At 43.0% G+C, this 72,089-nt stretch overlaps 1 long non-coding RNA gene across 7 annotated transcripts; it reads left to right on the top strand.

Moving 5' to 3' along the window:
• Positions 1-17,686: 17,686 nt before the first annotated feature.
• On the top strand, positions 17,687-68,918 carry LOC144616255 (uncharacterized). 7 transcript variants are annotated; one of them, XR_013555387.2, is made up of 7 exons: positions 17,687-17,851; positions 23,185-23,244; positions 25,154-25,216; positions 25,698-26,961; positions 44,572-44,783; positions 49,034-49,122; positions 49,207-50,153. It is a non-coding gene; the product is annotated as an uncharacterized LOC144616255 (long non-coding RNA). The 7 variants fall into 7 exon arrangements; XR_013555395.2 differs by lacking the exons at positions 44,572-44,783; positions 49,034-49,122; positions 49,207-50,153 and adding exons at positions 58,356-58,507; positions 59,512-59,942; XR_013555385.2 differs by lacking the exons at positions 44,572-44,783; positions 49,034-49,122; positions 49,207-50,153 and adding exons at positions 58,356-58,507; positions 64,876-68,918 and having other exon boundaries at positions 17,688-17,851.
• Positions 68,919-72,089: the final 3,171 nt, after the last annotated feature.

Here is a 72,089-nt window from a genome sequence, read left to right as displayed (position 1 = left end):
AACCACTCTTTCTATATAATAAGGGATTTTCCGGGTGTAATATTGACACAGTGGAGATCCAAGGAAAAAATGTGATCTATATTCCAGATCTGCTCTTTGCCATTTATTACCTCCAGGAACTGGAGGGGGTTGTTTTTGTGGCATGAGCTTTAGTTTCCTCATGTGTAAAATAGGACTTTTATACCTTCTTTTCGGAGTTGTAGGTAAGAGAAAATACCTGTAATGTCTCTGTCTAAAATTTCTGGCCATACTTAGCCCTTGATAAAGCCCTAGCAATTGTTATTAGTATTGCTATGTAAATCTGTCTGTAGAGTATAGGGTTTTCCTCATTCCCCTAACATATAGTAATAACTTTACTTTCTGGCTAAAGTAGTATTTAATTTATTGTTTGCATTAGAAGAAGGGAGAAGCTGAGGACTGGGCTAGAGAATTGGTTAAATATGCTATTTTTAAGTCATCAGAACTAGGTTCACATTCTGCCTCTACTAGTTACTGATTACTGACTTAGTCAAGGTATTTTAATTCCTCTTATCTATACAATGGGAACAGCAACACTTGCCTCTTACTACTGTGATGATGAAATCAAACAGTGAATATAAACTGATCAACATACTACCTGCATAGTAATTGCTCAAAAAATGGCTACTATCATCACCATCCTCATCATCCTCATCCTCCTCCTCATCATCAAGGTTCTATTAGATGACAAATAGTCTTTCCTTTCCTTACTCTTCTTTACCTTAAATATCCCAGTCGACTTAGTTACCAAAAATGACATCTAAAATAAAACGCTACCTACAAATACACAGATACTTGCCTTCTTTCTTCTCTTTTTGAGTCAACTCTCCTTAACATTACTTTTCAAATTTGTCCCAGGAAGCATTTGCAGTTACAGTTTGCTGGAAAGATGATGTCTAACTATAGATTTCTTATAATTCAATTCATTATCACCATGGAATTGAAAAGTTTTGATATCATAGTGAATGATCATTGAATGAGCCAATTTCATGCCTAACTTGAAGCCTGGGTTTCTTGGGTCTTGATTCTGCAAAAGAAGCAGATGACTCCAGGTATAGATTTACCTTCTGTATGTCCTTGAGAAGTCTGTTGGAAGTAGTCATAGCAAGTAAGGGCTAGAGGGCACCTTGGAGGGAATCTTTGACAGATATTTATTGATCACCTGCTCTGTGCTCAATGCTGTGCTAAATGCAAAAACTCAAAAGGAAAATGGATAAGATACAGTCCTTGACCTCAGGGAACTCACAAACCAAATAGGATATTAGAGGCTTGTAAAAGACCAACTTTTTGCAAAGAGTAGTATCTTTGGCAGGGGACATTAATTGACTTGGCCTGGGGAATAGTGGTGCTTTACATGAATTCTCTCTGTGGTTCTTGTGACATCCTGAAACAAATGCACCTTATTATCTCCATTTAACAGATGAAGAAACCAAGACCCAGAGAGGTTATATAATCTCTCTACTAAAACAAAAAACAAAAAACAAAAAACAGAAAAAAAAACCAGTGAACTGTCTGTGATTTGCTGAAAGTCTGACCCAGACAAAAATAACCTTTCTAGTTGAGAGACAGAGAGAGAGAGAGAGAGAACAAAAACACAGGACAAGCCTTTCCACTTTGCCCATCTGTAAAATGGGTTAATAGCTACTAACAAGCAAGGAACAAAAGAGACAGAGTGAAATCCCTGTAGGAAATATATTTGTTTATGGTTGGAATACTATAAAAATGTTACAGCTCATACTCAATTCTCATCTCTCCACTCTTTCCTCGTTCTGTGACAGCGTCCCTAAATCAAGCTGGCTTCTGAAAGAGTGCTCCGAATATGCTAAAACATTAGGCCATTTCACATAATAAGACAACATCCAGTCTGCATGTAGATCTTTTCCCCATAAGGTTACAGTGACAAAAATCAACAAGTTTCTTGTCAGAACATCTTGGTCATTAAAAATACATTAATAGCTCATTATTCAAAATACTGTAATAATTCTGCTCATTTCCTACTGAAACTTATTAAATACTAAGAGCTTAATCAACCTGAAGTAGTGTTCGGTGGCCACAAAGAGTATGCTCCATTAAAGGGGAAAAAAAAGAATTATGACCAAAATGGTAATTCTAACACATTGTATTTATCTGTCACTGAGCTCCTCTAATGGTTGAATGGTTTTATAATTCATAGAGTAAAGGGTTGAAGACGCAATGTATTCAAAAGTAAAATTTAAGGTGTGTGTGTGAGTGTGAGTGTGTGTGTGTGTGTGTGTGTGTGTGTGTGTGTGTGTGTGTGGTGGTGAGCAATAAGGTCTTAAGGACTTTTAGAATACTTCAAAAAGGAGAGATTGTGAAAAGTGCTTCTGCAGTGAACTTGCCTTTTCTGTTTCCCCCACTATGTAAATGTCTATATATCTAAATGAGCAGAGTAATGGAGCCACCTTGCAACCAGAATTCCCCACTCCCACATATTAGCAGTGTGACTTTGGACATTTTTAACACTTTATTTAGCCTCCAACCTTGACTATCATGTTTCAGATGTCATTCTCTTGGTCTATGTACAATCACACTAAAATACGTTGCATGGGTTGTGCTAAGATTCAAGATTAAGGTGGGTGGAATACAGGCACATTATAGACACTCAGTGATTGATGATATTACCATTCTTGCTCCCATTGGATGACTGGCAAGGATTATATTTTATTCAACTTCGTATCCTCAGCACTAGCACCATGCTTGGCACATGGTACATATTCAGGATACATTTGCTGCACTAAACTGAAGTCTGAAATCTGAGGCAATGTCTAACCTTTAAGACCCACCCCCGCAAGCATTATAACATCTTGTTCTCTGTGGGTGCCCAATAAATTTTTGTTTTTAGCTGCTCAATAAGAATGTATTGCGTGGTGATTAGATACTGAACTCTGATTTCACCCTCAAAGAACTTAAAATTGATTTGGAAAAGCAAGGTTTATACACATGAAACGATGGGAGAACATTGCCTGTGATGCATTTCCATTTCTCTTCTCTCCCCAACATCCATTTCCTCTTTTCCTGGCAACACATCCTGGATTTTCTTGCCGGAGTTGCCACTCCACACTCCAACGTGCTTTTAAGAGCTGTTTGGCATATTCTCCAATAAAAACGTGGTATTAAAGAATCCAGTACTATAGTCATTTCTGCCATGTAGCCATGTAGAGCTGTTCAGGGAGTCATGTGACCCAGGCCTGACCAAACGGAGTGTCACATTCCTGTGGCTACAGGACTGGTTCAGAGATGAGCAGAATGTCCTCAGAAGCTTGTCAAAAATGCGCTCTTTGAACCGAACTCTTACAGAAGTTACAAATTACTTTGATAAGCTCAAAGAATATATTATGAGCAGAGTATACCAGAAGACAGCAGGCTGTGGGATGTTCAGAGACTTCAGCTTCTTGAGAGGCCCCAGTTCCCCATGGAAGATTCTCTTGGGTTGGTGGTGATGGAATTGGGTTACCTTCTTGGAGCCATGGAATAGAGGATAATTATTTGAAAATTAGAGGATATTTGGGTCAGTAAGAAAGGGAGGATTCTACAGGCTGGAACAGATTTATAAAAACATGGAAGAGGGTAAGTGAAGAAAGGGAATATGGAAACAGTCTGGTGTGACAGGAAGGGCACTGGCCAAAAAGGTCAGGGTTCTAGTCCTGACTCTTTGCAAGTAACCATGTGGCCTTAGAAAGAGCACTTTTGCCTTTTAGGACTCAGTTTCCCCTATGTCAATGCACAGAATTGGATTCCTAGATCTCTAAGATCCTCTGCAACTCTACCTTCCATGGGTCTATGAAATCTTAAAAGGCTGTTCACAGTTGGTATATTTAAACATCTTGGCAGAGTTACATACATGCTCTTGGAATACAGATTCTCTCTGGTCTTGAGTCTCCCCCCCTCCCGCCCCCCACTTCCTATCCACTTGCCAAAGAGCAATCTCTTTCCCTCGTGTTCTGAATGAAATGGAAATGGACAAGCTACATTCACTGAAAAGCCATGACTTAAGTGTTGAAAGCACTTGATTGTGCCCATAGAAGCCTTGTCTCTGAGTGAGGGTGATGAAAGCAGCACTGAGGGGCCGCCTGGTTAATTGTGCTTCTGTGGGGATTAAAGCATGAGCAAGGAACTTGGAGGAACTTTGCTCTTTCCAAGCCATCTCCCTCGACCCCCTTCCTTTTCTGTGGAAGAGACTTTGGCACCCAGGTCTAAATTAAATTCCAAGCTGTATTGTCCGCAAATCAGATACTGAATGAGCAGTATAACTGTGTCGTCTATAGCATTTGCTGAAGTAGTGCCATGTATCCCCCCCAAAAACATTCTCATGTCCATAATGCAATGAAGACCCACACTAATTCTCACCTGGGCACGCATTCTTGGTTGGAACAGGTTAAAACTGTTGCAGAAAGACGTGTGGGAATAATTAGAAATCTTCAGGCTGGGTTTGAACAGAGGACTTCCTCAGGCTTGTATCCCCAAATTCTAAGTCCCCAAGTCACTCTCTAACACTATTATGTAAGTTGGTTTACTGTCTGTCATCATCTTGAAGGCAGGCACATCACCTTATTTACCACTTAATACCTGAGGCTGGCAGAGAAAAAGGGATCAATAAATATTCAGTGAATGAGTGAATGAACAAACATTAGGTGATAAAAGATCTATGCAGGATCTATGAGAGTTGTTTTAATTAATTAGAAACATAGATAGTTGTCTATCGGAGGTTTTGATCAGATGAGAAAACCACAGATCCCACATAGAGCTGGTATAATTCTAGCTCAAGACAAGGATACCTGGCATTGTATGTACCTTCATTGTAGATAAATGCACAGTATTTAGCTTTTGGAAATTTTGAGAATCGTTCACGGTCTGATGGGTTCAGAGAATCCAGCTCGAGCACCTTTAACTTCTCTTAACTCCTTTCATTTTGCATGTTATGTATAGAAAAAGATTTGTGTTCTTAGCACATTCCCGAGACTCCCATTTAGAGAAACTCTGGCATTACTGAGATGGTGATGCTTGGTTGGATATGTCTGCCTTGACATGAATGTTGGCCAACATCAAGGTCTTTGAGAAAGGGCCAGAACTGCTGTAATATAGATATTTTTGAGGGCGTCTGGGAAAGAGAGAGAAAAGTCGAGAGAGTTGACCTGATGGGGTGGAGTGAGGGTGAGGCTGAACTGTGGGCTACGACTCCTTCTGTGACCTCTCAAATTGTTTTTAAAGTCGCTATACCCCTGGGACACTTGGGTGGCTCAGTTAGTTAAGTGTTTGACATCGGCTCAGGTTATAATCTCATGGTCTGTGAGTTTGAGCCCCACATCATCAACATGGAGCCCACTTTGGATCCTCTGTGCCCCTCTCTCTCTGACCCTCCTCTGCTCATGCCCTCTCTCTCTTTCTCAAAAATAAATAAATATTTAAAGTCATTAAACTCATGGGCTCCTAGTAGAATTTTCCTTTTTTTTTCTTGCTTAGATGCATAGGATCTGAGTTTCTCACCTGGGAATGTTGGTGTGGGATGGATAGGGGCAGTACTTATCGACCTAAGTCAGAGATACCCATGATAAGGCATGCCTTTGAGGACTTGGAGACACTATGGTCTGCAGCAGGCAGTAGTAGATAAGGAGATGTTTGAGTCAAGGTTCTTTAGATGTCTGCGGGATGGTTGTGGCTTCAGCTGACACTAGGGTTGCGTGCACATGAGAAAGCTAAGGCAACAAGACATTGATAAAAGCAAACAAAAACAAACATAGCATAACACAGCAAAAAAGATTCTGACTCTAGAACCAAACGCCCTGTACCTGAGTTTGAGTCCCCGCTGTCATACCAGTTCTATGGCCCTAAGCAAGTCAAAAGCCCTGTGAGCCGCCATATCCTCAGTCCCTACCTCAGGAGATTGTGAAGGTGACAAGAGAGGAAGCTTGTCAGCTCTTAGCTCAGAACTCTACAAGTAGTTTGCATTATTTGGAGCATAAGGGATTTGCCCAAAGCATCCAGACCAGAGAGTACCAAAGCAAGGAATAGAAGCTGGCCCTCTTGCCACTTCATCAGCAGCCCTTTTCCCAGGCTCTGAAACTCCATTTCTATTTTCAAGGTAACAACACAGATGGAAGCACCAGCTTTGTGCTTTTCAAAGGCCCAGCTGCTACTTGATAGAAAACATCCTGCCCCACGTGGCTTTATAAAAGCCAGGACATCATGACTATTTTAAATAATAGGAGTGAATTATTATTTCCTTTGTATTTATTAGGAAAACACTGTAAATGGGAAATTGTTGTGGTGTTCTTGGGGGAGATAAAGAATTTAATTCCATGGGAATCCCATTGTATTTCCCCATCAGGGCTCTCTTCGCTGAGGAGATAAGGCATTTATCATCTGATGTCTAACATGACATTTATAGTCTTGTGGAAGCTGTTAGTAGTGTTGATGGGCTGCTGACTAGAGTCGTCTGAAATCAGAGCTTCAGTGAGGTGGGAGGGAGTCCAGTTGGATGGGCAACCCAGGTGTCTGTGTTCAAAAAGGATCCCATTTATTGTGTTTGGTTGTAGGAGGATCATTTTCCATCTTGGGGCTTCAGGACCTTTCTCATTAAAGCAAAAAATTTAGGGGTGCCTGGGTGGCTCAGTCGGTTAAGCGTCCAAATCTTGGTTTCAACTCAGGTCATGATCTCACAGTTTGCTCTGTGTTAGGAGTGAGGAGACTGCTTGGAGTTCTCGCTCCTTTTCTCTACCTCTCCTCACTCATGCTCTCTCTCTCTCTCAAAATAAATAAATTAAAAAAAATTTTTTAAATAATAAAGCAAAATTAAAGGCTGGGCTTAGACAAATTTTAAGGGCCCTTCCAGCTGTAGTATTACATTATTCTAATAACTTTCAGCCAGTTTCATCACTGGTCTAGAGGGAAGTCATTCCTTTGCTGACATTTGCTTTGCATGCTCTTTGGATAGGTTCTGCATATGTCTGTGTGCTGCTTGCCCAGCAGGCAGCTTTCTGTCTTCAGAGTGAGATTCCAGGCCACTGAGCTCTGTTGACAACCTCAAATTGCCAGCTTTCTCTTGTCACCTGCCATCCTTCTCCTCACCCTGTGCTCTGCCCCTGGGATCTGCCTGGGCCTGTCCAACGAATTCACATTGTCTTCTTTGAAGATGACAGCCTTCCCAGGCCTGCAATAAGGAAGTGCTGGACTTAGTGTGTGAGAAATTCTGGAGGTTCTCAATGATGTCATCTTTCTCCGGGGAAAACTTTGTTTTCTTTTAACCAGCAGTTATAGGAGGAACAGATCCTGCCTATCCAACCAGGGATGGAGAAGAGAGTTAATGAGAGTTAGCCTATTTCCAGGTTTTTCTTATTCTTGATCTTAACGGAGAGCCTGGCGCTTTCACCAGGGCTCCCTCTGAACCCCACCCCTGTCTCTCCAACTCTGTGAGAGCTAGGTTTTTAGCTTCTGACCAGCTGCCTTCTGCCGGGTTTCCTGGCTTGTCACTCCCATCCAGCTTAGGATGCAGCAAACTGCTTAATGTGGAAAGTAGAGCAAAATGTCCGGCTCATTTCTCTAGAAGTCTCTTTCCTCTGATATCTTGTGCCAGTTCTGGCTGCCTTGGCTGTTCTCTGGTACCATCCAATAGACTCTTCTTTGGTCTTTGAATTTAATCCAGTTTTTATAGTTATTTTTAATTAAAAATAATAGAAGGGTATGGTAAATCAAGCTACTGTACAAATCAGAAGCACAAATAATATACTAGGTTAATTTTAACCATGTTTTAAGAGGCAATTTCCTGGGTCCTATGGTGGAAGAGCCTCAGAATCCTATAGGACCTGGCTTGAATGCCAGTGCTAACTTTCATTAATTCATTCAAGAAATATTTATTGAGTGCCAACAATATTCCAGGTACTGTGTAATAAGCACTGGGGATATAATGGGTTTCTATTCTTATAAAGCCCCCTTGGGAAGCATTAAATAATACATTAAATAATACACAGATACAAATTATAGTAAGGTCTTTGAAGAAAAAGAACATGGTGCCCAGTCAGAGAATGACAAGGTAGAAACAATCTAGACGGGAATGATGGTCAGGGAAGACCTCCTTGAGGAGTCTCTTAGGTTGTGAGCCGAAGGCTATGTCAGAGTTAGCAGGATGGAAAATGTGGGTGGTGGGCAGGTGGCGAAGCATGCCAAGCATAAGGACCAGCATGTGCAAAGACCATGAGATAATGAAGGACTTGATGAATTCGAATAACTAAAAGTAAGGTGAATCTCTATGGAACACAGAGATCAAAGATACCATGAGTAGGATTGTGACAGACTAAGATTACTGGCCTAGGAAAAAGTTTAGGTTTTATCCCAAGAGGACTGGGAAGTCGTTGCAAGCCTCCTTAAGCAGGGGAATGGTGAGATCTGATTTATTTGGTGAAGATTACACTGGCTACAGTGAAGAAAATGGATTTGGGTTGGGATAGGGCAAGATTTAGGGAAACCTGGTGTAAGGTGATTGTGGTGATCCAGCTGAGGGATGAAGGTGGCAGTGGTAATGGAGATGGGAAGAAGTAATGAATTAGAAATATTAAGGAGGAAAAGCATCAGTACAGCTTGATGCTGGTTCAGATGGGTGGGTGAGGGAGAGCGAGGAATCAGTAATGACCCCCAGGTTTCTGGCTTGAACAATGCCTGGCAAGGTGGGTCCACAGTCAGTCACTATATTAATTTGCTAGGGCTTTTGTAACAAAGTATCCCAAACTAGTAGTTTAAACAACAGACCTTTATTATGTCACAGTTCTAGAGGCTAGAAGTCTAAGATCAAGATGTTTGCAGGGTTGGCTCCTTCTGGGACTGTAAGGGAGAATCTGTTCCATGCCTCTCCCCTGGCTTCTGGTGGTTTGCTGGCAATCTTTAGCGTTCTTGGCTTGTAGATACTTCACCCAGTCTCGGCCTTCATCTTTACATGGCGTTCTCCTTCTGGGCATGCCTCTATGTCCAAATGTCCCCTTTTTATAAGGATACCAGTCATATTGGATTAGGGCCCACTTTAATGACCTCATCTTACTTACCTAATTACATTCCCAATGACTCTGTTTCCAAATAAGGTCACATTCTGGGGTCCTGGGAGTTAGGTCTTCAACAGTTTTTGGGCAGTGGGGGCAGTTAACCCAAACACTTAACATTTCTGTGCCTCAGTTTTTTCACCTGCAGACTGGGGACAAAAATACTTACCTCATAGAGGTGTTACAAGGAATAAACAAGAAGATATATTTAACGTGCCAAGAATGGTATTTGGCACATAATGGGATTCAGGAATTGTTAGTCTTTTTTTACCCTATTGCCTAATCCACAGAAAATGGGGAACTTCAGATCAGGAGGGAGGATAGGAGAATCCATTAGGGAGGCATCCCGGGGCACCTGGGTTTCATGGTTTCTCAAAGATCATGCCCTGTTAGTGACTGCTTCTAAAATAGTGCAGTCTTGATTCCCCATGATGAGACCAGTCCTGGGTTTGGATGGGTGATAGAGACTATGCCGCCCAGGTCAGGGAAACAGCACTGTCCCAGAGGTTGGGGCCTCTGAGTTCTAAGGACGGAATGAGTAAGCTTGGGCAAGCACTGCCTCCTCTGGGCCCAAGATTTCCATTCAAAATATCAAGTCACTATTTATTTGTTGGCTGAACACATGTTGGATGAATAAATTATAGAGCACTTACTCTGTGCCAGGCCTGTGCTAATGGCTTATATCCACACTCTAATTTAATTCTCTCAATAGCCCCATGAGATTTCATGGGTGGGGAGCCTGGGCCTTAGAGAAGTCCAATCATTTTCTACACAATAAGTGGTGGAATTGATATCAGGTCCCTCTTCCCTCACCATCTGGTTCTAAACCACTATTTAGTCTGACTTCCCTGTTCTCTGGGTTTAATACTCCCAAGTCTCCAAACATCCCCATAAACATGTTCATACTACTTCTTCAGCCTCTGGGGCTCCAAGCATGAATCTGGACTTCTGAACCTGGCTGCCACATTGGGAGCTTCTGAATTTCCCAGCTTTGCCGGAGAGACCCACTAACCATGGAAGGAGCAATTAGGAGTTGTAACCAGAGGTGTATGAATCAGAGATCCATCCCTTTAAATATTTTGATTCACTTGCCATGTATTTGAGCTCTAATCTATATTTATATCTCTATCTTTCTGAAAGGGATTTCAAAAGGGATGGGAGAAGTAGGTATGAAGACGAAGCTTCTCCTTTCTGGACAATTAGCTAGGGTTGTTTATTGCAGGATTATTTTACCCTTAGGTAATTTCGGGGCCGCTTTTTCTCATTGCCCCTAATACCATTCATTGTTTCAGCTGCCAACATTTGGGCTGTCCCTGTAAGAAAGGGGAATTGTGGGGTGGCTCTGAGGCAGCAACCATGGCGATGCCATTCGAATATTAGAACCTGAGTGTTGTTTGGATGGGTCCCTAGTACGGGACATGGTTTTAATGGGTTTATGAGGTTTATTGTGCCCCCTCTCATGGTGGAAGGAGAAAAAGGTACAAAGAACAGTGAGAAAGGGGGAAACTTCTCTCCTTCTCCTCCTTCTTGTTTGGTATTTAAAATATAGTTTAATGAAAACACTTTCTCATCTTTAAGTATACTTTAAGTACAGTAACTATGATTTGGATCTTTTATTTTTTTTTTAAGTTTTATTTATTTATTTGAGAAAGAGAGGGATGGGAGAGAGAGAGAGAGAGAGAGAGAGAGAGAGCATCCCAAGCAGGCTCCACTGTGTCAGTGCAGAGCCTGAAGTGGGGCTCAGTCTCACGAGTCCTAAGATCGTGACCTGAGCCGGAATCAAGAGTTGTTCGCTTAACCGACTGAGCCACCCACGTGCCTCTGAGTTGGATCTTTTCATCGGAAACTGCCTTGGCATCAGGACCAAACTGCTTCCTGGAGCACAGGGTTTCCATGCCACCACACTGCTGAGTACCCAGTGCTCTTGAGGCACATATGACACGAGGCCTCTTCCGCTGGGAGTTCTGGGGGTGGCTTCAGGGGCTTGACTGTTATCAAATGTTGATCTGCTTTCAGTTTTACATTCACTGGAGGGATATTCTTGTGAACTTGAGGAGTATGTGCTTTTTCTAATGAAGGCACCTTCATCGTATCTGTCCCCCACTCTGGACGTCTCCTTGTACTTTTTATTCTGGTGGCAGTGTGCAGTTTATGAAGGCGCTGTGGATCCGCGCCATATTTTTATTGGTCTGCAGATGAAGGCTGAAACATTTTATCTGGAATTCTTGACCTGGAAAATGAGTAATGAATCCAGGATGTACAAATGAGAGACTCCACACCTTTGCTCACGGTTTGTAGTCTGCCTGCAGGCTTCGAAACTACTGAGTGCGAAATCCCTGCCGTGAGGGTGGTGGTTATTCCCTTTAGAGGCCACCAAGGGGAAGCTGAGCAGAGGAAGGACCCTGCCTTATGAATATTAACAATAATAAATCTTTTCTGAGAGTTGGCTATGTCATAATTTCCATTTTACAGATGAAAAAATGAGGCTCAGTGAAGTGACATTGTAGGTCCCAACTGATTCCTTTGGCAAACAGCAGACCTGGGAATTCACTCCCACATTGTCTTGAACTAGAGCTCATATACACATGCCCGCTCTATCTGCAAACTCAGATTTGCAAAGTAAAGTCGTCTCAGGTCACAGAACAGCTGATGGGCATCTTAGGAAAATAGCCTTGATCCTGACTTAATAATAAGAATCATAATCTGAACCTCAACTATTTATCTAGGGCATGTGATGAGCCATCACTGGTCTTAGTAAATGCTCAAGTGCATGACCTCGTTTCTTTCTCACAATGTTCCTAAAGAAGTGGGTATTATTATCATTCCCATTTCATAGGTGAAGAAACTGAGGTTCAGAAGTAAGAAGTGGCATGCTTGTGCCATGTTGCTAATAAATGGTACAGCTAGGGTTCAAAGCTGTGTATTTTATTTCATTTTCATTATTCCGCTCTCAATATCAATGACTTGGAAATTTCTTTATCAACTGGAGATTGAAGCTGGGGGCATTTTCATGAACCTAAAGGCAACATTCTTATTAGTAAGCTTTTGTAGTTTTCTCCTTGATAGAAACATATTCTGAGGAATGACTTGCTCTTTATATCCCATATCCATATGGCCCTAATAATCAGACCTTTTTGCTCACTCTAATACTCCTTCTTTCAAGGCTCAGACAACAGCATTGTGTCCTCAGATCGTGTGAGGGCTGGCTGATTCAGCATGACTCAAATGGGGCAGGACCCTTTGCAGTGTCCTCCCGTGTTTACTGTTCCCTTCCCAGGTGAACAACCCCTTCTCCACACCAAAGCTGTCGTATGATGATCCCCTTCCATTTCCCTTCTGTGACTTTCGTTTATGCTTTCCATCCCCAAAACCTTTGTCTCCATTTCCCTCCCTTGTAAATAGTCTTTAGTGATACACTAGAGACAAGCGTATGATCCCTTAAAACCACAGATTGTTTCATCCTGCCCCCAGGGGGTCTCCATTTCCATTCCAAAGGAGGTGAGTAATGCAGAAAAGAAAAAATAGCTAAACACTCTGACTATGTAGAAAAGGAATAGTCAGCATAGTCATTTCCTGACATACATGAAGAAACCTGCATTAAATGAAAGCAGCAGAGTGTGGGGTTCTGGGTAAAAGGATTTTCTGGATACTTTAGGAATAATCTTGCTAGAGTGTACAAGTCTACTTTCCTGCTTCTGGAAAAGTGGCATACCAGGCATCGTGACTCTTTGCTGATTGAGCATTTTTCCTAGTCCTGAGGTCATTGTTCTGGGTAGACATGGGCTTCCATAGCTCCTCAGGCAGACCCAAGCCTAGGGCTTCGTTCTCCTTGTGACAGGAGAGATACCTAAAGAATTGTGTCTTCCAGATGGTTAACAGACACATGAAAAGATGCTCAACATCACATCATCAAAACCACAATGAGATACCACCTCACACCTGTCACAATGGCTGAAATTAACAGCACAGGAAACAACAGATGTTGGGCAGGATGCATAAATGAGGGAACCCTCTTGCACTGTTGGTGGGAATGAAAGCTGATGCAGCCATTCTGGAAAACAGTATGGAGGTTCCTCAAAAAGTTAAAAATAGAGCTACACTATGATCCAGCAATTGCAATACTAGGTATTTACCCAAAGGATAAAAAAAAATACAGATTCAAAGGGGTACATGCACCTTGATGTTTATAGCAGCATTATCAATAGTAACCAAACTATGGAGAGAGCCCCAACATCCATCTACTGATGAATGAATAAAGAAGATATGGTATATATATATATATATATATATATATATATATATATATATATATAAAATGGATCATTACTCAGCCATCAGAAAGAATGAAATATTGCCATTCGCAATGATGTGGATGGAGCTGGAATGTATTATGCTCAGTGAAGTAAGTCAGTCAGAGAAAGACAAGTATCATATGATTTCACTCATATGTGGCATTTAAGAAACAAAACAGATGAACATATGGGAGGAGGGGAAAAAAAGAGAGAGGAAAACAAACCATGAGACCCTCTTAAAGATAGAGAACAGGGGTGCCTGGGTGGCTCAGTCAGTTGAGTGTCTGACTCTTGATTTTGGCTCAGGTCATGATCCCATGGTTTGTGAGATCGAGCCCCATGTCAGGCTCCATGTGCTGAGAGCACAGAGTCTGCTTGTGCCTTTTCTCCCTCTCTCTCTGCCCCTCACCCGCTTGTACTCTCTCTCTCTCAAAAAAGAAAATAAATAAATAAACATTAAAAAAAGAGAGAGAACAAACAGGGTTGACAGAGGGAGGTGGGTGGGGGATGGGCTAGTTGCGGGAGGACACCTGTGATGAGCACTGGGTATTTATGTATGTAAGTGATGAATCCTTAAATTCTACTCCTGAAACCAGTATTTCACTGTATATTAACTAACTAGAATTTAAATAAAAATTTGAAAAAAAAAACAATGTTCCCTCCATGAGGGTAGGATTTTCATTGTCTTTGCACCCTGCTATATCCCTAGCACCATTTTGCACACAATACCTACCTCTAAGACATATTTTTGAATGAGTGAATAAATAATTTCTTTTCATTTGAAAAAAATTTTGTCTTCTCTCTTTCTTCCTGACACCTAGAAATTTTCTTTCTTGATTTTCAACCAATGTATTTTATTAAAAACTAAAAATAATATTTAGGCTGACATTTCTAATGCTGAAGGGGTAGGGCTTCTTGCCTCACTGCCATCCTGACAGGAAGTTGACCCTGTGTCTCCAGTATTTAGTACTCAGCCATTAAGGCATTAATAAAGGTGGAGGGCTCTCTTGTTTTACAGGATTTGTCCAATGGCCCATTTCACTTAGGTGTGCAGGAAGGAGAAGTAAGGCACTTAGTAAGTGCAGCACCTACAAGTTACTTCTTTTAATTCCTACAAAACCCGTCAAATGTAGGCGTTCATTATCCATACCTGAGAGCCTGGGGAAACTGAGGTTCAAAGAGGGTCAGTAAGTTGCCCAAAGTCAGAGAAGAAGTGACTAAGAGAGGATTTGGGCGTAGGATTCTCAGTCTTTAATGCAGAAACTCTTCCCACCGGCACCCACTGGCTGGGTTGGAGTCCAAATCTGGAAAACTCATCCCTCCCAACTTGGAGACCTCTTGGCCTTAAGCAAGGGAGGGCCATTGGATGCTTGGCAAAGATACGTTCTGGAGGCCTCATCCTCCTGGGAAGGTCTAATAGTACCAACATTGTCGTTGACCAGCCCAACCCAGTGTATCCTTCCCTTGAGCTCCTCCACCTGCCCCCCTCTCCCTTTAATATAAGCAGCCGGGGAGAAGATTTCTTATAATCTCCAAAGTGAGTTCATTCCCCGAACCACTGGTGCCTGGTTATGCATCTTGGCCAAATGTGGCAACACTTCTGAACTTAATTTACCTGTTTGTATATAGGTACTCATGATCCCTCACATTAATATACAAGGTTTCAAGCACATTCTCATTCCCATGGTTTTATTTTGTCTCTAGGAATTTAAATGAATTTTTGAAAGCTCACTTATTGAGCATTTATATGCCAGGTTCAAATCTGTTTAGATTCATGTTCTAGTTTATCTTCACAATGCCCCTATGGAATCATTATTTCCATTTTAGGACTAGGAAACTGAGATTAAGTAACTCATCCAAAGCCCCATATATCCATGAAGTGAAGGAAATTGTCTGAATCAAGAGTTGAAATGCACAACTTCTATCTTTTACTCTTTATTAGATTATTAGATTATAAAGTGTTCTTTCCACTTTTCAGGTGCTAAGAGATATGCCTAAATTCACACATCAGCAGAATAAGGATTAGAACAGGCCTAAGGCATAACTTTATGGATGGAGTGTTTGTGACACAATCATGCAATCTTTCTTCAAATTCATAAGGATGCCTTCAAATTCATAGAGTCTGTCCCACATTACACCAAAGGCTGATGTCAACAGTTCCTTTTGAGTATTTTACTGTCCCAGATTAGAGTCTGTCCCACATTACACCACAGAAATGTGGTGCTGGTGACTCCATGAAATAAATCATATTTGCATGAAGTTAGGTAAAGCCCCCTCCCACCAAGTTCTGGAGGCTGCCTAAGGCCTTTCCTAGAGCGGTTCTGCCTCCCTGTCCACCACTAAGTGAGTTTGCTGGCTCTGTGCCCATACCCAGGCCTGGGATTTATAGTCCAGGCTGCCCTAACACCCCTGGGGGCCCTCCCACAGCCTCCAGAGCCCAGACTGTGGCCTGAGGCCCCAGAGACCCTGCTCTCCCAGGAGGCATTGCTCCCTGCTGGCAAGGTGCCAGCTTTGGGTGGGGTGGGCTAAGGTAGGCTGGGGCAGGAGAGGAGCCAATAAAGAAACAGTTTATTTCTGTGCCCTGACTTTGGCACGGAGAGACATTTGGGGGAGTTTGAGTCCTAGTGACCAGCCCCAGAAGTTTTCAGGGATTTGAGATTCCTGATTTGGCCCTGAACAAGCCCATGTAGGATCTGCTGATAGTCTCCATTGCCAGAAAGCCCAAAGATGACCTGAGGTCTCCATGGGAGACCCCTTGGGTGTCCACACTGGGGCCCTCCACACAGGCACGTGGCCTCCAGGCAGCCAGCATCCCTCGAGGAAGTCAACTGGGGCTGGAAGGGCAGCTTGGGGTAAAACAACACCAAACTTCCCAGAGTTGATGGTTCTGTTTTATGCTTCAAGTTTTCTCCTCTCTCCTTCCTTTAATTCCTTATCTCTTTTCTCTTCTCTCCCATCAAAGAGCCGGCACATTCTGGGCTCAGATACCAGTTCCACTTGTAATCAACCATGTGGCTGTCAGGAAACTACTTAACCTCTCCATGTCTCAGCTTTTTTTTTTTTTCTTTTTTTACCTGTAAAATAGGAATGATAACATCTTTGCAATTTCTAAGAATCGGAAGTAGAGTGTGTTAAATGCCAAATAAATGGCAATAATGATAATAATTTAGTATTGCTACTATGTGGCATGGTTGGGAAACTAGCTAAAGAATTTTACTTTATCTCTAAGTATACGTACTAGGTGTATCATTAGAGATCAAGACTTTAAGGAATAAGCCTTTAATCAGGGCTCAGGGGCTTTTAAGAAGAAAAATATAGGTATTAAAGCTACGGGAAAACATTGTAGAGACCTATAAGGATCAATCACACATGTCGCCTTCTGAGTGCGAAGAGCCCTCTGTTACTCTGGGTCTCTCTAGGTCTCTGGATACATGTACCTTTATCTGTCACTGGAAAAAATACACTCACAGACCACTCCCACCTTGAACCCTTCAATCCTGAAGAGAGACAAGAAATGAATTATAAGTTCATTGCCCAAGCTCAAGAGAGAGCAAGAAATCCAGTGTGATGCTGGACAGGCTCAGCATTCCTGTCAGCAGAAGACTCTGTTGGCTGATGAAGCGGACCATGGGGACACGTTGGAGGTATACTAACTCCATGGGTGCAGTCTTGGGGACGGCTGATGTCAACAGTTCCTTTTGAGTATTTTACTGTCCCAGATTAGAGTCTGTCCCACATTACACCAAGCCCTTTGTTCTCTAACCAACTGCCTTTCTATGTGTCACACACTGGGCACAGATAACCAGACCGAAACTAGACGATCAGAAGGCTAGTTCTCCAAACCGGGCAATTTTACAAGGTCAGGGCAGTGGGCACTAAAGCGTCAAATGCAGGAGGCAACAAATAGACTGCAGTGATAAATGTTCAAGGCTAATTACTCGAGATTGAAAATGGGGGAATAGAGGTGAATGAAAGAGAGAAAGAGAAAGAAACCTCCTATCTGAAATTGAAATCCTTCCCCTGAAGAAGCACACATCTGGAATTCATTCTTGCAGCAGGCAGCCACAGACTAGCTCTCTACCAGGACCCTGCCCAGCCACCGTGTGACGGTGACTGAATACAGGCTGTGCTTTGCGTGGGGCTGATAGAATGTTTCTCTGATAAATATTCCTGCCAAAGTTAGTTTTCGAGCCATGGTTCATAAATATACAGTATTCCAGCAAAAAAGTACAGAATGTCCTCCTGGGGCTGACAAGCAAATAGTTTCATAAATAACCCTCTTGACACATGTAAGATGTTAGCATTCTTGAGGTTTGGGGCAAGGGCAGATGTGGATTTAATTGCTCGATTCAGTCTGGAGCCACACTGGACTTGGACGTTACCTCTTGGGGGCCGATGGAAATGTTTTTCTTGGCTCGAGATATCGCGTTGCTTGTCAACACTGAGGACAAAGGCTTCTCCTCAGGACATTCTGGTCCAGCGTGGAGTGCTGCACAGGTGAGTCTGACCAGATCGGCATACAAGGGGATTCGCACTGGGGCATCAAATAAACAGCATTTCTTTACCTCAAGGAAGGGCTCAGCTGAGCCACAGTATTAACTGCTTTGGGGGCACTGAGTGCCCAACCCCGGGCAATGTTGACAGGGAAGGGGGAGAACGTTCCAAAGAAGCCTCCTATTTTGATAATTTTTTTGTTTGTTTTGTTTTGTTTTGTTTTGTTGTTGTTTTTGGTAAAAACAACAACAACAACAACAACAACAACAACAACAAAGTTTGGGCAGATTCTAGAGTAGGCCAGATCAAGCACTGAGTCTAGGGGGATTTTCATATAAGCAGCATGATTGGATCCTTAATTAGTGGGACAGAGTATAGTTTGTCAAAAATGGGTATTATACTGACCCCATCACATTTCTAGGATTCCCATCTCTGAGGTCCACTGAAGTCTAACCTATTCATACAGTGTTATCTAGGTTGAAAGAATGAGGACATTACACTCCTGAGCATCTTAATAATCATTTCTATGGTGCCTTAAAGCTTTCCAGGCCCTTCGACATCCACAACTACAATTGAGTAGCCCTGTGAGGGAAATTGGGCAGGTGGTACCATTCCTATGTTACAGATGGGAATGCAGAAGCCAGGTGAGAGGAAGGGAACTGCACGGGGAACCCAGAGACTAAATGACAGAACAAGGATTCGCATCCGGGCCCTTGGCCTCTTGAAGTTATGTCAGTGAATGGCTTGGTTTCTCAGGCATTCTAGATAAGCAGGGAGCAGGAGCAGGGAGAAATGAGCTCTAGAGTGGGAAGATTTTGACGGTGGGCAATGATAGGAAGATTTCTCAACATGCTGGGGACTCTGTTCCGAGGGGACACCTTAAGCAGACGTCTGGAAGATAATAAGCCACACCAGCAACCTTACGCTCCCTCCCTGTGACTGGAGCCAGTGGCAGACACAACATCACCTTAATGTTCTGAGGTGTGAGAAGGGCCCTTGCAGGTCTCAATTACAGTGTATCGACAGACCGCATGGCAGCCTGTTTCCGAAGACGGTTCTGAATTCACCTGTGAAGACAGCAGCTTTAATAGTTTTTAAAAACAGGGTAAGAAATCTTTCCATCCTCTCATTTACTAAGTATATTGTATTTCTGTGCATTGACTAGAAGGGCTAAATCAGTTAGCAGTGGATAGTAAGATAAAGGTACTAGTAAGAATTGTTGTCCTCCGACAGCTGAGTCGAGTACCTGGGTTAAGCACTTGATATTTGTACCCAGTTTATCAAGTGGGCTGAACTCGGGGTGGGGGGGCACTAACAGGAAGTGGATTTCTTTTGCCCTCCAGATGCTGTGCTCCTGACCACGCTACAGACCCCTTGCCATCCCCCTGGTGGCATCTTGGACAGATCTATCCCGTTTTCTAATCAGTTTAGGTTATAAAAACAGGTACTGCTCTGGTTATTCACACTCAACTCAGGTATTAATGGTCTCCTCAAGGCTATACTAAAAACTTCAATATCCCCTCTCATTCAGAGTGCCTGCACCCTGAACTCAGGCTAGAGGGACATGCAGTGGGGGTGGGGGGTGGTCTCTTCTTTCACTTGTTCTTAATGTTCTTTCCTGTCCCTGTGGCTGGCTGGCTTCTTCAGAGATGGGGCTGGGGGATTAAGGAAAAAGGGACCCTCTTATGGGACTGAATTGGCCATCAGTGCTCTGTTTGGCAGGTGTGCACTTGGTGGCTCTTATGCATATACTTGCAAATTCTCAGAGGTCCAGACTGAACACTGAAGCAGACCTCTTGTAACATTCTTAGCTCTTGCCCTGTTGTCTGCTCAAAAGCATCTTTCTACTGGGGGCCCACCATGAGGGCTTAGGCCCCTCTGGCTTCTGCAGCATCCCCATAGCCCCTGGAAAAACTCCTGTGTTCTTGCCTTGCCCGACGGGTGGGCTGGCTTTTCCCTACCAGGTCCTATATCCTGGCTCTACTGTGGCATGTGACTCCACCCCCCTCTAGTCTTTTGTAATGACCAACCTCTGTAGTCATGGATGCCACCAAAGGCATGCCATCCTATCCCAGCAGCCCTCTCACTGCTCTTGGCCTTAGTCCCAGGATAGCATTGGTCCTGCCATTCTGCACCTTTGTGAAGACCTGGCCAGGTGTGAGATGCTTGCCTTCACTTCTTCCAGGCATTCCCAGTCTCTGTGACTGTTTCTTTTGACTACACTCACCCCTCCTTCAACACATTTGTCTTGTGAAGGGACACTTCTCTGTGCTTATCCCTGAGCTCGGGAGGGGACATGCAACAAGAAACCTTTCTAGACAATTCCCACACCTTTGAACCTCCAGTCTTCTCTTTCATTGCTTGTCAATCAGTTATTCTTGCTGTACGGGTCCTGCTACCCTATAGGTTATTAAGTCTTCCCCAGAGAACTAGCACCTCTGTTTAGCATATAGGGGCACTTACCTTTTATGGTACTGAGTGTGAAAGCGTTAACTGAATCTTAGAGACAATAGGAATTTAAATTTAACATTCTATTTATATACCTAAACTTGACAACAACCCATGCCCTGTAGCTCTAATTATCCCCATTTTAAAGATGAACACACTGAGACCCAAGGAGTTCAGTGACATGTCAAACGACAGCGAAGCAGCAGGGGAGTCTGGATTGGTTCTCACTCTGATCTGAACCCAAAGCCAGTGCTCTCAACCTGGGACATGAAGACAGCAAGAAAGCCCAAAAGTCTGCAGACCTAGCGAAAGAAAGAAGTGGGAAGGAGAAATTCTCAAATCTGTGTCCTGTTTGTATCTGTTATCCGAAAGCCTTGATTTCAGTAGTCTGTATGTGATGGTGGGGCTGAAGCAGCTCAGTTAATTTGCATCTCGTGAAAGCTGAATCACGCTGGCCTTAATTGACAAGCACAAATGGCTCTGGCAAAGGTGAGGGAGCCAAGTGCAAGGGACAACGCCATCAGAGTTGACAACAGAAGTTTGATTAAAGAACGAGCTAACCAGGGTTCCCTGTGAGATGTCAGTCCTCTTACCGATCTCCTGCGTGTAGTCAAATGAATAATTATAGTCTACCTGAAACACAGATTTTCCCTTTCAAAGTGCATTCACATTTGTGATGTTTTTAATGTGTCCCCTACAATCAGGCAATCAGAGCAAGGACTGCAAGACCACCCAATTTTTACATAAGAAAGCCAAGCCCTGGGAATCCTGGAGTTCCCCCAAGGGTAAGGACTGGAGATCCCATTTCCTCCCTTCCTCTGAGTGCTTCGCTCAAGTGAGACTCTTCAACAGTATATTCAAAGAGGCCTCAAGGAAAGCAGATGTCCCTGGCTGCTCTCTGAGTTCCTGCTGGGCTGCTTTTGTAGGCACAGGGGAGAACCCTTTCCACTGGCCTGAGTCTTGCTTTTGTTCACTCTCCCTGTCTACACTCTCACTGTATATATTCAATTCCAGGCATTTTTTTTTTCTTTTTTAGGAGAAAGCAGAAGACAGATCAAGGGGCTGACAACATAAGGACAAACTTAGTATTGTGCTGTCTATCTCTAGGGGGTGCACAGGCACTGCCTCCCACATTCCCTTCCCCTCTGTTCACAGAAAGAACTGGGAGCAATAATTTCAGTAGTAACTCCTCTTTGTTGAGCACTGACAATGACTGTGTGTTAGGTATGGTGTTAGGTGTTTCACATGCATTGTTTTCCTTATTCCCTTCAACTACTGGAGAAAGAGGGACTTCAGGTCCATAGCTTCTCCCCTAAAACCCTAGAAGCCAGGTGTGTTTCAGAATTCAGAATATTTTAGTTGTTAGAAAGGTAACATGGTTCACCTGCTCTATGTTATCTAACATCCTCAGCAGGGTCTGTGGCAGCATCTTGTTACCAAACACATTCATATTTCTGTGATGAAATGGAGAAACAACCATAAAAGAGGGATAACAAAGGCTATAAATAGCCTCATGTCAATATAGATCAGTTTTTGCTGCCATATCAATGTATGCCAAACTTGGTGAAGAAACTTGTGTTTTTCAGAGCTCTTTGGATTGTAGAATTGCAGGTGAGGGATGGTGGGTCTGTATTATTATGCTCATTTACAGATGTAGGTATAGAAGTTCAGATAGTTTCCATGAGTTGTCCAAACTACAGAGCTGCTGAGTGGCAGAGCTTGGATACAAACCCAGGCCTCCTGATTCTAGCTCTTGCTCTATCAGCCACAAGACTTCCATAATACATTTGTCCCTCGAAGCATCAGACACAATATTTGCATTAACCAGCAGCTGTAGTTTTTATTCATTGAGGGCAAGGGCAGGAGAACCTTCGGAATCTCTCAATTCAGTTTTAAGAATACGTATAGTCTGCCACAGATGGGCACTGTGTGCTCTACTTAATATTGGCCCATGAACCAGCAACGTCAGCATCACCTGGGAGCTTATAAGAAATACAGGATTTCAGGGGTTCCTTGGTGGCTCAGTCGGTTGAGCATCCCACTCTTGATTTTGGCTTAGGTCATGATCTCAGGGTCGTGAGGTTGGGCTCTGTGCTGCTCACAGAGACTACCTAAGATTATCTCTCTTCCTCTCTCTCTGCCCCTCCCCCCCCACCTTTTTTTTTTTTTTTTTCAAGAAATTGCCCACTTATGCTGCTTCAGATCTTCCCGTGTGATGAGAAGCTTCGTGTGGAGGCTGGGCACAGTTAGAGTGGCACATTCCTGTTTTTAAAACTTTATTTATTTATTTATTTATTTATTTACTTATTTATTTATTTATTTTTGAGAGACAGAGAGAGACATGGCACAAGTAGCGGAGGGGCAGAGAGAGGGAGACACAGAATGCAAATCAGGCTCCAGGCTCTGAGCTGTCAGCACAGAGCCTGACACGGGGCTCGAACTCACAAACCGTAAGATCATGACCTGAGCCGAAGCCGGACGCTCAGCCGACTGAGCCACCCAGGCGCCTCTCTTTTTTCCTCTTTAGGAAGAAAGAAAAGAAAGAAAAGAAGGGTAGGATCTCAGGTCTCACCCCAGACCTCTGAATCAGAAATGCATATTAACAAGCTCCTTGAGTGGTTTACTGTCACAGCCCAGTTTGAGCAGCTGTGGCCTGGAGCTCTTTTCTTGACTAATCTCATTTAAGCCCCACAACAACTCTGTGAGGTAGGCACTGTTGTCATCCATCTTAGACAGCTAAGAAAAGTGAGGGCCCGAGAGATTAAATAACTTGCCTAAGGTCACACGACTGGTAGGTTCCAGACGGGGGGGGGGGGGGGGGGCGGGGGGGGGGGGGTTGGCATGACTCCAGGGTTCAGTTCATCACCAAGCTGTCTCTTTCCTTGCAGGCAGGAAACAAAACCTGAGATACCCTCAGGGGCATTGGATGGGCCTGCTCCTGTTGAATGGTAAGGAGAGAGATGAATCCCAACCGCAGACTGGTGGTTGCAAAGGAGCCTTTTTCCTCCACCATCTCTCACCCTCAGCTCCTCTATCGGATAGAGCAGCCAGCAGAGCTGTTACACCTGTTCTCATTCTCCACCTCCTAGACACAGAGTATAATTTCACTGCCTTTTTTCACTGGAACACAGGCAGGTCATATGCCTTGCTTCGGCCAGTGGGGAGTGAGTGAAAGTGCTTGCATCATCTCCAGCCGATCCATTTACTTCTCAGTGCCAGACAGAGCAGCACCCCTGATCCCTAGCATAGTGGTCCTGGAACCATAACTGGTGATGAAGTGTCTGTCAGCCTGGAGCCCTCAGCGATTTCAAGGAGCAGAGCCCCCACTAAACACACACTGGACAGATAATGCAAGTGAGAAACAACCTTTGTGTGGTTAAGCCTCTGAGATTTGGGGGGTTGTTTGTTACCCTGGCATAACCTAGCCTATCCTGGCTGACTCTCTGACTCATCTTCCTTTGCTCCGGAGGGACTGATTTACACTGCAGGAATGCCAGCCAGCAGCTCTGTGGGTGGGAAAAATGTACCTGCTTTTATGTACCCAAGCTAATAGCCGCTTTCTCCCTACTGTCTGTGAGAGTTTGTCTCTTTCTCCTCCTTTCTTTCTTGGTGCCAAATTTATTTCTGATTTGTTTTCCTTGTTGAACCTCTACAACTCCTTATTTTCCAAGGCTATTTTTAGTGGCTCTATTCTACCCTGAAGGAAATAGTTCACATCTTGGTGCCCAGGGCTTTTTTAGCTCCTTTTAATGGGAGAGGATAGCACATATCAACAATTCTTTTAGTCACCAAGTCATTTCCCCAAGAGGCTTAGAGAAGAACAAAATGTCTCCATCAAATGAGTTTTGGATGTTAGACTCCAACCTCCTCATTGTGCATGATCTCCCCGGTACAAACAAGACTTTAACTTTCCATTGCTTCCTTCCTTTTGGAGGTTAAAGCCTGGGTTCCTTAAACCTGGTGATTTTCCTGGCCTACTGGACTGGTCTTTGGGAGTGGGGTTCAAAAATCTATGTCTTTTAAAAGCTCTTTAAGTGATTTTCTAGAGAGAATTTGATGACAGCTGTTTGGGAAGTCTTGGGTTGGCTATGTATTCTACATACTGAGCCACATATATTTGTTGTAACGTGATATCTCCCTGTTCATCAAGAAGTCATCCTTGATAAAAATATATATATATATATATATATTTAAAAACAACATTCCCCATGGATATTTATAGCAACTTTATTTATAATTGCCAAACTTGGCAACAACCGAGATGTCTTTCAGTAGGTGAATGAATCTATAAACTGTGTTATATCCAGATGACAGAACAATATTCAGTGCTAGAAAGAAGTGAGCTACCAATCATGGAAAGACACAGAGAGCCTTAAACGTATATTACTAAGTGAGAGAAGCCAATCTGAAAAGGCTACATACTGTATGATTCCAGTTATATGAGATTTTGAAAAAGGCAAAACTATGGAGACCACGAAAAGGTCGGTGTGTTCTAGGGGTTGGGGGGCGGGAGGGATAAACAGGCAGAGCACAAAGAAATTTTTGGGCACTGAAACTATTCTGCACAGTAGTGCAATGGTGGATGCATATCAGTGTATGTGTCAAACCCCATAGAATGTACAGTACCGAGAAGGTAAACTATAGACTTTGGTGATAATGATGTGTCCATGTAGGTTCATGGGCGATAACAAACGTACTGCTCTGGTGGGAGATGTTGATGGTAAGGATGATTGTGCATGTGTGGGGTCTATGGGAACCTTTTGCACTTTGCTCAATTTTGCTGTGAACTTAAAACTGCTCTAAAAAGTCAAGTCTACTGAAACAAAAGCAGTAACATTCTCTTTCATGCTTCTGGAGGAGACGATGCCTTCTTGGGAGCGAGTCTGAGGGGTGAAGCTGAGCACTCCAGTTCTCTTACGGGTTTGCTATTTGCCATTCAATGTCTTCCATCTTACCAGCAAGGCCAGTCAGAACAAAAACAAGTGTCAGAGAGTAGGAAGTGCTTAGGCATGAACTGGAATAACTAGGATGAGCAAGGCCTTATTAGAGGGCAGGTTGTGACCCATTTCTTATCCAGCAATCTACAGCCAGACTTCTCCGCTCTGTCTTCTCAAGGGATGTCAGGGAAGTGATGGCTTTGTATTTTTGCTATTTGTTCTGTGGGGGCCATGATCATCATGGCTTGTGGAGACCAGGAAGGAAGCAAGGGGTAATCGGGCAAAAGGGCAGCATGTACCACAGAAGCACCTGGAGAGATGCCAACAGACCACAGGCAAGGAGGCAAGAAGTACACAAAATTCAGAAGGTAGGAGATCAGAAGCCAGGCGAGTAGACTGAGTAATGGATGGGAGGCAGGAGCATCTGACCAGTGAGAAAGCCTCTTATCAATTTTATTTTACAGGGGGAGCCTGTAGTGTGAAATGAGACACTAGGGTCCAGTGGTGGCCATGATGGTGAAGAACAAGTGGGGTAACCTCCCAGTAGGGGGAGGGAGGTGCTCAGAGTCAAGGATGCTACCGGCTCATCACTGCAACACGTGACCAAGAGTCAATCAGCTTTCACAATGTCCCCTGGAAGTCAGTTGCCTAACCGAGGCTCTCCCATGCCTGGGAAGGAGAAGAAAATGGTTAAAAGACAGGAAGCAAAAGTGTCTCCATTGGGCAGCCACCAAATTTACCAGCCATCAAAACCTTTGCCTTTGGGGAGCCTGGCTAGCTCAGTCAGTTAAGTATCTGCCTTTGGCTCAGGTCATGATCTCACGGTTCATGGGTTTGAGCTCCGCATGGGGCTCTGTGCTGTCCGCACAGAGTCCTCTTTGGATCCTCTGTCCACCTCTCTCTGCTCCTCTCCTGCTCACTCTCTCTCTCTCTCTCTCTCTCTCTCTCTCAAAAATAAATAAATAAGCAAGCAAATAAATAAATAAATAAAATTAAAAAACCCTCTACCTTTGATACAGCCTGGGAATATTTTAAGAGAATATCTGTTGATACTTAAAATAAATTAAAATAAAAGGATCAGCCTAGTTCATGAATAGCTGTGAAATAATAATCAAGAGCCTAGCTTACGTTTCAAGAAGGAAGCTGAAATCTGCTGGCCTAGTGTTTAGATGCTAGAAACATGCTAATGGTAACATTAGCAGTCTTTGTAATCATAGTAAGTAACAATAACAATAATAATATGTCAGTAACTGCTGAACCTCTCAGCTATGGTTAGAGATGTGTTGCTGTGCAGGTCTGGCCCGGGGGCAAAGTTTCTGGGCTTTCCTGTGGTTTTCCAGTTTTCCTCTGGACTGTAAACCCACCTTCAGCCCAGGATGTGGTATAATTGACACTATAGTGTAAACAAATGTGAACATCAATGTGATCCCTGTTTTAGGGAGGTGCTGTCCAAATCCTATTTTGATGGTGGAATGCAAGGTAAAGCTGCTGATGCTGGGCTTTAAGGTGGGAGGAGGAGTGGGGTGAGGGGTGGTATTTGGGGGGGTGCAGACTGTGTGATGTTGAGGCTTATTAGTGGCTCTTCCACAGCCCTTGAAACCATACTTTAACAAGCTGTAAAGGACTATTAGACGCCAAAACAAATTACTTTTCTTATTATAGGTGACCAGGAGCAGATACTGATGCCACAGGAAGAGCAGAGGGAGCTGGAGGAGTGAAGGCTGAGAGGTGAGTTATTAACAATTTCCGAGCACATGAAGCACTACAGAGCAAAAGTTGAGACACAGCTGTTCTCAACAGCCACCAGAGTCAGAAAAATAAGCTTGACTGACAGCAGGAGGAGGGAATTAAAAAAGATCTAGAACAGTATTAAGTACAGGAGAGTGTGGCAAATAGTATCCATTCACGCAGTCATTCAGCAAACCTTTACTGAGCACCTACCAGGCAGCAGGCACTCTGCTAGGTGTCGGAAGTATGAAGATAAAGCCAAAGCCTCTGCCCTCAAGTGGTTCACAGAATCACATCAGCCCAGTCGTCACCTCCGCAGATATGTGCCTTCCTCCCTTTAAATGCCTCGTAGATATTCATCGCATGAATGGCTGAAATAGGATTGAACCAGTGGGAAAGACAAAGAAGTCATCAGGTATCACAGATCCTTTTCTCTAGCCTGGGGTTGATGTACGCCTTTCCCGAGGCAGGAAGGTGGCTGATGGAGATCTATGTCCAATTGAAGATGCCACTTATAATTAGGTTTGATTCCCTGAAGTGCTGTTTTTGGAGAAAGTTGTCCAGTATTTGAGGAAGGCCAAGTTTAACAAGTTAGACCTGAAACTTCACCAACCCTCCAAGTCAAGTTCCCCGGCCAAGCGTTTCTATTTAATTGGATGTTGTCACCAGTCATCTGCTCCAAGAATGCAGAACACTACTTTCAAAGCAGATACCTTTTTTGGAGCTGCACAGTGCAAATCTTGATGAGTGAAGTCAAAACAGCGCCTGGCAGTGTGACTGACAACCTCACATCAGTCAACTCAGAAAGAACTGGAAGGCTTCCACCTCCCTGCCCGCCTCTGCCACAAAGTGCCTCACACACCATGTGCATCTGGCTGGCCATCCACTAGGCAGACGTCGCAGCGTGTGGTCTGAGTGAATCCCAGCCTTCTCCTTTCTGTGCCTGCAAAGCTGTCCCCAATTCCCTTGAAGCTCCCTGGACGACGCCCACACAAAGGCCTTTCCACCCGCCGGAGCTTCTTCCTGTTGCTGTGCCTTGCTTTTTTCTTCACAGCTCGATAAACCCTTCTCATCTCATATTTATCAAATGCAATCACAAAGGGACCACTTAATTAACAGGCTGCCATTGTGTGGAAGATGATTTGGAAGCGTATAGCCATTTAAGAAACCTCACACTGTTCCAGACGACAAAAACAGTAGGATGCACCATCTGGGAGGAAGCTTCCGCTGAAACAGACGCCAGTGTTTCCATGATTAAGAACCTAATATTATAACATCATAGTATGCTGTGCCATTTGGTTAGCAGAGGCAGCCTTGCGAGTGAGTGTTCTCAGGTCTCGCCTGCTTAGATGCAGCCAAATCATTCAGTATCAAAATATTTGCTCTGGCAAGGGGCCCTGGTTTATACTGCTCTTGTATCTATTCCCCCATCAAGCCTATGCGGGGTGGACACACTGAAAGAGCTTAATTAAAACTTGCCAAGGAATTTGTTGGCTCTGACTACAGGTAGGGTGAGGGTGTGGGTACTATGGCTTGTGAAGGCAACTGCAGGTGAATTCACAATTCCAAGGGGGATGAAAAAATTAATATGATGTAAATATTGCCTGCAAGAACTGAAAAAAGCTTACCTGATCCCCCTAAAATATAACTGCTACTCTCTCTATTTATACACACACACACACACACACACACACACACACACATACACAAACACAGCTACTCCTTATGGAAAATTTAGAAAACATAGTCAAGCAAAAATTTAAAAATAAAAATTACCCATAATCCTCAGAGAGAGCAATCTTTTTGTATATTTCCTTCCGATCTCTCCCCGCCCCCTTGCGTTTTCTGCATTATATTCTGTGTAGAGCAGTTCCTACGTTACTTCTTAGGCCATTTTTAGTCTCATGTGTACATGGCTCGTGACTTCTTGCCCCCTGGTAAAAGTCTCTTTACCTCCTTTCTGGCTATCCAAATCCTACTCTGCACTAACTTCCGGCCCTACCTTCTAATCTCATCCACATTAGAAAGAATATGGGATTATAGAGACTTTCATTTGGTCCACTGAACAAGCTGTGGACATGGGCAAACCACTTACCTTCTCTGAGCCTCAGGTGTCTCCTTACGATAATGGAGATGAGAACCTTGCAGAGTTATGGTCACAGTTAAATGAGGTGAGGTGAGTAAAGAGCAATGTCAGTAGATGAAGAATCTGTTTCTTCCCTGGTTCTCTGTGTACCCAGAGCACCTGGAGTGTTCTGCTCCCAATTTTGCCCATTCTAGATACTTCAACACCTTCCGTTGTTTCTAGGATACAATCCCCAGTTGGTATGGTGGTCTAAAAAACTGCTGATCAGCTTTATTTTGAACCAAGCTTCCCCTCATTCTCCATGTCAGTCACCTGACTTTCCCCCAGAGCAGGGTTTGCATGCACTGGTCCCTCTACCTGGATCAATCTTCCCTCCCATCTCTACCTTGTTATCTACTTCTCATCTTTCACAGCCAGGCTCACTTGTCACATTGTTAATGATTCCTGCCCAGGTTGTCCAGAGTAGAGCAATCCTCTGCTGCCTTCTCATAGTGCCACATACCTATGCCTGGGTCTTTTTTATTTATTTCTTTGGGTTTTTAAAAAAAAAATTAGCATTTTCCCTCCCAGAATTAGTCTTCATGAGAGTGAGCAACATGTCTGCTTTTGTTCTCCAGTGGATTTCTAGTGCCCATCACAGAACCTGACATACAGTTGCTTCATGCATATAGTTGAAGAATTAAACAATTCTGTTTTCCGGTTGCTGACACCAATGAATGGCAGCCTGTTAAGGACCAGGGATGTGTCTTCTGTTCCCATGGGGCTCAAAGAGGGCCACTTCATCCCACCCCAGGCCCTAGAAATGATGCTGCATTAGCCTTAGTCTCATGGGCATCTCCCTAACCTTTCAAGAGGGTCTATAACAGAGCCTGGATGAGGTTCTGTGCCATGCATGGCACTTCCCAGACTGTTCCTCTTTCTCTCTCTCTCCTTTTCCTTTGAACAGAAAATCTATCAACCAGGCCCACGTTAACCACCTCCTCCACCATGAAGCCTTCCTTGGTGTTCCTTTCTTACCCGCATGGCGTCCATCCTGTCCTCTGGTACAAACAGAACTGATTTCACTCTGTTTCTTGTGGTGTGCTGAGTTGTTAGCTGGTCTGCCCTCTGGCTAAGCCCCGAGTCCTTAACTTGTTCCCCTTCCAGACCTGGCTCTCATGTCCTGTTCCTCACCTGTTCCCCACCGTTCTTCATTCCTCCTTTGCCCTCACTGTTGCAGGTGTACATAATGTTCTTCAGTCCTTCAAACCTACCATAATCTCACACTTCTGGGCTTAGGCATGAGCTGTTCTTATATTGCAATGCTCTTCCCTCCCCCTCTCCATATGCCCAATTTCTAATTATCCTCCCACCTTGGTACCAAGGCTGCTTCCATCAGGAAGCCTTCCTTGATTGCCTGGGTTAGGTGGCTGCTCCCTCTCCATACTGTGTCCCTTGAGCACTTCTCACTCCTCCTTTCCCCATTTTCCCTACAGAGCACATGCTCCATGAAGGCACACAGACCAGTCAGGTTTACTTTGCTTACCCAGTACTTAGTAGGTGCTTAATAACTACCTGGTGGATGAATGCATTAAATCTGCCTCAAGTCACCTTTGTAACCTTCATTCTGCCCCCTTGCCACTATTCTCTGCCCAGAGTAGGACTGAGAGATGTTTGGGGGCGGGGGGAGGGGGATGGAACTGAGGTCTCCCCAGTAAACACTTCTGGAGCCCTTTCCATTGCCAGCAGGGACCATTCTCATCCCTCTCTGTGTCACCAGCACAGGCCTGGGCACGGAGCAGAGGTTCTACATTGTCAAATTACAATTGTATTTCATATATTGAGACACTTGGTCATACCAGCTGTATCACCTCTAGCAAGTCCCTTTCCCTCTCCAGCCTTAGATCTGCAAAGCGGGATTTTGAGAGTTAAGTGAGTTAAGATCCACAGCGAGTTAGGACATAGAGCAGAGCACCCAGTGTGAGCCACCCGCCACTTTGCTACCTGCCACGCAGAGCTCTTCATCCTGACTAGGGCTGGCTCTGACTCTGAGCGGTGGCACCCGGGCCTGGCGGTCGGGCGGAGCCTTGGGAGCTGGCGCGGCCCTCGGGAACTCCTGGGTTCCCCTCCCCTCCAACCCCGTGCTCACGGTCTGGCCGTTTTGCTTTCGAGATACACCTGGCCGCTGCCTGGCGCCCCGGGCGCCGCCGCCACTGGCCGCCACCACCGCCCTGCGCAGCCCCCGCTCTTGGAAGTTTCCGCGGCCGGCAGTGAGTCACCGCCCTTTTTTTAGCAGCCGCGTTGGATGTGCAGCGTCACACCGCGGCTCCCGAGAGCCTGGGGCCCTGCCGCCGGCGACGTCAATGCAGAAGAGCCCAGCGCTCACCCAGAGCTAGGCCGGTGCAGGGGTGGCGACCCTGGCCCCGCGCCCCTTGGTCCCAGCGCCGCCGCCAGACTCCCCAGGCCTTCAGAGCTGCCTGGCTGCCCGGGAGCTTTCCGGGGTCGCTTACCCCTGGGGGGGGGAGGGGGGGGTGGCGCCCTGGCGCGATCGGTCTGTGTGACTCTGGGGCCTTGGAACTGGGGAAAGGTGGGCTGCGGTGAAGAGGGAAAACAAAACAAAACAAAACAAAACAAAACAGGAGGCAGCCATCCGTGCCTCTGTCCATTATCAGTCCATCCACTCACCTGCCCAACTAGCAGCCCATCCATCCAGGCATTCGTTCACACCCTAAGTCATTTAAGACCCTTCTTCCCATCCATCCATCCATCCATCCACCCACCCATCCATCCATCCATCCATCCAACCATCCAACCATCCACCCATCCATCCATCCACCCATCCATCCACCCATCCATCCAAACATCCAACCATCCATCCATCCACCCATCCATCCATCCAACCATCCATCCACCCATCCATCCATCCAACCATCCATCCATCCATCCATCCATCCATCCATCCACCCATCGCACCACATCGTGCATCCAGCGGTGTGCTCCTCCTTGTAACCACCAGCCTTCCCATCCATCCAAGCATTTACTCACAGCTAAGTCACTTACGACCCTCTCTTCCTCCCATCCATCCATCCAACCATCCACTCACCCATACCATCATTTATCTACCTTTCTGCTCCTCCAATCAACAACCTGCTTTCCCATCCAGCCAGTTGACATACTGAGTCACTTCAGGTCCTCTCTCCCCACATCCACCCATCAGTAATACACTCATTTATTTACCTCCCACCTGACTATTTGTCTCTGCCCGTCCACCTATTCATCTACATACTCATTTGTCCAAATTAGCATCCGGTCTGCTAGGTGCTGACAATACCAAGATCATTAGGGCGGTATCTCCACTCCTGTGGAACTCAGAACCAGCATGGTTTAATATATCCTAGGAAAAAGTCTTTGCCCTTATTCCTCTCCAAATTAAAGAACTATATGTAATACAGTGCTATTACAGTGGGATAATAATAGTAATAGTAATAATAGTGATAATACTAGCAGCTGCTAACATTAACTGAGCACGATTTGCCAAGCAGTGTTCTAAGCTTTGCACATGCAATATCTCACTGGATCCTCACTCACATTAACCTGGGAGGCAGGTACTATTAAGACACCCAATTTTCAGATAAGAGAAACCAAGACTCACAGAAATTAAGAAACTCCTGCCCCACAGCTATTAAATGGCCACACGGACGAGACACCAGACTCTGACTTTGAAACCAGGGCTTCTAGTTGCTTTACTGGTGTTTGTTACCCAAGAGAGGCAACACATTAAAAGGATTTAAGTCGGATCAACTATACCACCTCTCTAAGCCTGTTTTCTGTAAAAGGAGGGACAGAGATAATGCATACTCAGAGATAATGTATATACTCAGCCTAGCATCCATTTGCAAGGACTAATGTGACTGACTGATGGACTTATTGCTGACCAATATTAGGGTGCAGAGGAAATGAGACATAGCTATTGCTATCATCCATGTTCATTACAGAGCAATTAAGAGTAAGAAAAACATCCTCTTGTGATTCTATTATCTAGAAATAACAGCTGCTAACATTTGGTTTATGTTCTTTAAAATGTTTACTACCCATGTTTATGGATTATACACATTTGAAAGAATATAGTATGCTATGGACATCTTTCCACAAGCTCTTCACTGCTATTCTTGCCTCCAGTTGCTGTCCACAGAGTGTTCTCTTGAAAACACAAATATTAATTTTCTTGAAAATCATAAAGTTCCCCTCAACCCCCACCACCACTATTACCAGGATAAGATCCATGTTCCTTAATGCAACTATTAGGCCCCTCGCGATCTATCTTTCTTCGCTTACCTTCCAGCCTCATCTCTGCCATCCTCCTCTTGTTCTCTTTGCCTTTAACACATGGAACAACTACCAATTCCCAGTGAACCTCTAAAGTGGTAATAATCCAGATTAGAAGTGATGGTGGCTCAAACCAAGGTACCAGTAGTAGGGGTGGAGAGAAGTGAATTTAGGTGGGAGATAGGATTGACTTATTAATCGGATGTAAGGATGAGAGAAAAGAAAAAGTCAAGGACAATGCCACATTTCTGGCTGGCCCTGTGGGGCAGATGATGGTTTATCAGCAAGACAGAGGCATCTTGGTATGCAAGAGGTTTGGACATGGTGAGTTTGAGGGGTGTGATGGCCAGAATAATGGCTACCCAAAGATATCCACATCCTAACTTCCAGAACCTATGATTATGTTACATTATGTGGCAAAGAGACTTTGCAGATGTGAGTAATTTAAGAATTTGGAGATGGGGAGATTACTCTGGATTATCTGGGTAGACCAATGCAGCAATCACAAGGGTCCTCAAAAAAGGGAGGTAGGAGGGTCAGAATCAGAGTAGGAGATGTAACCACAGAAGCAGAAGTTGGAGTGGTGACCGGCCATGAGCCAAGGAATGCAGGCAGCTTTCAAAGCTGAAATGGACAAGAAAATGGATTCTCTCATGAAGCCTCCAAAAGGGACATCTGATGCCATCCTGCTGCCATCTTGATTTTAGCCCACTGAGATTGATTTTGGATAATAAGCTTGTGGTGTTTTAAACTATTATGTTTGTGGAAATAGCAAACTAATGCAAGAGGCTGGGGGATATCCAGGTGGGGATGTGCAGGAGAGAACATCCAGGACGCAGACATGGACTGGATAGAGAGTCACTGGTGCGGGGGCTGGATGATCCCATTGGATGTCCTAGCCAGGGAGTGTGGAGTGGGAGAGAACAGCCTGGAGAGGGCCCAATACAGAAGAAAACTTTGAAGGAAAATGAGAAGGTGGACCTGGAGAAATAGGAGGAAATCTAGTGATGGAAAATCCAAGGGTAGAGTTTCAAGAAGGAAGCTATCTCTGTCAACCCCCACAGAGTGATCCATAAGGTGACAGAAAGTGCCTGTTGGATTTGATGGTCAACAGTGTATATAGTCTTGATGAGAGCAGTTTCAGAGGCTGAGCAGGACTGAACCAGCCTGTTTGCAGGGAGAAATAAGTGAGGAGCTGGAAACACATGGAAGACTACTTTCTCAGATCATTGGCTTTGATGGGGAAAGAGATAAGACAGTAGTCAGAAAAGGATGGGGGATTAAGGGAGGACTTTTTTTTTAACGAGAGAGAGAGACATGAATAAGGTTAGTTGTTTCTGGGAAGGACTCAGCTGGGAGGCTGGAGGATGATCAAAGTCTGGATGGAGGGGGAGTTTAGGATGAGATCAGGTCTCTTAGGAGGCATGTGTTGGTGGTGGGATTCAGAGGGCCAGTGGGGATCAGCCTTGGATTGGAGGAGGAGGATCTTTCTACCTCGCGTAATGGGAAGAAGGCAGAGACAGGTGTGTAAGTAGGAATGAATCTACAAAGTAGGAACTTTGAATCTACTGGTTAAAGTGTTCAGACATTTTAGGACAATTCCTTTCTGACTTGCTGTAGTAAATTGACACTGAAATTTCACTACTTGGATCAAGAAAATAGAATTTAGAGAGAACAAAGAGATCAGGCTAGTGGTCAGTGGATCAGCATAGAAACCAGAGCCAGAGTTGCACAAAATTTTTTTATCTTAAGAATCATAACAACATAAAATATAGGAATTGCCATACTGGGACAGACCCATGGTCCACGTAGGCTGATACTCTGCTGCCAACAGAGGTCCCATGGGATGGGCACCCAGAGGGCACAGTCATGTTGTACCCACCCTTGATCTTGGGTAAGAGACAGAGAAACCATTTCCTCCTGACGTCAACCATAAAGGTTAGGTATATCCCAGCACCCATTTATGGCTCTGTCGTACATAAATATATCCAAATCCTCTCCAACTGCCTGCCCCATCCCCCTTGGGGTTTTGTGTTTCATTAGTTTATTTCCCACTGTGTGACACAGAATTTTAAAATCTCTATTTCCATGTTACTTTGTCTGAGGTTCAAAGAGGGACCATTTATCCCACTGGGCATCAAATGCAATAATGCAAATAGAATACATTTAGTGCTGTGTAAACCCTGACACATCATAAGCGATTCATAAAGTCTAGTGATGATAATGACGAGGAGGATGATAAAGATGATGGTTCAATCCTCAATAACCCTTTCTGTTATGCATTATCTTTCCCATTTTACAGAAAGACAAAGTAAGGAAGGCTCAGGTTGCATCCCTCTGATAAAGGAGAGCAGAGGAGAAAAAAGTTAGAGGTCAAAGAGCAGTTCACTGAAAAGTTGAAACTTGGGGTGTGGGCTAGAAGCTTAAGAAGCAACAGCTTGGAAACACCCTCTGCCCACCTCTCGTAACACACCCACCCGCCCCAGCCCCTGGGCCGCACCTGCTGGCAGCTTGCTGGGCCATCTATGCAGAGTCTGAACCCAACTCAGCCGAGCCCTGGGGCCAACCAGCCCAACGAGGATTCTTCAGGTTCAGAGCACGAAAGGATCCATTTTATTTATTCTACCCTCGTGATGGAAATGGCCCAAAAAATGTCCTTGTGCTTACTAAGCTATTTCCTAGCCAAAGCCAGCCAGAGAATGTTAATTATCTCATCCTTTTTTCTCCTCCGTGATGAATTATTGACTTCCAGTGCACGCTATCTTTAATTGCGAGGTATTCCAGAACGAGCAGGTTATCAAAAATGTGCAAGGGGGAGAGCTTTGGTTGGGCACGGGGAAGCTGAGGTGGGAAAATTTATCCTTATTTATTTACATGGTAATGGGATGAGATTTTGCCAGCTTGCTAATGGGTTCTTAAAGAGAAACAGGCTTCCCGTGGCCTAGTTAGAACGATTGGTTGCCCTGCTGCCACATAAAACACCAAATCAAGAAGGCAGTGGCTCCCTTTTTCTAGATTATTTTTCTGTTTGGGGAAAGATCTGCATTATTTGCATGGGTCGAGGGATTCGCAATTTATAGGGAGAGGGATGGCCGCAGCTGCTGTCTGGTTTAAAGAGACCAGCCCCTAACTCTGCCACCGACCATTTATTTGGCCTCAGATGGTGCATTTAATTGCCCCTCAGTGTCAGTTTTTCTATCAGTCACATGGGGATGGTTATGCTCTGCCCTAAATCAACTCAGCAAGTTTATTGTAAAGACAAGATAAAAAAGTCAGTTTTAAGAGCGCTTAACGATTGTGAGTATTTTGTATCTCTGAGGAGCGCACGTGATTTTCCGGAAAGCAAGAGACAGGTCCTAATCACATTTAAAAATAAACCTTAGCATTTTCTAAGTGCTTGTCCAATTACTCCAAATAACGTTCATTCCAGAGGCTGCTGGTGGGGTGAGTCACGTGGTGAATGTATTAGATAGTGGAGCAGCCAGACACGGGCTGCAGCATCTCATTCCAACATTGAGGAGGAAGCAGCCAGGTCCACAGATAACCCTGAATCTCTCTCTGCGGCCTTTGGAGTTTCTTTGCCAGAAATGCCGGGAAACCTCTCTGGGTGCTTCCTCCTTCATCTTCTTTACCCTTTTGCTGTTCTCATTTATGCAATAGATGTTTGTTGAGTGTCTCCCACGTGCCAGGCGCCGGGCTGGGCACTGGGTACAGACATCATCTGGGAGGAGGGATGAAAGTTAAACTAACACAGAAATAAATACGCAGTTATGAAGGAAGGGAAGACTGGGGCTTTGAGAGAGAGGGTACCGGGGGAAGGAGTCATTTTACATTAGAGGATCAGGGAAGGCCTGTCTGGGGTTGCTAAATTGGAACTGAGGCCCAGAAGAGGTACTGCTCAGATAGAGTACAGTAGATGTACAGGTAGGGAGCATTCTAGTCAGCGGGAACAGCACGTATGAAGGCACTGAGCAAGGAAGAGCTTGGTGTGTTTCAGAACTGAAAGGGGTGGGGTGTGTGTGAGTGTGCACACACGTGTGCATGGAAGGATCATGAAGACAGAGTGGAGGTTGAGAGCAGGTGAAGTGGAAGAGGCCAGGTAGGCCTGGGTTTGAACCTTGTCTTTGCTCCCTGTTAGCTTGACAATCCTGGGCAAGTCACAGCACCTCTCTGATCTTCAGTTCTGTCCTTTGTAAAAAAGTATAGATGGAAGGTAGCTCATGAGTCAAACTGAGGTTCAAAGTTCACCACAGTAAAACAAAACAAAATAAAGTTCACCGTAATCACCCCTGAGTCCCTCTTAATCTGGCCCATGTTACCTCTTGGAACTTCTCTGTGATTAATCTTTCCCTCCCTCCCTTAGCTCCAGCCAACTGGCCTCTTTGCTGTTTCTCATACACACAAGACATATTCTACCTCAGGGCCTTTGCACTTGTTTTCTCTGTTGGCAATGCTTTTCACCTGTAAGTCTTACTCCTCACTTCCTTCAGTCTTTATTCAAATATTGTGTTCTCAGCATGGCCTTTCTGACTACTTTATTGAAGATTATTACCTCCATTCTATTCCAAGCATTCCAAGGCATCCATCCCTGCTCCTGGCTTGCCTGCTTGCTTTCTTTTTCTTTCTTTCTTCTTTCTTTCTTTCTTTCTTTCTTTCTTTCATGTTTATTTGTTTTTGAGAGAGAGAAAGACAGAGTGCGAGTGGTGGGGTCGGGGGGCAGAGAGAGAGGGAGACACAGAATGTGAAGCAGGCTCCAGGCTCTGAGCTGTCAGCACAGAGCCTGATATGGGGCTTGAACTCACAAACTGAAATCATGACCCGAGCCAAAGTCGGACGCTTAATTGACTGAGCCACCCAGGCACCCCATTTTTTTTTCTCCATAGTACTTAGCACCATCCAGCCCACTAAATCTGTATTTTGCACATTATCTGCCTTCCCCACTAGAATGGGGTCTCCATGAAGGCATGCGGTTTGTCTATTTTGTTCATTGCAGTATCCCTAGCATCTAAGGAGAGTGCCTGGCATATATTAGGTGCTCAATTAATAATGTTGAATGTTTGCAAAGATATTTAATAAGGTAAGTAGAACAATGCTTCCCACTTGTAGAACAGTTACATCCATTTTAGCTTTTTTTTCTTCTCAGTTAGAAAGCTCTGTGCCCTTGGGACCCCTAGAGCCTGGGCTCTTTGATTCCATTTGAGTAAATTCCAGCTTTCCCTACTCTGTGCCTGTACTGAACACCCCTTTCCTCAAGGTCTTGTGAAAAGTCCCATCTCTTCCACATATTCTTCCCTAACTTACTTCCCCAGGCTGCAGAGATCTCGCCCTCCCCAGACCACTTCTAAAACTTACTTTTTTTATTTTTATATTTTTTAATGTTTATTTATTTTTGAGAGAGAGAAACACAGAGTGAGTGCGAATGGGGGAGGGACAGAAACAGAGAGCAAGACACAGAATCCAAAGCCGGCTCCAGGCTCTGAGCTGCCAGCACAGAGCCTGACACAGGACTCAAACCCATGAACTGCGAGATCATGACCTGAACTGCAGTTGGATGCTCAACTGACTGTGCCACCCAGGTGTCCCTAGCACTTTCAGTGATGTTTCTCATATGGGCCTTATTATTGAATACTCTGGGGTATCTCCTGCTCTTTCATTTAACGTTGTGATGTCTATGTTTTCTAACCAAAGCTTAGAACTGTGGATTCATAGAATTTTAGAGTGGAGAGGGGTGTTAGTGATACTCTTCTTCAGTGTTATATGGCAGGGCACTTTCTGCAAGCTTCTGGAGCTTATGTTCAATTTATTTAAATTCTCTTATCTGTTTATTTGGCAAATGTTTATTGAATGCTGTTGTGTGCCAATTCATGGGTTGAGTACTGTGTTATGACAGTGATCCTGTCATAGTTGGAACTCTCAATTGCTGAAATGATGGTGCTTTGCACACAGTAGATGCTGAATAAATTTTTGTTGAAGAAATGAATGAATTGAGCGTTCGTAGCCAATTTGAAGATGACTACGGCAAATCGTCTTAAAAATAATAAGATTGCCTTTATAAACTATGTGATGTCAGTGTTTTGGGCATAGTAAATACTAATCCATGAAGATTTGGGATGGATAGAAGGAGGTGTGGGAGGTGCTTGAGGGAAATGCAGAGGTCTTGAGTTAGGATTCCCAAGAGGCCCAGAAGAAGGGGTTGAATTAACCTCCCTATGGGACACCTATCAAAGTTTGGAGGAAGGGGGAAATGGGGTGGGTGGTGGTTTCTGTTGGTTTAGAGGTGAATTAGCTCTCAGTGTCAAGAAGCTGAAGGATGAGACACTCTGGTATCTAAGATCTACTTAGGAAAACCCTGAGATCCACTAGGGGGTTCTACTCTTCCTACTGGAGACCCCTTCTCTAGAGGACAGAATTCTCTTACTGTCTTGCAAGTGATTGCTTATGGGAAACATTTTCATGCTTGGCAACAGCACATACTGTCAAATTCATTTATTTTGTTTCCAGTTTGCTCCCCAAGGGGGACATTGTACTGCCAAATGGCTCTGCCTATGTGCCAGGCTCCAGTGGCTTCCAGCACCTGGGGGTCTGATTTCCAGCGATGCTACACTCCATCACTCAGCCTGAGAACATCTTAATTTAGCACAAAGGGTGACTTCCAGGCTGAAAGCTGCTAAGGACAAAGAGTTGTCAGAGGTGGTCAATGCCAGTTGCAAATGTGGTCAGTCTCTGGATCTTGGTTCCTCAGACACTGTTACCCATTTGGAGATGTTCCTCGTTCCAATGCCATGTCATCATCATTTTCACCACCACCACCACCATCATCATCAATTACCATTACAGATTAAGCTGCATCAGATAGGTTTGTAATTACCCCTTAACAGGGGCAATTTTCTGGGTGGAGAAGTCCTGATCAACAAAATATTGGTCCTGCAACAACCTCTGTAAGATTTTTCAACAGAGAAAATGTTTCTCTTCTACCAAAATCAAACCAAGAATCACAATTCCGAGAAGAATACTACAAAACTCTCAGGTGCAAAAGGAAATAAAAAGGGGGAGAAAACTCGGGAAAGGTGAAGATTTAGCAAAAGATCCTGGGTTATGAATCAGAAGACCTGGACTCTAGTCCAGGGAATTTTGTTTTAATTTGGGGATTCCACTGGAAGTGTCAGTAACTCAGCCTCTTTGGGCTAAAGTCAATGTTTCTATCAACTGAGATCAATAATGATTGTCCTATTCTACCTCAGAAAAATGTGATGGGAATTGAGTAAGTTAGTGGATGAGCAAACTTTAGGAAGAATATATAAAAGGGAGTAGTGTGAGAAGTGTGTTGCTGTTATATTCAAGATGTTATATTGAAGTGAGGCTAAGGATGTTAACATTAAGGGTTCTTGGTTATATTTTTTTAAAAAAAATTTAATGTTTATTTTTGAGAGAGAGAATCTCAGTGAGGGAAGGGCAGAGAGAGAGGAAGAGAGAGAATCCCAAGCAGTCTCTGCACTATCAGCACGGAGCCCGACGCGGGACTTGAACTCACAAACTGTGAGATCATGACCTGAGCTGAAACCAAGACTCAGACACTTAACTGGCTGAGCCACCCAGATGCCCCAGGATTCTTGGTTATAAATGAGAGAAACTCAACTTGCAATGGATTAAGCAAGAAGAGGGACTTGATTGGTATACATAATTGAAAATTCCAAGGTTGAATCTTGCTTCAGGCGCAGCTGGATTCAATACAAAAGATGGATGGTATGAGAATCCTGACTCTTGACCTGGCAACCCTCTTCTAAGAGTGGTGCCTCCATTCTTAGGCTTTGAGTGATGGCAAGGGAGATGGAGCAAGTACAGCCTCTCAAGTTCAAGCCTGATGGGAAAGTGTGAACACCTCCTTCTTCTTGGCCTTGCAAGCGAAGTCTCTCAATGAACTTTCACTGAACCCGATTAATTTGATGTGAGTCACATGTCTATCCTGAACAAATTACTGTGACCAAGGAATGGAGCTGGCTTAGACCTAGGTGTCAGGACCCAAGTTCTACCCCTGGAGTAGAAAGTAGGGGGCCCCATATATATATCACTATATGAAAAACCAAGGGACATGTAGTGATGTGGTGACGAAGTGTCAGAACACAGCAAATATCCACCAAAAAGACTAACCAGTGAGAAACTCTTGAGTGGAAAAAGAAATCTAAATTAGCCATTACCAGCAGCAAACAGCAATCTGTTTAAACTAGAATCTCTTTATTAGCCTACTGTTCCTCACAGGTATGTGCTTACATCTCACAGATACAGGTTGTGCATGGCACATCTTACATTTTCTAGAAAGGACTCAAGTTCACCAATCATTTTTTTCAAATGATAGGAGTGATTAAGGCTGGAACAAATATCTTCAAGCTCTCTCCCTCGCTCTAATTCAAAGTGCTTGTTTGGTGATTAACCAAGCAGTGGTTTACATTTTCATTTGTACTGTTATTTTAACTCATATAATTTTTTAAGAAACCTTTTAGTGGGTTCATAGCTTGTCTTCCCATCCAGATAGTGATTTCCTTGAAGGCAGAGATTATATTTCATGCTTCTTTACCTAACGCTGTATGCTCAAAAAGTATTTGTTGATTTTCTTTAAATTAAATATTCTAATCATATATTCTTCATCAGAGCTATAAATTCTAATAAACAAAAATGCCACGTAAAGGAAATGTAAATATCACTAAGATTTTAGGCAAATAAATTCATTTTCACATTAAAAGCATAACTATTGAAGCTTACTTGTTGACTGCAGAATGGGATTGCAACTATTCAAATACCTTTGATAAGATGGCAAAATTATGATGTAAGTGCTACTTATTTTTCCAGGTCCATGGAAGCCAAAACTAATCAGTCACGCCACTCTTTTTCCATAAATCTGGATGTAGTTTTAGAATTTGTCTCAATATAGCACTTTAGGAGGGCATTACTAACTGATTAAGGTGTTGGCCCAAGAATGGACCCCATTTATCATCCTGCGATTTAATGCCTTGGGTGGTTGCCCTCTTTGACCAAATTGATAGCTTTAGGCAGTGCACCTGTGGAGCTAGACAGAATGAAAGGGACATTTTCTCAGTTAGCCAGAGCAGTCAATTCAACTCAGCAACTTGGGGTGACAGAAGATAGAGGCAAATCACCCCCCTCAGTTTACATTAAACTATATATTCTTTATTGCCATCTAATCATAAGTGCTAAGACCAAGTATCTAGTAGTTGTTAGTGGAACAAATTCTCTTTGCTATTTAAGAGTCAGATAAGATGGATTCATTTATATGAACTTATTTTAGAAAACTCACCCACTCATTGACAAATCTGAACTAGAAACTACCATGTGCCACATTATCCAGGGAAAACACCTTTTGGAGGGAATCAGGGGAGCTTCTACAGAAGAGATGACATTTCAACTGGTCTTTGCAAGGTATGTAAAACTTTTTTAGGGAAACCGAGTATGTGTGTAGGGAAGGAGGCATAAGACTGTTGGGTTAGAAGGGATGGCAAATTTTTTTTTTGTAATATTTGTCAAGGAAATACATGACAAATAAAGGACAGGTTGTGACTAAGGAATAATGAGTCATCCACTGTGGCTATAATGTCCGCATTATGTATGTACATGAGTAGCATGTGTCAGGAGGTCAAGGTGAAAGAATAGAGTGAAATAATATTCTGAAGATCTTTGAATATCATATTAAGGAGTTTGGATTTATCCTATGAACAACGGGAGCCAACTGTATTATTAGGTAAGAGAAAGGATACCTGGAAATGAATAGATTGCTTTGGCTGCAGAGCAGAGTATGGCCAGGCAGGAGAGGTTGCAAGACCAGAAGATAGGGAGATGGGCAGGAGGAAGCCACTATACCTGTCTAGATAAGCAATGATGAGAATATGAACTAGAACAGTGATAATGGGATGGGGAGGAGGGAACAGAATAAAAAATATATATATCGAGTTTATGTGACACCAAAGGACAGAGTGGGAATCGATGAAATCTTTGAGACTTCTGGCCATCAAGATAAAATTGAAAGAGAGGCAAGTGACTACAGTTGTCAGATTTAGTAAGGAAAAATATAGGGCACCCATTTAACTTTGCATTTCAGATAAACAAGTTTTTTAGGATATATAAATGTCCCGAATATTAGATTTAACTGGGATTTTGTATTTTATCTGTCAACCCTAAAAGTTGATCCAAAGACTGGCCAGATATCATTGACTTTGACAGTCAGGAAGCCATTGATGTGCTCTTCACAGGCAGTTTCACCACAGCAGTGTGAGCAGAATCTGGAAGTCGGTGGGCGGCTGAGTGATCTGGTGACAAGGAAACAAAGATGGTGAGGAAGGGAAATTACTGAGGGAGTCAATTCTGTTCAGGATTTTGGTGTCAAAGGAAGGTGAGAAATAGAAAAGTAGCCTGAGAAGAGGAAAAGATCAGGGAAGAGTCTTCGTCTTGTTTTAGAAAAAAGAGGGAGACTTGTATGTTTGTAGGCTGACAGGGAAAAAAAAATGCAGAGAGGGAAAAGAAGGAAAAGAAGCCAAGAAACAAGAAAAAGGAGATTATCCCTGCAGTGAGATTCTGGAGGAGGATTAAGAGAATAGTGGAGAGGTCAGCCTTGGACAAGAAATAGAATAGCTTTTCCATAGAGCTGAGAGGCAAGGAGAAAGGATTAACCATGCTATAACTAATCTGGAAATGTAGGAGAGAAGGTGAAGGAGTTCATGCATGATAGCCTTTTTTTCTTTGTGATCTAGGAAGGTCCATCATTTGATGAAAGCTGATGGCAGGGTTTCTGCAAGAGCAGGATTTGAATCTAAGGAAAATGATAAAAGGAAATGTCTTGAGAGCTAGAAAGCAGAGGGCTTAAAAACATGGGTCGGAAAAATCAGCACCTACTGCCTGAGGCCAAAAAATACTGGTGTGGATAGACAAGAACATGTGGTGGAAAAAAAGGTATAGAGTTTGGAGGTTGAGGGGCCTGGGTATGGGCTCTGGTTCTATCTATCTGGATTCAGTAGCTTTTCCTAGGTCATGCTGTGTAACATACAGCCCCCAGGTCTCAGTGGCTTCCAAAAGCATTTCTTTTCCTTCCTTCCTTCCTTCCTTCCTTCCTTCCTTCCTTTCTTTTCTTTCATGTTACATGGTAGTGGCTGCAGGTCAGTTGTTATAGCTCTTCTGCAGAAAGTGGTAGGGTTCAAGTCCATTTCTTATTCTAGGACTCAGGCTAGCAGGTAAGGAACCATTGGGGCATGACTCCTCAGAGCAGAGGACACAGGAGCAAGAAACCAAACTGAACCAAGCAATCACATTTAAATTTTTTTCTTGGACGACTTATGCCATATTTGCTGATGTTCCACTGGCCAAAGCAAGTCAAATGGCCAAACTCAACATCTATGGTGTATGGAAAGACACTTCACTATGGGGAGAGGTAAGTGAATATTTACAAATAATAATATAATCTACTATATAATCTGAAGATTTCATAATTCTGGGCAAGTTACTTCAGCTTCCTGGGCTTCAGTTTCCCCACGTGTAATATGGTGACACTAGCATCATAGTTTTCTAAGTCACATTAGTTTTCTAAGATATGGGGAGGATTAAATAAGATGAACATGTGTATAAAACCTACTATGGTTCCTAGTACATAACAGATACTATATATTCATGAGATTGCCTTGCCTTGGCATTGCAATTACATAGCTCCACAATCATAGGAAATAAATTAAATGTTCTACTCTACGTTTTCCATCTTTCAAATGACTGGATGGCCTGTAGGATCTTTGTTGGCTCTAAAATCTTCTATTTTAAAAAATCTTGTACTAAATAATCAAACAAGGGGCACCTGGGTAGCTCAGTTGGTTGAGTGTCCGACTTCCGCTCAGGTCATGATCTGACCAGTTTGTGAGTTCAAGCCCCGCATCTGGCTCTGTGCTGACAGCTCAGAGCCTGGAGCCTGCTTCTGATTCTGTGTCTCCCTTTCTCTCTCTCTGCCCCTCCCCCGCTCATGCTCTGTCTCTAAGAAGTAATAAATAAAGGTTTAAAAAAAAAAAAAAGACTTTCTTTAAAAAAAAATAAAAGAAAGAAAGAAACTAAATAATCAAACAATCCCTTACCCCCAAAGAACCCCCTGGCTTACGAAGAAACTACGAGTTCATTGGTGTTTTCATTTGGTTTATATCTCCTTGGCCCAGCCAACTACCAAGGTCAGAGAGAAGACTTGTTCACATAAACCTAAGAAATCTATGGGAACCAAGTACATGGTAGATCATCTCATCATCCATTAGCAACACTGTTTAAGCTTCCAGGAAGGCTTCACAGAGAAAGGTCAAGATATTCTCACTTCACCTGGAGGAGTTTATCCACCTTGAATAATAAGCTTTGTTGGTGAGATGTGAAATCTGACAACAAGTGAGGAAATAGTTGAAGAGGAGGAATTGAAAATGCCCAGAGTCTTCCCAGGTGTCACCTGCTGCCTTGTAAATGTGTGAAAGCCTTGAAATAGTGTCTGGCAGAGCTCTGGAAAGTCCCCACCATATGTCACTGACTGTTCTTCAGAGTGGGAGCAGGTAGAGGCATGTCTGAACAATGTTCAAGACCGATGATATCAATTAGGATTGTGAGTGGCGACAAGGTTCAGAGACCAGACCACAGTGGCTTACATAGAACAGAGGTTTATTTTCCCAGGTAGCCATACTTTTGAAAGTAGATGGACAACTGTTTAATGGGGGTACCAATGTCATGGGAATTTTTGGTGTGCATCAGTCTAGAAGAAGGTTGTAATGGAAAGTTTTACTAGGTGGCAAATTGGAATTTAAGCATAAACAGAAGGATCTCACAAGTGCGTTCCAAATTAAAATAGCTTAAGGGTGTTTACCAATGCCCAATTTAAATACCTAGCTTTAAAACCAAGCAGAGTTAATTGGTCAAATATCTAACTCCGTACCGTAGTTTCTATTCTAATTTGGGTTTGTAAACAATGAAACAAAATAAAAGATTCAGTTCAAGTTAAAAGTAAATAGATTGAATGTATAGGGGAAAGAGAGTATCACGTGCAGGTAAGGGTAAAAAAAAAAAAAATGACAACCTGAAGGGAAGGTGGGGATGGGAAAAGAGGGGGAAGGAGAGTGGGAGGCACAAGGTCCAGTTTATGGAATGAATGTCACAGGGATAAAAGGCACAGCCTAGGGAACATAATCAGCGGTATTGCAACAGTGCTGTATGGTGACAGATGGTAGTGAGCATAGCATAACACACAGGGAAGTTCAATCACTGAAACTAATGTCACATCATGTGTCAACTATACTTCAATAGAAAAAATCATGACAACCTTTCTCCCATCTTTGTCTAAATCTTTATTATTTCTAGTGGGATAGCCATCAATCCCATCTCTCCAGTGAATCTAGTTTTGACGCAGCGGTCAAAGGGATCTTAACAAACATTAATCAGATATCATTGCTATGCTTAAAACCCTCCCAAACTTCAATTGCCTTTATTGCAAAATCCAAACTCCATACTGAGGCCTAGTTGGTAGGCCGGTCCTCTCCTGCCCCGCTGACCTTTCATTCTCCCTGTTCCAGCCACACTGCTCACAAGGCTAGTTTCTGCCTCAGGACCTTTGTGTTTGTCGTAGTCTTCACCCAGATCACTCTTCCCGCAGAAGAGAGGGTTGGATCCTTTCAATGTAAATGTCATCTTCTTAGGGATCTTCTCCCCCATTGCACTATCTGAAGTAGACCTCCCTACTCTCATATTTATTTTATCCCATTATCCTATTTTAAACATTATCATTACTACCTGACTACATCTTACTTGCTTGTTTGTGCTTTGCTATCTTCCACCAGACTGTAAGCTCTTTGGGGATAGAGCATAGCACATGTCTAGGCTCAGTAAATACGTGCTAAGTAATTTCAAAATCAAGTATTTCAGACTCTCTAATTATTCAAAAAAAGAAAGATATTATCATAAACCTGAGTCAGGGAACTCTTCCTGGAGGAGAGGGGAATGGGTTGGACTCAGAAGAAAGAGAAGGATCAGAGAATTGAAGGACCTTAATTGGAGGTGCCCAGGTAAAGCCATGGGTAAGGTTTGGGGGCCTTAGCCTGTGTTAATTCCTCTTCTAAAATGACAACAGTGCCCATATCTCCACCCCTGGCAGTTCACAGACAGAACAACCTTCCTTAAAAAAGTATTATCAAGGGCATGGAAGCAAAATACTCTGATGACTTCATTAAAAGAAAAACATGTGACTCTTGCATAGACCAAAATAAATTCCCAGACCAAGGGGGTGTGGCTGAGGGACAGTTCCCGAGCTGAAGAGAAAGTGCAGGACCTTCCAAGGCATTCTGTGAAAAAATGCTCTTTGGATAAAACTGCAACTTAAAAATAACGTCTGCTGGGTGTGGAGAGGAGAGCAACTGAAGTACTGGGGCCAGAAACCCAGAGGGAGGGCCAAATTTGGGCTAAGAAAATGCTAGATTCTTAAGATCTTTGGAAAGCAACTCCTCTCCCCCCATTTATTTACAATGAACAAAGTTTCTTAGAAACAAATATGAGGACACTGGCAATTTGTGATGCTTAAGGTGTTAAACCAGTATGCTAATAAACAGATAATCTTCCAGTGTGATGAGGGAGGAAAAAAAATCTGAGAAAGACACATTTATGTTTCTAGATAAACTAATATGACACCATTGGAGAACAAGATGGCATCTAGATAAGGGCCAAATAAGGTGCTTCTAACCTTTGGAGCAATAGGCATAAGGCAGCCAAATGTAGTGAAAATTGAGGACTGTCATGAGGGGTAGGCTCACGTGGGGAGAATCCAACTCTGCCACTCTTCCTGTGTGACCTCAGGTGAGTCATTTCACTTTTCCAACCCTCAGTTTCTTCATCTATAAAATGGGAAAATGCCCATTTACCTCTGAAAGATGTTGTAGAGATTAAGTAAAGTACTGCATAAGAACTGCCTCACAGAGTACCTGAATGTTGGAAAGCTTTAAAAAAAACTTGGAATTTTATTTCTCTTCCTTCCCCTTGGAGAGCTGGGGAAATTGGAGAGCTTCAGAAGATATAAAACAAGATGTTTACTTTCCTATTTAGGGACTATAACACTTATCTACTGCCATAATAATGATGTGTTATAAGCCATTAGAAAAATCAGTGGTTTAAAACAGTGAACATGCATTTAGCACACAAATCTGCTAGTTGGAACTTTAGTCTGGACTTAGCTGGGCGGTTCTGGTTTGGGCTCCTATGTCTGGGGGTTGACTGACTATTGGCTGGTCTAGAGTGGCCTCAGCTGTGGTGACTGACTGGTCAAGTTGGATCTCCTCTAGCAGGCTAGCCTGGGCTTGTTCCAATGGTAAAGGTAAAGGAGCAAGAGTGAGCATGCCCAATTGTGCAAGTCTTTTCAAGCCTCTGTTTGGATCACATCTGCTGACATACTATTGGCCAAAGCAAGTCACATGGGCAAATCCAGAGCCAGAGTAGGAGGCCACTACAAAGTTGCACGGTAAAAGACATGGATACAGGAGGGATAACATAATGAAGCCATGAGTGCAATAATCTGCTGCAGGGAGACTAGACAGATACATATATAAATAATTAAATTTTATATAAATGCATAATAAACATACATATATAATTAACAAGAGATGAAAGATAATAATTTTAATTCCATAGCATTTCACTGATGCTAAAGAACCTTCCCTCAAAAATCTTTTGGCTTAATCACCCCCTGTGAATAAGGAGCAGGCATCATCATTTTACAGGTAAGGAAAATCATAGACAGTAAGGTGTGAAGCTTGCACTTGAACTTCTGATGATGAGCTTCTCCTTCATCCCATGGCTTCTAGACAAGGAGCCAAATGAGTGGAGCATGCACATAAGGAGCAAGAACTGTCACGAGCTCAGGCAGCCAAGGAGCCTTCGTAGAGACCAAACTCACTAGGGCCATGGATGAGTGTATAATGATGAGTTCTCAATCTTTGAACCAATCCCACCATTTTTGGACAAGTTTTATGTAAAAGTTGCCAATTGTATAAATTGATAAAAAAAAATCTATTTTATTAGCATACATTTATTGTCAGGTTCAAATGTACAACATTCACTTATCAAATTAATCTATAAGAGCAATGAAGCCATTTGGGGAAATTCTGGGGCTTGATTCAGCGACAGATATCAAAGGGGGCCAGTGCAGTCTTGGGTCTAGTGTGTTCCTGTAGTTTGTTTAGCCTGCCTAGTACAACGAACTTCTGTCGTTCTGCTGCCCACTCTATTCCCCATTTCCCATCTCCCATTTCTGGTCACATGTCTCTAGAGTTGGTCCCCCTCCCAGCTACAGAGGTGGGTCTGGGAGCCAGGGCCAGGAAACCCTGGGAAACAGGAGCTCTTCCTGTGCCAAAGAAGCCAGCTCAGGGAAAGCTTTGCCAAGGGAAGGAGGGCAATGCGATGCCACCATAAAAGTGTCTAGATCTAGCTGGAACTTAATCCAGCCCAACCCCTGAAATTTTCTGCTATGCAAACCAGTAATATTTGTCTTTCAGGCCAATTTGACTTGAATTTCTGTCTCTTGCAACCAAAATATTTCTGACTAACATACCCAGGAGTAAGGGAATCCGATTCAAACAGATAAGTAGTTGCAAGTAATGATAGTTTTGAAAGCAGTTCATCTTGCAATGTCAGGAAATTCTTTATTAAAAAAAAATAGGAGCAGCTTTATTCCAAATCTATACACATGCACACATGAAAGTTTAACCTGCCATGCAACATAATATATACGATAGAAACTGATGAATTGATAAAGAAGATGTGATATATATATATATATATATATATATATATATATATATATATAGTGAAATATTACTCAGCAGTGAGAAAGAACGGAATCTTGCCATTTGCAACAACATGGATAGAACTGGAGGGTATTATGCTAAGTGAAATAAGTCAGAAAAAGACAGATATCATATGTTTTCACTCATATGTGGAATTTGAGAAACTTAACAGAAGACCATGGGGGAAGGGAAGGGGAAAAAGTTAGTTTCAAACAGAGAGGGAGGCAAATAAGAAACTCTCAAATACATTGAACAAACTGAGGGCTGACAGGGCATGGGGGAGAAGGGAAAGTGGGTGATGGGCATTGAGGAGGGCACTTGTTGGGATGAGCACTGGGTGTTTTATGTAAGTGATGAATCATGGGAATCTATCCCCGAAGCCAAGAGCATGCTGTATACACTGTATGTTAATGAACTTGACAATAAATTATATTGAAAAAATATGTATGATAGATTCAAATTTAGGATAAAGCACATTTGAGGGGATGTTTGTTTATTATAGATTTTAAAGTTGTTTATATGTATTTAAAAATGAAATTTGAAGAATATTTTGTAGGACTCCTGAGGTGTCCTTTAGAGCTCTTCCATTTCTAGAGTATGGTTGAAAAACTATTGATACAGCATAAGAGAAAGGGATCTACGAGAATATACCAGGCATGTGACATTTGTCTTTTAGCACCAGAATAAATTAATAGTGTCACTAAGAAACATGAATTCATTGCCAAGCTCCACCTAGTTGTTCTGATTGAAGCCAGAGAATTCTTTAATCATCCAGTGTTTTGGTTGCATGATGGTGGTGGTGAGGTTGGGGGGTTGGAAAGGGGAGGAGGGGTTGGGAAGCACACCATTGACTGCTGCCTCCATCTTTCACTTTACTAACTCTCATGTCCCATCCTAGGATTATACACTCCTTCCTCTGCTAGGGACTTTCTAGCAGCAACAGCAAGGGACTAGCCAGTATGGCTCTGACCCTAAACCCTATGAATCATGGTGTTCTTTGCACTCCAATCAACTATGGAGTGAAAAGGACTGAATCTCTAGGGATGCAAACAATTTCATGATCTGTGAGATTGTTCCAAAATGTCCAATAGTTATTAGGGTCAGGAAACCAGAAGAAAAAAGCCTGGAGCTGTGGTGTGTCCATTTTGCTCTCCCCAAGGAAAGTTAGCACTTGTCCTCCTCTTTCTTTCCCCGACCTGATCTCTCCACACGCCTCTCCTTTGGATACACTCTGGCTCCTCTGTTCTTCCCGCACAGCCCTTGTCTCCTCATATGGCTTTCCTGCTGCCCAGTGTTCTCTCAGTCCTGATCTGCCTGCCCTCCTGACCCCTGGATCCTTGCTTACTGCTTTTTCTTCACCAGACCTTACCTCCTCTGTGTCCCACACCCTCCAGGTCTTACTAGGTAAGGGAAGCTAATTCAGAGTGCTTTCATATACATTGTGCCATTTGACCGGCACACCAACACTGAGGGCAGGTAAGGCAGCTGTGATGGTTTTCCTCCCCATCTCACAGATGAGAAAATTGAGATTTAGACTGAAAAGGCACAGAGCAAGGAAGTGACAGAGCTGACTCAAATTCCAAGTGTGATCTTTCTCCTCAAAATAGATAATAAGACACTAATTACAATCAATTAATATTCTTTCAGAGTAGCTTTTCATAGTGAAAGAATGGTACTTTGTATACAGTTCTTAGTGAATATTTTTTTATTGATTCCAGAGGTTGGTCCCACCCTTAATTGATTGATTTGATCACTTAGCAAACTCTCATGGAGCATTTATCATATCCTAGGCATTACGATAAGCGTGGGAGAACCTCAAACATGGCCCATCATCACCAGCCTTAATCTGGTGGGGAGATAGGTGGGAGTGAATCCCTATAAGAAAGAGGAAGTATCATCAAGGAAATACAAATCAAAACCACACTCAGATACCACCTCACACCAGTCAGAGTGGCCAAAATGAACAAATCAGGAGACTATAGATGCTGGAGAGGATGTGGAGAAACGGGAACCCTCTTGTACTGTTGGTGGGAATGCAAATTGGTGCAGCCACTCTGGAAAACAGTGTGGAGGTTCCTCAAAAAATTAAAAATAGACCTACCCTATGACCCAGCAATAGCACTGCTAGGAATTTACCCAAGGGATACAGGAGTACTCATGCATAGGGGCACTTGTACCCCAATGTTTATAGCAGCACTTTCGACAATAGCCAAATTATGGAAAGAGCCTAAATGTCCGTCAATTGATGAATAGATAAAGAAATTGTGGTTTATATACATAATGGGGTACTACGTGGCAATGAGAAAGAATGAAATATGGCCCTTTGTAGCAACATGGATGGAACTGGAGAGTGTGATGCTAAGTGAAATAAGCCATACAGAGAAAGACAGATACCATATGGTTTCACTCTTATGTGGATCCTGAGAAACTTAACAGAAACCCATGAGGGAGGGGAAGGAAAAAAAAAAAAAAAAGAGGTTAGAGTGGAAGAGAGCCAAAGCATAAGAGACTCTTAAAAACTGAGAACAAACTGAGGGTTGATGGTGGGTGGGAGGGAGGGGAGGGTGGGTGATGGGTATTGAGCAGGGCACCTTTTGGGATGAGCACTGGGTGTTGTATGGAAACCAATTTGACAATAAACGTCATATATTGAAAAAAAAAGAGGAAGTAGCAGTGGAACTTCAAGAGAGAAGAAATGCTCCCCATTCCCGCACATCCAGGGAGGGCACTGGAGACAAGGATGTAGGGGAAGATTTCATGTAAAGGTAACTCATAAGTTATGTTTGGAAGAATTTTCTGAAAGCAGAAAATTTCTGGCAGAGGGTACAGCTTGAGTAAAGGCCTGTGGGTGTGAACACACATGCAAACTCTAGGGATGAAAGCATCTCAGGATGGTGGCAACACAGTGTATGGAGGTGGGGGTATGGGGGGGGCAGGAAAAAGGGACTGAAAAAGTAGGTAGGGGTCTTGAGTAAGAGGGTAACTGAAGGTCAGGCTAATAGGAAGGGAGGGAGGGAAGGAGAGAGAGAGAAAAGAGAAGAAAAGAAAAGCAAAGAGAAAAGAAAAGAAAAAAGAAAAGAAGGAGGGAGGGAGAAAAGAAAGATGGAAGGGAGAAAGGGAGGGAGGGAAGAAGGCAGGGAGAAAAAATTTGTTCAGGCAGCAATTTGATGGTTATATGAAACACATAGTGGAAAGGAGGCATGTGCAGGGAGAGAGATTCAATACACCCAGGTCATGTATGCAGTTACTTTCTTTGCCCACTGACCAGACAGCAAAGTGAGTGGTTGAAAGTTAAGTGTGTGGTTAGATGTGCTATTAGCATCAGACCAGGGGCTCAGAAATGCCATCCCTCCTACACTCAAGGGTCTAGATTAAATGGGAAACTCATGTACTATTGGATTATTAACTGGTCTTGTGCCTGACATGCCTGCATAGACTGATAAATTGTGCTAGAACACCGAGCTTAGGCTCAAGACCAGAGCTTTCCCAGTACACACACAGTGACCTTACCCACTGTTATTGGGACCCAGTTAGCATCCTCAAGTGGTGTCTATCAGATAATTCTCTCCTGGAAAAAGGTGGACATGGAGGGGTTGGGAGAGAAGGGCTAGACTTTCTCCTTCCCTCCTCCCCCAACAGCAATAACACCAGTGTTCTTTTTTTTTTTTTTAATGTTTTTATTTTATTTTTGAGACAGAGTGCAAGTGGAGGTGAGGCAGAGAGAGACATATACACAGAACCGGAAGCAGGCTGCAGGTTCTGAGCTGTCAGCACAGAGCCCGACATGGGGCTCAAACTCACAAACTGTGAGGTCATGACCTGAGCCGAAGTAGATCACTTAATGGACTGAGCCACCCAGGTGCCCCAGTAACACCAGTGTTCTAAAAAGGTTTGACTATTTTGCCAAATATAGCCGGAAGAGGTGTTCACAAGAACAGCAAAAAAACCTCCCTGTTGTACAAGCGTTTCTTTTTCTAAAAAAACAATAATAATAAATATACAATCGTTTCTATTCATGCAAGTGCCAAAAAAAACACAAGAAATTTCCTCCTTGAGCCAAATACTATTTTGGGGATTCCTTAAGACTATGAGATGAAATATAAAATCATGGCAATCCATGCTGTTGACTCCAACCATGAGTTCGTGGAAGGTGAGCTCAATGCTTGCCCCTTTGGATAGTGTCTAATTCAGTCAAGCAAAAATGGAACTTTTATAAAAGCATTTGCATGCCTCAGATGATGATGATGGGAATAGAGGATTCCGATCTTGTTCTGGTGACCTCTAGAAACCTCAAACTCAAAAGCATGAAGGTCTAACCCTCCGGAACACTTTGTGCTATCTCAAGATAAGATTAATTAAAAGAGGCTTGGGATGTTTGGGGAGTTCTTCCTGAACTGAGGGTCTCAAGACACAAGAAGGAATGGATTTTAAATCTGCAGTCCAACTCCCTCTCACTACAAGATTCTTTGATCTCTTCTCAGGTCTGTTCATTGCTAAATATTTTTAAATTGTCTCTTATGTTGAAGTAAACTCTGTTGTAAAGGAATATAGACCTGTCTTGCCAGGCTATCCTGACAGTTGCCATTGCCAGACATAGACAGTAGAACAGGTGGGTCATGAGGCAGGCCCCTGTGGAGTATATCTGTGTCTTCCATGCCCAAAGGAGAAACCAGGTCTGGACAGGGGCCTGTAATGAGAGAAGGACTCAAGAGTTCTAGGGGATTTAGGAAAATGAGAATGGTGATAGAATCAGTTTTTAAATTTACCCTAATCTCCACATGATAACAAACAGAGCAAATACATAACAAAATCAAAAACAATGTTAGATGGTATTCCTATGAATCCCCAAATATAAGCTGTGGGGACAAAACAGCAATTGCCCCAAGATTCACATGGTATTAATGCCTGTGTGTGAGGAAGGAAGGAAGCAATGGGGTATCCGATAGACCTGGGAACAGTAGAATCTCAACAGAGGTAACAGGTACTTACTAGAAAACACATGAGCCAATCTGAGAGAGGCAGCGGAAGTGGGAGGCATTCTGCCCAAACCAGGAGTGGGGCATGCAAGGTGTCTGGAGAGAGGATTGAGGAGCTGCCGCTGTCTAGCTCCTATGGTATGGACTCCCCAAACTGACCACGTGGGCTCTCCCTCCTGTATTGGGGAGAAATTGTTGGGAGTAGAATAAAAATTGGATGGACAATAGAGATGGAGGAAAAGAAGCTCAGTTAAAAGTTGGGGGGTGAGGGGACAGTCAGGAAATCTCAGGAAGTAAATCAGAAAAATTGTTAAGAAAAAGAACAAACTGGGAGTGGGGTAACACCTCACCCATAATTCATATGTTGAAATCCTTAACCCTCAATGTGATAGTATAAGAAGATGGGGCCTTTGAGAGGTGGTTAGGTCTTTATTTTATTTTATTATTATTTTCTTAATGTTTATTTATTTTTGAGAGAGAGAGAGAGCACGAGCAGGGGAGGGGCAGAGAGAGGGAGAGGCAGAATCTGAGCTGTCAGCATAGAACTTGACACAGGGTTCAAGCTCACGAACCATGAAATCATGACCTGAGTCGAAGTTGGACACTCAACCGACTGAACCACCCAGGTGCCCTGAGAGGCGTGTAGATCTTGAAGGTGGAGCCCTCAAGAATGAGGTCAGTGCCCTTATGAAAGGGACCCCAGAGAGCTCTCTTGCCCTCTTTCCACCATGGAAGGATACTAGAAGTCAGCAGTTTACAACCTGGAAGAGGGCCCTCTCCAGAACGCAACAATTCTTGTACCCTGATCTCAGACTTGCAACCTCCAGAACCACGAGAAATAAATTTCTGTTGTCTATAAGGCATCTGGTCAGTAGCGCTTTGTGCTAGGAGCCTGGACTGACTAAGACAGTTATTCCAGCAAAAGTCAAGATCATGGCTATTTTGGGCAGGTGGCTGTGATTGAATGCAGCCCACGAGTGGCTTCTGGGATTTGTGTGGTTTCCTATATCTGTGTGTTATTTTACCATGAATGGGTAGTTGCAGGAGAGGGGGATCAAGGGGACCTCAGGTCCCAACTAATATTGCATACTAATACTAAAACCAATAGAATTCTTGCTCCTGTCTTTGGAGCATGTACCCTATACAAGGTGCCACACTAAGCATTTCACCACAGTGGTCATTTGCTCTGAGTCTAGAATCAAGTGGCTTGATTGGGTCATTTATTAGCTGTGGTACTTTGGTAAGTAATTCTCTTTGACCCTCTATATGCTCATCTATAAAATAGGGTAATAGTAGTATACTATTCATAAGGTCGTTGGAACAAGTGAGGTTTGCATATAAAGCCCTTAACACAATGCCTAACTCAGAGGACATGCTCACTCAGTCCTAAGCACTGCTTCATCCCTGTGAGGTGTCTATTATTATCTCACAGTATAGGTGAAAACAAGGTTCTGAGAGGTTGAGTCGTGGAATTATTCAGTGGTGCCACTAGGCTCTCACACTTTCCCTCTGTCTTCCCAACCCATTAACTTCCTTCAAATGAAAGACAGTAAAATGGCAAGTGTTAGTGACCTGGCCTGGTTCCACAGCTCCATCTTGAAGGATATCTGAGGTCTGGCTCCCTCCCTTGCCTCCACACATGATGTTGCAATTTCGCTACCAGAGAGTGAATTCAGCAGTGCTGTCCACAGCTCAGTTCCCTGAAGCGTTCTTGGAAGAGACAGTAAGGGCAGGAAGGATGCATGGCTGTGCCGGCTCCTTCAGTGGAGGTATAAACAAGTCCCCACTGTCGGAGGGGGCCAGGGAGCCCAGCTAGGCGGCTGGTTGGATGCGTCACACACACACACCATGCTGAGAGAGAAAATAAGTGGCATTCCTCTGTGCTGAAGTTTAAGCATAAACAAGGAGCAAGTACTTTTCATGATAATTACCAAATATTAGAAATGTATTGTTCCTTCCCCACTCCCAAGTCACTTCTAAGGAGCTCCAGCTGTGCTAATAATGTTCCATGTACCACTTCCAGGGCCAGAAGTATTGTTCCAAGACAAAGGTTCTTCATCTGTGTTTGTTCTTGTTTCCCATCAACACTTGAAACGTAGTTCACCTACGTTTTCTTGGGACTCCGTGCGTTGTTTGGAGCTGAGAGAAATAAAGAACAAAAAACGAAAAACAAAACAAAACCAAACCAGCATTTGAGTTAAGATCTTAAGCGAGTCTTAATTTCTCTGATCCCCGACTATCAGAAAGGGAAGTAATATTTACCTCATAATAGAACCGAGGTGAAGACGACTAAGGGAACATGTGTGAAGAGTCCAGCATAGAGCTTGGCATACAGTAGGCACCATAAATGAAGGTGGCCCCTTCCCCAGCTCCTGTGCCAGCCCACCTTGAAAATGAGAACCAAAGTGGCAGATATGTAGCCTGTAAGCTTCTTTCCCCTATGGTATCTACGGTAGGCATTATTAATTGATTCCAATATTCTGTCCTGTTTGAATTTGGTTGCTTGCAATCACTACAGTAGAAAATTACCACAAATTTAATATATTAAAACAGCACAATTCTGTTGTCTTATAGTTTTGTGGGTTTGAGGTCTAACATAGGCCTCTGTGGGCTGAAATCAAGATTCGGGCAGGGCTGCTTTTCTTTTTGAAAATTCTAGGAGTAAAATCCATTTCCCTGTGTGCTCCAGCTTGTCCATGAACATAGCCCACCTACATTTCAGAACCAGCAACAGGGCATCAAATCTTTCCCATACTGCTATTACTCTCTGACCATAACCAGGAAATGTCCTCCACTTTTAAGAATTTATGTGATTAGATTGGGCCCACCGGATAATCCGGAATTATCTCCCCGTCTCGAGATCCTTAACCTTAATCAGTCTGCAAAGTCGCTTTCGTGCTTTCGTTGGGTCAGGTAAAACGTTCTCCTGTTCTGGGGATTAGGATGTAAACATCTTTGGGGGCCATTATTCCTCCTACCACACTTCTCAGTGCAGTGCTGCAGGTAGTCACTACCAGTGGATCACAGTTTGACCTGGGGGACGTCAAAGCTATCCCTACTTTGGAGATTCATCAGGAAAGGAAGAAGAAAAAAAAGAAAAGCAAAGCTGGTCAGGGGATAATGGAAATCAAAAGAAGACACTTAGCCTCCTGCTAAACACTTTTTGCTTTTGTTTTTCAATCTACTTGCCAGGATTCTCCTTGCCATGGCCAGCAGTGGAAGCAGTAATGTCTGCTCCAGTAGCTGCGGAAAGGGAACATCCTCTGAAGGTTGCATTTCTACCAATGGGATCCTGGGGTCCCACCTCCGGGCCTCTCAGCTGGGGTCCCCTCACTTGGGATCAGGTATAATCACACACCAGCCTAAACGCCCTTTTAAAAAATGACTTTATTGGGGATATAACTGATATATGACATGTTGTACATGTTCAAAGTGTACAATGTGCCAAGTTTTGGCATGTGTATATACCCGCGAAACTATTGCCACAGTTACGATTTTGAACGCATTTGTCCCCGCCAAAAGTCTACTCGTGCCTATGGTAACCCTTCCCTATTCTCCACCCCTTCCTCCCAGATAACCGCTGATCTGCTATTGTCACTCTAGATTAGTTTTCATTTTCTAGACTTTTATATAAATGAAATCATACACTAAGTACCCTTTTATTGTCTGGTTTCTTTCAGTCAGTAGGAATGATTTTGAGATTCTCAGCCATGTTGTATGTATCAGTAGTTCATAGCTTTTATTGCTGAGTAATATTTCAATGTAAACTGCAGCTTTATCTTTTTACCTGTTGAGGGAAATTTCCAGTTTTTGGCTATTACAAATAAAAATCCTATAAATATTCATGTACAAGTCTTTGTGTGGGTTTATGCTTTCATTTCTCTTGCATAAACACCTACAAGGGCAATGGCTAGGGCATATGGTAGGTATATGTTTAACTTTCTAAGAACATGCCAAACTGTCTTCCAAAGTGGCTGTACCATTTTACATCGTCAGCAGTGTATGAGAGCCTTAGTAGCTCCATGTCCTTGGCAATACCTACCACGGTTAGTCTTTTTAATTTTAGCAATTCTAACAGGTGGGTAGTGGTATTTCATTGTTTTATTTGCATTTTACTTAATGATGATAATGTTGACCATCTTTGTAATTTGCTTATTGCCATCCCTTTATTTTCCTGGATAAAGTATAAGTGTAAATCTGTTATCAATTTTTTAAAAATTAGGTTGTTTGGCTTATTATTGGGTTTTAGAGCTCTTTATATATTCTGAAAATACAATTGTCTTGTCAGATACATGATTTACAAATATTTTCTCTCATTTTGTGAGCTGTCTTTTCATTCTCTTAACAGGGTAATTCAAAGAGCAGAAGTTCTTGGGACGCCTGGGTGGCTCAGTCGGTTAAGCATCCGACTCTTGATTTCTGCTCAGGTCATGATCTCACGGTTCATGAGTTCAAGCCCTGCATTGGTCTCTGCACTGATGGCATGGATCCTGCTTGGAAGTCTTTCTACCCTCTCCCGCTTGCACAGGCATGTGCGCTCTCTCTCTCTCTCTCTCTCTCTCAGATAAATAAACAAACTTTAAAAATCTATAGGGGTACCTGGATGGTTCAGTTGGTTAAGCGTCCAACTTCGGTTCAGGTCGTGATCTCATGGTTCATGGGTTCGAGCCCCACTTTGGGCTCTGTGCTGACAGCTAGGAGCCTGGAGCCTGCTTGGAATTATGTGTCTCCCTCTCCCTCTACCCCTACCCTACCCACACCCTGTTTCTCTTTGTCTCTCAAAAAATGAATAAACGTTAAAAAATTTTTAATTAAAAAAAAATCTAGAGTCAAAGAGCAGAAATTCTTAATTGTGATATAGTACACTATTACTTTTTTCTTTCACAAACTGTGATTTTGATGTTATATCTAAGAAATCTTTGCCTAATCATAAATCATAAAAATTTCCTTCTATGTTTTTTTTTCTAGGAATTTTATAGTTTTAGATTTCATATTTAGGTCTGTGATGTATTTTGAGTTGATTTTTGTATATAGTGCAAGGTATGGATTAAAGTTCTATTCCCCCTCCTTTGCCCCCATATAGATGGCCAACTATTCTAGCACTATTTGTTGAAAAGACTAACTTTTCTCCACTGAACTACCTTTGCCCCTTTACTGACCATCAGTTGTCCATATATCTGTGGGTCTATTTCAGGACTCTATTCTGATCCATGTATCTATTTATCTATCTTGACAGTAATGGTTGACACTGACAATTACTGTATCTTTATAGTAAGTCTTGAAATCAAACAGTGTTAACCTTCTTTTTAAATTATTTTTAAAGTTATTTTGGCTATCCAAGGTCTTTGCATTTCCATATCAATTTTAAAATTATCTTGTCAATTTCCATAGTAAACTCTGCTAAGATTTTGATTGGGATTGCTTTGAAACTATACACTGATTTGAGTTATAATTGATATTTTAACAAAATTGAGTCTTCTGATCCATGAACATTATTTATATCTCCATTTATTAGATCTTCTTTAATTTCTTTTAGCAGTGTTTTGTAGTTTTCAATCTACAGATCTTACACACATCTTGTTGGAGATAATCTGTAACTATATTTTTTGATACTGTTATAAATGACATTATTTTTAAAATTTTAGTTTCTGAGGGGTGCCTGGGTGGCTCAATCGGTTAAGCGTCTGACTTCAGCTCAGGTCATGATCTCACGGTCTGTGAGTTCAAGCCCTGCGTCGGGCTCTGTGCTGTCAGTTCAGAGCCTGGAGCCTGCTTCAGATTCTGTGTCTCCCTCTCTCTGTCTGCCCCTCCCCCACTCAACTCTGTCTCTCTATCAAAAAATGAATAAACGTTAAAAAAATTTTAATTTTAGTTTCTGATTATTCATTGCTTTTATATAAATGTAATCTTTTATATTGATTTTGTACCTCGAAAATTTGGTAAGCTTTTTTACAAGTTCTTGTAGTGTTTTGTTGTTGATTCCATAGGGTTTTCTACATAGCTGATCATATCATGTGTGAGTAATGACAGGTTTAGTTCTTCCTTTCTAATCTCCATACAGTTTGTTTTTTTCTCTTGCCTTACTGCATTAGCTAGATCATCAGTACAAATTTGAACAGAAGTAGTGAGAATGAACATCTTTTTCTTCTTTCTGATCTTAGCACAAAAGCATTCAGTCTTTCATTTTATTTTACCTTTAAGTATGATGTAGGGTTTTTATAGATGCTTTTTATCAAGTTAAGGAATTTCCCTCTATTCTTAGTTTGCTGAGATATGTTTTTTTCTATAAAAAATAATGTACTTTGTCAAATGCTTTTCTACCTCTGTTTTGATGATTTTGTGTGTTTTTCCTTTTTACACTATTAATATGGTGAATTACATTGATTTGTTAAATGTTCTATCAACTTTGAATTTCTGGGGTAAAGTCCAGAACAATGCCATTTGCTTGATCATGATATATTATCCTTCTTACATGTTTTTAGATTTGACTTACCTTTTAGTTGACACTTTACCGCATATTCATGAGGGCTATTGGTCTGAAATTTTCTTATCTACTAATGCTGTCATTTGTAACGGTGGGCTCACAGAATAAGTTGATAAGTATTCCTCCCTCTTTAATTTTCTCAAGGAGTTTGTGTATTGTTTCTTTCTTAAAAATTTGATAGATTTCACCAAGGAAGCTATCTGGTCTTTGAGTTTTGTTTTTTCCTAAGAAAGTTGTTAACTACAAATTCAAGTTATTTCTTCCTGAGTGAACTTTGTTTGATTATGTTTTTCAAGGAATTCATCCATTTAAATTGTCAAATTTAGAGGCATTTATTATTTATTTTATAGACAGAGTTGTTCGTAATGTCTTCTTATTGCTTTGATATCTGTAGAATCCATAGTGCTGTCATTTTTCTGATTCTGGTTATTTGGTTAATTTATGTCTTTTCTCTTTTTTTTCTATTCAGGTTGGTTAGAGGTTTATAAATTTGATTGATTTCAAAGAATCAACTTTTGATTTTAATGAATTTCTCTATTGTTTTTCTATTTTCTGTTTCATTGATTGTTCATTGATTTTTATTTATTATTTTCTTTCTTATGCTTACTTGGCTTTAACTTAGTTTTCTTTTTCTAGTTTCTTAAGGTGGGAGCTTGGAATTTGAGACTTTTCTTTTTTAGAATAGGCATTTCAGTGCTATAAATTTCCCCATAAGCACTGCTTTAGCAGCATGGTATAAATTCTAAAATGCTGTGTTTTAATTTTCATTAACTTAAAAATGCTTTCTTCTTTCCCTTTTGATTTCTTCAACTCAGCTGTTATTTAGAAGTGTTTTAGATAGTTTCCAAATATTTGGGAATTTTATAGATAGCTGTCTGTTATTGATTTCTAATTTAATTTCATCTTCTCCAGGAAATATATTTTGTATGACTTGAGTTCTTTTAAATGTATTAAGATTTGTTTAGGTCTCAGAACTTGGTCTATCTTGGTAAATGATCCAAATAGTGTTAAGTGCTTTATACTTTTTTATATTTAATCTTTATAACAATGTTTACTATTGTTCCCATTTTAATGGAGAGGAAATAGGTGATACTGTATCCCCATTTTAAAGAGAAAAGGCTGAGGGTCAATCAATTTAAATAGCTATTTAATGCCAGACAGCTATTAAGTAGTAGAACTAGAATGTGCTTCCAGGTCTGACAACAACACCAAGCTATTAACCACTCTTCCACAATTCCTCAATAGCCATTTCTCATTGCGATAAGCAGGGGAAAACCACTTCTGCTCAAGAGAGTATGAGTTCAGAGGTTAATTCCCTCTCTCTGAAAGTTCTGGGATCTATCTCCTAAATTGCTCCTTCCTAGCATAAACACAATTGCTTCAGTTGTTGCAGACATAAAGGTGAGTTTTGTGTGATGGTAAGAGATGCTCTAATCCCCAACTACTAATTTGAGTCAGAACCTTGCTTCTGAGCCCTGCTGCTGGCAGATGCTCAATTACTAGGTCACTCTAAGAGCACCCAAGAACAAAGATTGACATAAGGTACTTTTGCCTCTTTGCAGGTAGCTGGGCAGGGCTGATTGCCTCTCAGAGTCCAATAATACCAAGGGAGGCTTTGGTCTAGCAGACTCTGTTTGTATGTTCCTTGAATTTACATAATACCTTCAAGTCAATCTGGATTGAAATGACTGTTTCCTTAGTCTTTTCTTGTATTTAACTGTCAGGCATTAAAAGCATCATCTTATTGCTAGTAAACATGGTTACAGTGCTTGTTCACTGGGACTGAGGCCAATCTGGGAGCCTATTAGTCCAATTCAACAAAAGAATTTTTGGTCATCTGCAGCTCCGATTATCCAAGTGATCTAGCCTCTTTCATACTCCTATTACCACAGTAATTTGACTCGGCTGTTAATGATCTTTCTGGCTGCATCCAAGGCCCTGCACAATGGGTTCATGTGAATAAATGTCTTCCAGAGGCATGTTCCACTTATATACAAAGTGAATTTAACTTCTACAGTTATTTGCAGGCACCCAAATTGTTCATAATTGACTACTTCCTAATGCCACTTAGCCTAAAATCTGAAAGGAAAGGATTGTGCTGCCTAAGTGAGCTGCTCATTCCATGGTGCCATTTCTGCACCACTTGAAATGCTAAACAGTCAGCACCAAAGAAAGGGAAAGAACTCCTGGGGATCTTCTTTGAGCACCTAAATCTCTAACCTTCCACTGAAGTAGACTGGCTTTTACATGCTAATTATTAGCCTGCAGATTACTAAGGAGTTAAAACTCTTTGGTAAGAATATATAGTCCCCAGAAGTTACTCTGTGGTGTGTAGCATCTGATTTAAATTTCTTCTGAGGAATGTCACAAAGGATGTAGGATGGAGTTCTACAGCAACTCCAAAGTCTAAAGAAACCACTATTCTAGTTGACAGGTAATTGCTTAGGTCTTTGCTTTTTCCTAAATGGAAACTACATGGTTGAAAGAAATCTTTCCTTAAGATTTTGCAAATTTTTGACAAGTCACTAGTTAACAATGGCAAATCAGTTTTGGCTTATGTCAGTTGATTGACTGGCATTAGATTTTTGGGGTTCAGTTTTGAGAATGATTCTGAGATCATTTTCTTTTTTCTTTCTTTCTTTCCCTTCCCTTTTCTTTTCTTTTCTTTTCTTTTCTTTTCAGAGAGAGAGAATGTGCATGCTAGGAGCAGAGGGTGAGGGAGAGACAGAATCTTAAGCAGGCTCCATGCCAGGCTTGATAACATGACTGTGAGATCATGACCTGAGCCAAAATCAAAAGTCGGACACTCGACCAACTGAGCCAACCAGACACCCCTGAGGCCATATTCTTGATCAATGGGAAAGAGTAAGGTGGTGATTGATTAGTGATGTCTGTCATGAACACAGTTATAAGGAATAATGGCATACCCAGAATGCTAGACTCTACACTAGACACTGGGAATATAGGAGTGAACAAGACAGATACAGCTGATGAACTCACAAAACTCACAGGGTGGGAATGATGACTAAGGTCACTTCTTATTTTGTCATTCTAAAATTGTATGGTCCTTTTTCTGTCTACCACTGTCACTATTAATGAATTATTGTAAAATAGCCACAATGCCAATTAAGACACAGTTATCTAGTAGGAGAACCTGATAAGAGGAAAGGTGTTCATTACATCAAGTAAGACTTACCTTGTAGTTATTGTGTTCTCTTTCTCTTCAAGAGTGCACAGGTCAAGAAGACCTTCATCTGATGAAGATGCTCCTTGCCAAACCAGTACATTTCTCCATGGGGCTAGGTGGCTGCAATCCTAGCCAGGGTCAACTCTTGTTTATGGAGAATGGAAAACAGTGGACAGAAGAAGATTATCTGTGGAGGTGGAATGGTGGATTGCTTCTTCTCTGGGGCCACATGAGAAGGCAATTCCTGAGAGAGCAATCAGACCAGAACAAAGTGCATTCACCTTCTTGTTAACTGATCAACATCTGTTTCCAGATGTTTCCCTGTGCTGGTTATATAGTTTGTGCTCATTCACATGCAAAGCCTCTCTCCGTGTAGCTCAGCAGATGCCATCAACAGCTCTTCAGTCTGGTAGGGATAGGCTCTGTCTGCAAGAGTCTCATAACTGCAACCTAGCAATGCTGGCACCAAAGTCAGAGTTCAGAACTCACTGCAAAAGGCACCCCCTCGGTGCACAGATGATGCAGCGGATCAGTGTCTTTCTCACCATGGTGACAGCAGTTGACATGGAAACAGTTGTTCTCACTTATATACATAATCATTGCCCCTCACTCAGGCTTGCCAAATGTTGAAAATATCTGTCTGCCCGGCATTCATTTCTTCCATCTCTAGGAAATGCACCAAGATTATCTTTTGGGAAATCATCTGGACTGAACATCCAAACCACTTGTTTTGGATATTATTTGTCCAAACTCAGCATGTGACCAATACCTGGTAAAACTGAGCCATAGGAATGTGTAACCAAGCCATTCTGAGCCCATGAGTGTCAGGTCCAGATTTTGCTAGAATGATTGGGAAAGTGACAGGGTTTTGCCTGACATTATATGCTGATGGAAAAGAAGCCTGTAGCGGCTGGAAGCTGTCTGTACCACCAGCTGTGTAGCACATGCTTGAAAATAAAGAAAATTTAGAGGAAAAAAAGAGCTGAGGAGCTAAGAGAGACACAATATGCTGATAAAATATGAACACCTGCATGCAGCCTTACTTGAACTTAAATACACCTTTTGACTTTTCAGGTATATGTACCAATTTTTGCCCCTTTTGCTTAAGGAAGTTTGAGTTAGGCTTCTGTCACTTGCACCCACAAAAGTCCTGATCAATATACATGTTTTCTCCCTCTGTGGAGATTTTCATAGGAATTGAGCAGAACTAGAGACACACCTTTGAAAGTTTCAGCATTTGAACAATCTACACCTTTCTAGAAGCCCTGCTTCTGGAAAGATATCAGTTCATCGGCACATGACTAGTTGATAATTGCTACCTGCCAAGCATTGTGTTGGACACCATGGTGAGGAAGGAAGAAGCCAGCCAGGGGCCCTGTCCTCACAGAGTTTACAGCCTGGGCAGGAAGGCAGCAGTAATACAAGTTAAAACTTAGAGCAGAAGTTCTCACCTTCAGGACCACAGCACACTGGTGAGTCACCATATATTATGAGGTATGCCACAAAGAATTTGTGACTCATGAAGCTAAAGTACCAATGTTGGCAGATGATTTAAAAAATAAACATGAATTAGAGTAGATTCAAGGTTATCACAATAATAATGTCATATTCATTCATCTGGTTCTTCAGAATGCTTTCCTGAGTGGAGAGAAAGGGTTGACATAATAGCTAACACCCACATACCTGTGTCTCTGGGAGTGTACTGTTCTCAAGGATGCTGTCCAACCTGTGTCCCCAAGCAATGACAATAATATCCAAGTGCAGGGGCAGAAGGAGTGGCAACAATAGGAGAATTGCCCGCACTTATTGTGCACTGTTTAGGCACCAGGTACTGTGCTGGGAGCATTAGAAGGGCTGTCTCATTTACTGTACATGAGAAAGCTCTGAGTAATTATCCTCCCCGTCTGGCAGATTAAAGAACAACCCAACGCTAAACAGTGTGACTCAAGCACAACGGGTATTCCGAGGAGGGGAGAGATCAGCATAGGCTGGATTCGTTGGAAAAGGGTCAAGGGAGGGTGTGAGCCTCCAACAGGACCACAAGTGACAAGCAGAATCTGCACAAGCAGGGAGGAAGGGGGTGGGCATGTGGGCTCTGATGTAAGTGAGACATCCGCAGCACACCGGTGCCCTTCTCACCGTCCAGGCACTTTTACGGCCGGTATCAGGACATTGTGAGACAAGTGCAACTGCCCAGCACCTGCTTGGCTCTTGTGTGCACTCCTTCCCTTCTCTGGGCCTTTGTCCGTGCTGCTCACTCCACCCATGCCCCCTTTGGTTAAGTGGCTCCCAAGAGACACTCTGGACACTCAGATCCTTTCTACCCTCTCTTGAGAAGTGGAGCTGTCCTTCCCTGGGTTGCTGGACAAACTTCAGGGTCGCTTCAGGCTGCCGGTTTCCTCAACTCCCCACTGTGGTGCTCCCCCTTGGCCCAGCCCCAGCTGGAGACTTGTCCCCACTCTTCCTGTTGGCATGCCCCAAACTCCAGAGCAGCACATATAGCTGTCCTGCACCCCCTCCCTCTGTTCCTTTCACTCAGCCAGTCAGCTTGCCTGTTAGCCAGGAGCCGGCATCCTGAAAAAAACCAACCAACTAATCAACCCCAAGTCTGCTCGCTTCCCTTGCCAAGACCTTTACAGTTAATAAAGAGCTTTTAGTAACTGCTCACTAAGTGCCCGGCACCATCCCAAACAGCTGTGTGTGTGTTGCTTCATCAGATCTTCCTCAAGAGACCTTGAAACAGGGCGAGTGCCACCTACGCTTTACCCACCAGGAAGCCGTGGCTCCAAGAAGCGATGAAACCTATGTCATTTTCCAAGTGAAGTGGGTAGCATGAAGCCAGACACACTGGCTCTCCTGTGTCTGCCAAGGCCTCTGGGAACCAACCCCGTAGCCTCAGGCTCCCCGTAAGGCCCTCCACCATCAACCCTTGGGTTAGTTCTCTAGTCTTGACTTCCCACGTGGCCTCACAGCACACTCTGACCACTGGAGCAGACAAGGGGCAGTGGCCGGATGTCCTCTGCCTTGCCCCCGCCACTGTGCTGTTGCTTATCTGGGTTCTCTACCTGAAATGTCAGCCCTTGCCATCTCCGTTTGTCAATCCACCCTTTAAACACTGCCTATTCCTCAAGGTTTTGCAATACGCTCTGTCACCTCATTGTCATCCAAATTAATTTCTGCCTTTTCCACATATATCTGTCATATCTCTTTCACAGTGCATCTCTCTTATTTTGCCATTACTTGGGGATAGTTATTTTATCATGAATCCGTGACAGGCAGAAAGCAGGTTTGTTCTTAGTGAGTTCCACCCAGGTATTTAGATCAGTGCCCTGCATGTAGGAGCCGCTCACGAAATGTTAACAGAGTTAGCTGAATGGCCACCAAATCTACTTTCTCGAAACACCTTTCCACAACAGCTCACCTAAAGGGCTTGGAATGTCCACCAGTAGAGTCATTCCTCTGATCTAAAATCTTGCCTCCAGAATGTCTCTGCTGAAATGGGAGGATTAACTCATCAGAACCTTGGGTTATTAGTAACTCAACCACTAAAGTTAAACCATGAGGTGGTCTGGAATGAATGGACTTGTTTTCCAAGGTAAGCGATGCCTCATTTTTCACTGTGGACACACTTGAGGAACTGCTCAAATCTACTTCTTTCAGCAGTGAAATGATTCCCAAGTAGTTGTGGGCTTCCAGTCCATTTCCTGTGATAATTCAATAGCTATTTACAGAGGACAACATGATCTTTCTGGTTCTGGAGGTGACATGAGTGGAATGGGGGGACACGACACTCCTGGGGTTCTGCCCACGAAGCTTGCTGTATCCCACTCAAAAGCCCTTGTGCAGAAACCCTGCAATGGAGGAGAGAGTGCAAAAGAACTCCAGTGAGCTGAATGTTGTCTTTCAAATTTATGTCCACCTAAAACCTCAGAACATGACCTTTTTTGGAAACAGGTTCATTGTAGACGTAATTAAGTTAAGATGGATATCAAACTGGATTAAGATGGCCTCAAATCCAATGACTGGTGTCTTTGTAAGAAGAGAAGAGGACATGTCCACCCACGGAGTAGAATATGTGGAGATGGGGCAGAAATGGGAGGTACTCAGTTACAAGCCAAGGAATGTTGAGTCTTGCCCACAGCTACCAGGAACTAGGGGAGAAACATGGGACAGATGCTCCCTTGGAGCCTCCAGAAAGAACCAATCTTGCCAACACCTTGATTTTGGGCTTCTAGCCTCCAGAACTGTGTGAGAATAAATTCCTGCTGTTTTAAGCCACCAAATTTGTCATGGCAGCCTGAGGAAACTAGTACAGGAATCAACATGTACATGGGGTGCCTGGGTGGCTCAGTCGGTTAAGTGTCCAATTTCGGCTCAGGTCATGAGCTTGTGGTTCGTGAGTTCAAACCCCACATCAGGTTGTCACGCAGAGCCTACTTCAGATCCTTTGTCCCCTTTTCTCTCTGCCCCTCCCCCACTCATGCTTTCTCTCTCTCTCTCTCTCTCTCTCTCTCTCAAAAATAAACATTAAAAAAAAAAAGGAATCGACATGTACAGGTGGCCTAACCTATATCAAGCACTTTACTTCTGCTACTACACAACCCTTAAGAAAAGAGTTATTACCCCCTTTTTATAGATGGGAAAGACCAAGACGCAGAGAGGCTCGCTAGGAACTGGTCTGTCACAAAGCTGGAAAAATGGAAAAGCTGGGTTTTCAGTCTTTGAAGCTGTATTAGGCTGTGGGCAATCTTCTTCCATCCCTTACACCCTCTCAATTTTCTTTCCTTTGGGGTTTATCAAGTACCAGGCACTGCTGCAAAAGTCTATATGCTGATTCCCAGGGCAGTTCCCTTTGTTCACAGGTGTGTCCCAAGTGCACAGGGCAGCTCCTGGCCTGTAATAGTTGCTTCATAAATATGGCTGAATAAATCCTCCCCCAAATATCATGAGCTAGGTGTAATTATTATACTCATTTTAAAGAAGAGGAAAATGAGGCACAGAGGAGGTCAGTAACTTGCCCAGAGTCCTGACCACTGGTATCAGATCACAGGGTGTGATTCCTTCCCTCACCCACATGCCAAATGACACTAACATTTGTAAACCCAGGTCCTTAGAATGAACTGTTCTTCATCATCTTCACATCTCCATAACCACTATCATTTAGTGCTAGTGCTGGGCAAAGTGTTTTGTAAGCAGTCTTATCTTAACCCTTATTGTATACCTATGAGCTAGTTACTACTAGCATCTGCTTTAACATAATGGGAATTGAAGCTTAGCAAAATGAAGTGATGATTCCAGTGTCACACCGCTGGTAAACAACAGGATCAGGATTCAAGGTCAAGTCTTTCTGATTCTAAAGTCTGTGCTCCTAGCCATCAAGTAGATTGCCTCTCTTAGCAGGAGCCCCACTAATGTGAACAACCCCAAAAGAATAGAAGCTAGTGGCTACTGCCCTGCCCTCCTTGCCTTTCCTAGGCTCCTTCCTCCAGATCCACAGATGGGACTTCTATCTCTGCATAGCCTTGGATTGTCTGTGCTCACTCAGCTTATCTTGGGTTGGTTCTGTTTGCCTTCTGCCAGAACGTATAAGGTTCTTGCCTGGAGTCCTCTCCACCTTTCTTCACCTAAAGCTGAGGTTGGTTCATTCACTTGTCTGTCAGGGATGGGTTTAAAGATAGAAGAGGACCATGGATGCACCAGGGATGTAGCAGTGAAAAGGTAAATGCTGTTTCTCCTCTCAGGAGACTTCATCTAATGTTTTCTCTCTGCTAGTTCCCAAAAGTCCTATCTTATTTATTTCCCCAGGCAACTGCCAGCTTCATGCCATAGTGAACATTTTTTATGCAATCCCAAGATGCATTTTTTTCCTGAACTAAGGATACTTAAAACAAAGATTCTGTAATGATATTGCATTTTAACAGATTCAATATTCCATAATAATAATAATAATATGGGAGAATTTCTGGCATCAGAAAAGGGAGTAGCTTCATGGAGAAAGGTGGGAGGGCTTCTCACTCTTGGAATTGTACCATAGAGGTGGGTGTCCACCCGGCTTGTGAGAGAGACTGGTTTTGCCTAGAGAGACCTTACATTCTCTTTGGTCTGAGTGAGTATCTAAGAAGATTTTTTGAATTTGATAGAAAGAACAATAAGGAAACCCAGAGAACATCTTGACCAGCCTCCCGCATTCACTAATGGAGAAAATGGGACTCTCCAAAGGAAGTCACTTTCCAAGCTGACAAGCACTGGTTGACTGAGTCCCAGTACCTTCCCATACACACTATTGGGTCACCACATCAGTGGTCTTTCTGGATGTCCTTGAAATGCCCCAAAGTAGGAGAAAAGGGTTTTTCTTATGAGAAGGGAAGGAAAGGGGGTTCATCCACAGCCTCTCCTGGAATTTGCCATTTATAATCATGTCAAGGAGACCTACCCTGGGTTCTGAAGCCCAGGAATAAAAATGTGAAGAGGAAGGAGAGGCTGAGAAGGGCCTTGATGCAGAGCAGGCAAAGGCAGCAAAGGTGGTGCTGAGTGGAACAAGGGCTTGAGGAGTTATCTCACCAGGAAGACAATAGATTTGGCAGATGGCCTCACCAATCCTACAAAGCTGGGGCCCCTCAGAGCAGACTCTTCTCACTGAATTGTTCATTCTCTGGAAAGGACAACCCAGCTTAAGAATAAAGCCAAATGAACACCTAGTCTAGAACCACATGTTGGAGGAGGGGGCCCTTCTCATCTTCTGTCATGACCCTATTGAGGACTGAGTCATGGAAACTCTAGAACCTTCTATATGTATCCCTACATCTAGGGTGCAATAGCAGCTACTCAATCAATATTTATTGAGTGAATGAGTCTCCTGGGAGGGGTAATATATTAACATATTATCTGCTGCTAATAGCTTTGTGCAAATTAGCTTAAAATTAAAATGAGCACCTCTTCAGCACTTTGCATCTTATTAAGGCGGCATATGCAGAATTCCATTTAGTTTTCACAGTATTGTTGGAAAGGCTGTATTTGCGATCTTGGGTAAATTATTTAACCTTTCTATGCCTTGGTTTCCCCATCTATAAAATGGAACGAATAGTGCCAACCTCATAGAGATAGAATTAATGGGATAAAAAATGTAAAGCCTGAGAGTCTTTCCATAGGGACTGTGACCTCTATGTATTGTGGCCTGTTTCCCCATTCCTGGAAGATAGGTTAATATGTAGTGACTTGGGATGTGGAGACAGAACTGCGGTTGATGTCATTTCTT

Source organism: Panthera onca, chromosome A1 (genome assembly GCF_046562875.1).
Source record: "Panthera onca isolate mPanOnc1 chromosome A1, mPanOnc1 haplotype 2, whole genome shotgun sequence".
Classification (NCBI taxonomy): domain Eukaryota; kingdom Metazoa; phylum Chordata; class Mammalia; order Carnivora; family Felidae; genus Panthera; species Panthera onca.
Note: the sequence above shows the minus strand (reverse complement) of the source record. Positions and strands in the feature narration are given on the sequence as shown.